The 60,948-nt window shown below is 35.9% G+C and overlaps 1 protein-coding gene across 3 annotated transcripts; it reads right to left on the bottom strand.

The window, feature by feature from the left end:
- Positions 1-5,948: 5,948 nt before the first annotated feature.
- Positions 5,949-31,250, bottom strand: LOC6643892 (dnaJ homolog subfamily C member 7). Of its 3 annotated transcripts, none has more exons than XM_002066840.4 (4): positions 30,597-31,250; positions 7,190-7,642; positions 6,280-7,124; positions 5,949-6,208 (listed from the first exon to the last, which is right to left on the bottom strand). In XM_002066840.4, exons 1-4 carry the CDS (start codon positions 30,725-30,727, stop codon positions 6,135-6,137), a joined length of 1,503 nt encoding a protein of 500 aa, XP_002066876.1. In that variant the 5' UTR covers positions 30,728-31,250; the 3' UTR covers positions 5,949-6,134. The 3 variants fall into 3 exon arrangements, with proteins under 3 accessions (XP_002066876.1, XP_046866404.1, XP_023032375.1); XM_047010448.1 differs by lacking the exon at positions 30,597-31,250 and adding an exon at positions 21,589-21,977; XM_023176607.2 differs by lacking the exon at positions 30,597-31,250 and adding an exon at positions 12,997-13,061.
- Between the last annotated feature and the right edge of the window lie 29,698 nt (positions 31,251-60,948).

Raw genomic sequence — 60,948 nt, 5'->3', positions numbered from 1 at the left:
CGTCGTGTTGTTTAAGATACATATATGTTTTATTTGTGATGCTTTCTTCTATGCGTTGCACACTTTTGACCTAAATTAATATTCCCCTTTTTGCAAGGGCATAAAAAAGGCTAAAGAATGAGTTTGTGGAAAATGTAGCATTCGCTTAACACGACTACTTTTAACGACTGTGTATTTGCTTCTCGTTTTTTAAAACAATTATACATATGTATATAGTAAAACCTCTACTTGTCAACGAGTCCAAAAAGCGAACGCTTCTCATAGAGCGACGGTTTTTATACCCTTGCAAAAAGTGTATATTCATTTTGGTGAGAAGTGTGCAACGAATTTCAAGGGTATACAAACTTTGACGCAGTCGAAGTTAGCCCCGGCGCTCTGGTTATGTGTTATAACAGTTGCAGAAATTTTAAATTTGTATTCTTCTCGCAGCACTTTGCAACAAGTTTGCCTATTGCAGCTGTAAAATCAGCTGTTAAGAGATGGTGGATGGTACCAGTGCTATTTCATGGATCGATTGGGAATCGGGCCTAAAATCAAAAACACTTTAAATAATAAGTAAGGAAATTGGGTATTTCAATTTAAAGTGGGCGAAATCGGACTTTAAATGCGAAGAATCGCTTTATATTTAAAGTGAGCGGATTCGGCTTTTAAAATTTTTGAAATCTTGGCTTGAGGATGAGGAGCCACCACCGTCGCCGCCACCTGTTATAGAAGAAGTAGATCTGGATAGTGACTTAGAAAGAGGCTTCATATGGCGATTGAGGCCAGTTTGTAAAAAAACCTTTTTTGAAAGACTGGGACCCATAAACGATCCCGAGGAGTAATTTGAAATTGTAATTGCATAGAGAGGAACGACAACAACGAAAACTCCAAAACGGAGAGGTCGTTAAAACCGTCATGCAAGGCATGACTGTAACGGGGAAAAAATATCAAAGCTAGAGGAAAATAAGGAAGATATATATCCAAAATAGCGTTTGATATCTAAACATAGTTGGATTTTGGTAACTTAGACTCTATTCTACCTCTTTGATTGTGCATATATTTCGGTGAAAAATTAAAAAAAAAAAATCAACAGAATTTTCAGTGGAAAAATTATCCGTTAAGTAAAAAATCATCCGTCATCTTAAGGTGTGTAAATAGGGATACATACTGCATAAACATTTGCCACTTTAAATTCTACACTCCCAGTTGAGCATTTTTTTGGTTTAAACAAATCATCAGCGACGAAGAAGAGGCGACCGGATGCGAGACGAACTTGAGAAAGGAAACATTGAGATACAGAAGAAAATTTCATTTCCTAAAGACTACAAGAGGCGAGAGTGGATTATGTGTTCCCCCAATCATTAATAAATTTGCGAGATACTATCCCAAAGTGAAAAGAATGAATCATGACTCACATCTTGAGTGGCTGGTTCTACCACTTTGTTGGCTAGATGGAAAGTTTATCAAGGCGTAATGGCCTTTTTGGGGGTAAATAATACTTCCAGCTCTATGGCGAGTCTTGCAACCTCGATTGTGACGAGGATCATGAAGCTTTATCTGCGACTGAATGAGTATTTAAAAGATGGTATACCATGTTTAGAATAGATGTAACCGCTTCTCTAAGAAATAGATGAGAAAAGGATCTCAAAACGCAAAGGTGGTTGAAACCTCGCTCAATTTCATTTTGACCACTTGCAGGGGATTTGATTATGCAAAATCATTCCCGTGATGCGAGTGCAGAGTGCCTTTGTAAGGGAAGCATTCTAAAAGCTGTAAATAGGGCTACATTGCCAATGATCAGCAAGTAAAACAACGCCATAGCGTTTAGGAATTAGTTGTTCACTCAAAATTTTCAGTGAAAAACTGTGAATTCTACACCTTCGCATATCTTTCGATGAAAAAGTTCAAATAATTCAGCATAAATAAAATATAAAACACATAGTACACAGTACTCTCTCTTTGTTTCTCACACGCTGTGATCAAGTCCGATTGGCACCTTTGCTTTTCCGGGTTGGAGGACAAAAACTCTTCCTTGGTTCAGAAAATTTGCAACGCGAAAAAGGTGTTTCTGATTGCCACGCTTGCAAATTCGCAAGATAAAGGTTTAGAAGGTAATTTCTGCAGCTTAGGCTTCTTTATAAACAGGAATACGACGATTCGGGTACAGCAATACTTCGGGTGGTCAGTTTTAAACATTATGTCAGTTTACTAAAACATTATGTAGACTGCCAATTGCGAAAAACCGAGTTAAATAAAAGCAGTTTCGCTAGTCGAGCAAATGCAATAATTTTACCGGCGGTAAAAAAAAATTACGGAGTTGGTGTGTGCCGTATTCAAAATTGAAAAAAAAAACAAACAATATAGTTGCAAGTAGGGAACAAGAAACAGCAGCAGAGCAACGACACAGTTGCATAGAAGCAGCAACGCAACAAGATTGTTGCAGAGACGAGGGAAGCACGTTGGCAGGTGCATGCAAGACGAAGAAAAAGAGGCGACCGGAGGTGACAAGAATTTTCAAAAGGAACATTGAGATACATAAGAAAACATTGAGATACTGAAGAAAATTGAATTCCCTAAAGACTACAAGAGGCGAGAGTGGATCATGTGTTCCCCCAATCATTGATCAATTTGCGAGATACTATCCCAAAGTGAAAAGAATGAATCATGACTCACATCTTAAGACTCTAGAATCAGCCACTTTGTTGGCTAGATAGAAAGTTTATCAAGGTGTAATGGCCTTTTTGGCGGTGCCTTTGTAAGGGAGGCATTCTATTTACACGTTTGTCTGAAGTATATCGAAATGATGTGGGAACAAACAGGGCAGGGCGACTGGCCTCATTACTTAAAACAATAAGGCTGAAAAAGGTTTTTTTTTTTCTTTGGCATTTTAATTTTGGACTAGTTGGGACCGATTGCTAAATCATTAAAAAGGTGCTTTCTTCGAAATGAGGAAACAATAATTATGTGTGATTAATTTAAATAAACGGCCTCGTAATGAGCACAACAAAACATTAATAAAATTGAATTACAAAAATTTAATTATTTTTCATATTTCATTATTTATATTTCACGTGTATACTACAAATGCGAAAAAAAGGGTTAAGCTTCTTTATATTTAAATAAAGTGAGACAATTCCGACTTTAATACGAAAAAACGCTCTAAATTTAAAGTGAGCAGATTCGGCTTTTAAATGCAAAGAACGCTTTAAATTTTAAGTGGGAAATTCGGTATTTAAAGCCCTATTCCCGCTGACGACCATCCACCATCTGTTTGGGACGAAGGTTCAAAACGTTTTGCAGCGCCGAAATTTTGTCATCCATCTCACTATCCATCCGCGGTCCGATTGGCCTTTTTATCGATATTTTGCGAATGCATCACTAAAAATTTATCATTTACTTGAAAACATGTATCGAAACCAAAAAGTTGTCTGAATTGTTTACATATGTATAAGTTCTTACATATGTATGTATATATATTTACAAATGTAAAATGTTGAAATGCTACTGAAGGAATACTTATATATGTACACGTATGTAAGTGTGTACATATAGACATACATATATGTATATGTGCATCCATGGCCATGGACCTACCTGATGAATGGGAATGCCTATTTTAAGGCGTAAAATATGCAAAATTTTATCAATTTCTAACTATATATATAAAATATTAATATATTTTTATACCCTTGCAAAAAGGGTACTGCACACTTCTGCAACGGATAGAAGGAAGAATTTCCGACCAAATAGACTATATATATTCTTGATCTGCATGACGAGACGAGTTCATATAGCCGTGTCCGTCCGTTCGTCCGTCCGGATCAACGCAAAATTCTCCTAGACCGTTGGAGCTACAGAAATTTTACATGTAGGCTAATGCACAGGTTGCATATCTCGGATTCAGCCGGATTGGACCACTGTATCGTATAGCTCCCATACTAACGGCAAAATCACGAACAGTGACTTTAATATTAGAGAGTTTGTTACATCTATGTATAAACGACTGTGCCGAATTTGATAAATATCGGGTTACTATATCATATAACTCCCATAGGAACGATCGGTGGAAAACAGTGACTTTGATCAATATCTTCGTTATTTCCTATGCTAAGATTGTTTTTCCACTTTGATGGCTAGAGGTAAGGAAAAAGTTACCAAAAAAGTTGCAAGGGTATACAAACTTTGACGTGGTCGAAGTTAGCCCCGGCCCTCTGGCTTTTTAGCCACACATATTTGGTGTAAAATAAAATTTTTCATACATCACAAACTCGAATATAAAAAAACTCAATCTTTAAATAATACTTTGTCATAAGAACTAGGTGAAAATTTAAAAGATGATTTTTATGACATTGGCAAAATAGTTGAGATCGAAGCAAACAACATTAATATTGCTTTAAAAAGTCTTCAAGAACCGGAAAATGTTTTTATTTTAAGTACTTAATCGGAATAAGAGTTTGAATAAGAAGTTGTAAAAAATTGTTTGAAGGTTTTGAAAAAAGAAAAAAAAACTGGTATTGTGCAGTCCTTACTATAGATCTTAATTGAAAAGAATAGCAAGCAAATTTAAAACAATCGGTTATAGAAGATTATTGTAAGACCAACAAAAAACAGGTGCCAAAAATGAAGACACAAACTTATTTTTTTTTATTTAAACGTAATGTCGATAAACTATTTGTTTTTAAAACTTTAAAAGAACGAACACCTACCATAGTCAAACAATTTTGTCGGTCCCATGGATGTTTGCTTATGGGAGTGTTTACTGTATATATGTAGATTTTGGTTAAAATACATTTTCAATTGTTTTTCACATTTTATAATCCCAGCTCCATAAAAGGTAATCGATACAACGTGAATTATATATCAACAAAGATCTGCTCATTCAGTTAATGGATTCTACGACAAGACAAGTTAGTACAAGACAACCTAGTACAAGAATAATAATCCTTTTGTTAGAATCAGAAATCATAAGAAACTTTGGATTTAATCACCTCCAATCATGTTTTGGAACGTAATCTCTTATTTTGTATGCAGCAAATGTCCTGAGCATTCCCAAGGACATGTTAAGCAAGGGCCAGGCAACTATAATTGATATACATTTGCTTGTTGACTTTATATATATTTGTTTTAAAGTTTTCGTTTTCTTCACATTTTCATTTTATCATTCTCAAATACAATTTTCATAATTACATAAAATCTAATTTATAGCTGTTGTATAAGGTTTTTAATTTTGTTTTTACTTTTTTTTTTTTGTTTGTTTTTCTTTTTGTGTTTCAAATTAAAATTTGATTATGTATTGATGAAGGCGATTCGACAGCATCAACGATAAAAATATATGTATGTATATTTTTTTATTGTTTATCTGTTTTGAATGGGATAACTTAAAAACATAACTTAAGTGGCTGTCTTAAAGTTAATAAATCATAAAAAATCTGGGTTATATAATAAGGCCTATGCATTTAATCATTAATTAATCAGTTATTACTCTATATAGTTGCGCACAATTAACACAAGAACACACGCACACATACACATACACACACACACACACTCTCTCCACGCATGCAAAACGCACAATTTGTATATAATGACTATATATATATACGATTTCAGAGAAGGGCAATTTTTTAAATAAAAATTATATAGTCAACAGAAAAGTGTTTAATCATTTTAACGCTTTCTGTTTTGGTGTTTCCTTTTGTTTTTATAGATATTTTACATAAGAATTTTTTTTTAGTCTGCTTGGTTTTTTTTAAGTTTAGTTTTTTGTTTTTTCAAAAAAAAAATACACTAAAAATTTGCAGTAAATTTTTTTTTTTGATATTTAGAATTTTTTTGGGCGAAACTAAAAACAAGTTGTTATTATTATTATTATTTAGAAAGAGAGAGTGAGAGAAACTAAAAAAAAAGAGGCAAAAATGCAAAAATGTTGGCTTATTGTTGTTGTTGTTGATCTTCCTTTTCTTTTCTTTCTTTTTTTTGTTTTCTTGTGCGTTTTCTGTTTTTTTTTCTTTTTTTGTCACACGAGTCAGGTGTAAATATGGCCAGAGGAAATTTTCTATGAGTTTCTCTTCTCCTTCCTCTTGAACTGCGAGTAACCGATGTCGATGATGTATGTGGCTGCTGTTGGTGGTTAATGCTGGCGGCGATGGAACTTAAAAATCAAAACTGACGCCTCCATCACCGAACTGGAAGAATGAGCGGAACATTTGATTTGGATTGAAATCAGCTGCAAAAACAAAAAAGGAAAATATATGATTATTATTTTTGTGGATAATTTCCAAGAGGTTTTGAACTAACCCTGCTCTGATTCCTCAATATCTTGTCCATTGTCGTATCTAGCCTTTTTACGCGCATCCGACAATATGGAGTAGGCCTCGCCCACCTCTTTGAATTTGAGTTCCTCATCTTTCTTCTCCTCGACACTGCTATTGGCATGCCTGTCGGGATGATGGACCAAAGCCTTTTTACGATAAGCCTTCTTAATCTCATCATCGGTGGCATTGCGACCAATGCCCAAAATTTTATAGTAATCCTTTCGCTTGGATTTCTTAAGAGCGAATTTCGCTTCACGCAACAGACGTCTGATTTCGGGCAATTTTTCCAATTGCAATGCCAACTCATAGTCGGCCACAGCCTCCTCGAACTTCTCCAGATCACTGTGGCAGCGGGCACGCAGGAGTAAGGCCTTCAGATATTGAGCATTCAGTTCTAGGACACGAGTGCAATCGGCAACAGCCTCTCGTTGATTTCCAATACGCGTATTGACCAAGGCTCGATTGTAAAGCAATTTCGAGTTAATCTCCTTATTGTGAACATCGATTTTCAAGGCATCCGTATAGACAGTGTGTGCCTCACGATATCTACTCGACTTGAAGAGCATATTGCCGTTCTCTTTCATCTCTTTCAATTGTTTGCACTTGTTGCGCATTTGCTTCGACTTGAAATGATCGGGATCCAATTGTAAAGCACGTTCGAAATGCAAAATACCCTTCTCCAAGTTATCCGTATAGTAGAGACACAAACCACGCACATAAATTGCATCGGCCGATGTGGTATCCAATTTCATAACTCCCACAGCAATATCCAAAGCCTCGTCACAGCGTCCCAAATAGGCCAGACATTCGGCCTTCAATAGGCGATATCTAAAGGGGATATCAAGAAATTAGTTAAAGTGTTTAGAGAATAACTTAAATCGATTCAAACTCACTTAAGACACGCTGGGGACAATTTGAGGGCACTATCCAAATAGTAGACCACATTGCGATAGGCTTGTGTATCATAGTTGGTCTGTATGGTGGTCTCCAGTTGACGCAGTGTGCTCAGCGCCTGCTGTTCGGCACTAACTGCCGTGCTCTGGGGATCCAGTTCGGTAACCGTTTTCACTGCCTGCTCCGTGCCAATGATGTCGCCCAGGGCTAGACAACATTTCGCTACACGAACGTAGGCCTTCTCGAAATTGGGATCAATGCGTATGGCGTGACGAGCATCGGCCAAAGCGCTGTTGTAGTTGAGCAACATCATGTAGCAGGCAGCTCGATTTCCGTAGTAGGCAGCCGAGTCCGGGCATAGGGAAATCGCATCCGTATACAATTTGAGAGCATTTTGATAGTTTTGAGCCTTGTATTGGTCGTTGCCCAGTTTCTTTTTCTCTTCAGCAATGCTGCAAGTAAAAATAAAGGCGAAACACAAAGACGGTAAGTTGTTAAGTTGGCATAAAACAAAAAGGGTGGAGGAGGAGAAGGCCTCGGAGGGGGAGGAGTTGTCGTCTATGGGCTATACATGTAATTTGAAATTTTAATTTTATGAGCGTCAACAACAACAAGCACAGACGAACGACAATAGCACAAGAGAGCCGCAGGGAAAAGCCTTTTCTTTAAGAAAATGGCACAACAAAAAGCAACAGGAAGTAATCCGCTTGCTGTGTGAAGGGCCACATTGGTTCAAAAGTGACAGGAAAAACCTCTAAAAGATTCCCCACCGTGCTATCAGCTTAAACGTTTAGATCTAACGATTTTTAAAGAAAACGAATTATAGATTTCCTCTCAATCATGTATATAGTAAAGTCTTTAAATCATTTAATATATTCAGAAATGAATATCGTAAATCCATTTCTAGCTATCGATTTTCACCTAGTAAGTAATATTTGAAATTTATCTTAAGAAGCGCTTTGAAGGAGTTAAATTTAAAGGAAGGACACAACAAGGAGTTAAAATTAAAGTTCATTGAACATTTTGGAAATGAAAAAATAAAATTTGAATATATTTGTAAAAAAAAGGTTACAATTTCTTTATTGATCGAAAACTGTTTTTAATGAAATTTTGAATAGACTTTCATATTTTTCTTAAGGGAAATCAACTTAGTTATAGATTTAAATACGTTAAGACCTTTTTTTCTGGTTTTCAATTTCAAATAAATTTTTTGGATACGGAACTTAGATTTATTCTAGCTTCCAGTTCTAAATCATTTGCCCTTTCATCAGACAGCGTGTATCATCATCTCATAAATATTTCAATTTTAATTTTCAATACCACAGCGACTTAGAACATTCGTTTACTTTGCCGATTTCAAAAAGGTTTTACAAATAAGAGAAGAGAAGAGAAGAGTTGACTGTTTAGGTTGAATAGTTATTTATATTTTCAAAACCGACAACACATTGGCTTAAAATCATTGTTTATTAAATTATACATAAATTGAGAAAAATAAAAGAAAAAAAAAATTGTGCCTCTGTTTATGGACAGTGGAGGATCCGGAGGAAAATTATGGAAATTTCCTTTGCAAAACATTTTTATTTTCGAACAATTTTCCTCACAAAATTACCGATTCCAACGCTTTTTTCCCCCGATAGTTTCCTTGCGTTAAACAAACATTTTTTAATTTAACAGTAAAAACGAGGCTCTTCATCTCAAAATTTTCTAATTTTTTAAGCCCTTCTAACTCCAAACTCTAATATACTTATGTGAAAAATTGTTCTACTTCATAAAAAGGATATAAAGAATAAATTTATCCTCATAGATCGAAAAAGGAAAGATTGCCCATTATTTTTAAGTATTCAAAATTATTTTCCTAAACTTTTTCTGAATGAAATATTTCTCTTGGATATTTTATAGTTTTAAATTTATTTATTAACATGATCACCTTATGCTTTCTTTATTCGAGCGATAATTAATAGTTTTTAGTGATAGTTTTCATTCTCATATTCTTATTCTCCTATCCAGTACTACTATTTAGCAGAAAAAACCAAACCATTAGAAAAATATATTTAAGCGATCAGTACATGCCCGTTTTTTTTTGTTTTTAGATTTAAATTAGTATTAAATTAAACATTTTTGTTATACCTAAAAAGAATTATATCTAGTTAAAGCAAGTTATTTAGCTAGTGGTTTTTTCACCACTGTAGGAATAGTAGCATAAGTGCAACAACCCGGAGTCCGGACTCAAATGGGCCAAGAAAGAAGGAAATTATGGTGCAGCCGCCGTCATCATCCATACAATGGTCGCCAATAGGGCGACACTAATGCCAGACCAAAAAAAAAAAAAAGAAGAAAAGCATGAAGGAAATGCAAAGAAGAAAACCGAAATCGCAAAGCCAAAGAAAATTTCAATCATCCCACTCCTCCCACCTCCTCTGTAGTGTCGCTTTCAATCCTCTACCTACACCTATCCGACCAATTGTTGGAGTTATGCCAGCGGCAGACAGGGTAGACGAGCAAGAGGGGGGCGTGACAGTGGAGTGTTTACAGTATTTTTCATTGCATAAGTGTCGTCATCGTCATCGACGATGTCGTTATCGTACTTAGTTGTTATTTATATATGAAATGAATAACCCATTAAAAAAACCAAGAATAATGGAAATGAAAAAATTTGACATATTTTATATATTCGAGAAATCATTAAGAAAATGCTCGAATTGCGTGAGGATAGAAGAAAAAAAAAAGAGTCAACAATTTGTTAAGGGTTTTGTGTTTGTTTTTTTGGCAGCTTTTCAAGCCCTGGAAAAAAACTTTTAATTGCTGCCATAACTTGCCGCAAAGAGGTCGCAGCCGAAAAAAAAAGAATTAGACTTTAGGGGGCAATGACAGGGTGAGTAGTGGATAGAAGCCAACGATGGTCGCCGGGGGGAAGGGAGGGGGGACACTTCAGTTAGCAGCAGTTTGCATAACAATTAGAGAAAGCACCATAAAAGTCAAATTTTGTGCGGTTCGCCATTCCTCGTTTGATTGAAGAAGAACATTTGCCAACAACACAAAAAAGTAGGCAAAGTCATTTGCATTTTCACAGCATAAACTAACAAGCTAGCAAAGAGCGTTGAGAGTTTACCCTCTCTCCTCTCTTCCCTCCTCTACACGGCGGCTTGCCAATTCGCATTTTGGCAAACAATATGCCACATCCTATCATCTAGCCAGCCAATTTCGATAAAAAGTCATTTGAAAATTGCATAAAAACTGATGAACATCAAGTTCGTACATACCTACACTCTTATACCCTGCCCTCAACCCGCGAGCAAAATGGATACAATAAATTGTTTGATGACTTAATCGTTCACAAAAGATTCAAATTAGGCAATCAGATTAGATTTTTAATCTTTGGACTCATTTATAATAGAGTGATTCGAACTAACTAAAATTAGTCTGAATGTATTAAGCAGCTTTTCTTTAATTAATTGTGTTTTCATAGTTTTGTAGATTTAGCCAAAACTGTTTTAAACTATTAAGTTAGAATTACAATCAAAGGTATCGGTTCAATTTTCATAAAGTAGTTTTGAATACATTGGGTAATTATAAGTAGTTCTATTTTATATAAACACTTCTCTTTAAAAAGGAAAAGCATATTAAGGATACTGCTCGTTAATCGTACAATGCCTCCTAAATACTGCTTTATTGTACAATGCCTCTTAAACTTTAGCATGAAATAGTGTGGCTGCACTTTTAATGCTGCAAAATGCCAAAAACTTACTTAATATTTATATTAAGCATTCTTTTTATAACAAACTACTTAGAGTATAAAGAAGTAAATGAAATGAAATTCAAAGTTGATTAAAACCTTAAACATTACGTATAACAGGTCCATAGAAACGGTCAAAATAGTCAACATTTACGACAAAACTAAATATAAGTATAAGTTCAACAACATTTCAAAGAGATTTCAGCTCTTTTATGGAGTCAAAAACAAAACGAACTCGGAATACCTTTAGTTTATTACCCACGAAAAAAAAGTAACAAACAGAAAATGAAATGTTTAACAAATTAAAGTTGTATAAGTATTTTGTGGCAAAACAAAAATGAACTACAAAACAGAGCCATTATTTCGTTCAGGTCCTAACAAATATACCTTTATACCCTTCTCTCATTCCGTTTTCATATACGTAATAATACGAAAAAAAAGCAGGAGAAAAAAATTTGAAGAGCTGATTTAAATTACAAGAACATGAAAGCCAAAAAGTCCAGGTTAGATAAATAAAGCGGAAAATGGAAAGCAACCTCAAAGCAAACGAATGGCGAATTGCGTAGATGGTAAAATGGTAAAAGAGGCGGAAAAAATGCAAATTTAAGTACCTGTATACGAAACGTGTGTCTATGTGTGTGTGGGTTTTGGTGTGCTTCAGGTCATAGTAAAGTTCAATGCGCGATAAGCAGACGAAGCGACTTGAATATTCGAAGCGTTAAGTAATGAATGAGAGACGGACAAGGAGTGGCAGACAGAAAACAAGAGAGAGGGGTGATAGAGAACCTGACTAATATGAAGGAGAAAGGGTTCTAAAGTTTCATGAATATGTAAAAATATATGTGTACGATGACTGCGTGCTGACGATAGATGACGTTGTCTCCCCTCCTTGCCCCCAATGTTCGTCTTCATTTCACATTCATCCATTTGGTTAGAGGCAAAACTTTCCTCTATGCAAAATAACATGTCAAACTGTCGAATCAACTTATCAGTTGAACAATTTGATGGTTGCTTTTATAAAACTTGTCAAAGATCACACTGTGTGAGAGACATTCATTTAATTTTAAAAATTAGTCTCTAACTAAGTACAGATAGATATTTAAATATCTACAAAAGTTTCATCTGTTTTATAGAAGAGAAATAATTATATGCAATTTGTCTTTAATGTATAAACCGTTGATAGAATTCAATCATAGGTGCTTTCTAAATTGTGGCATAAAACAGTGTGGCTGCATTTTTCAATAATTCATTATCACAAATCTATACAAACTAATCGATTAATTATGAAGTTTCTCAGGCTTAGATGATAGATAAAATAAATAAATTAATTAAAAACTATGTTTTTTATGATTATATTGAAAAAAAACTTGATCAAGTTCGAGAAACTCTATAATTAAACATAAAAATCGTTAAAAACATATTTTATATGGACAAACCAATGTTTGTAATCCGATATTTTGCAAAAACTTCAACAACTTTAACATCAAGTCTGAGAAACTCTTTAATTTATTTATTTTATTAGTTATTTCACATCTTTTTCGAATAAAATACGACAAAATAAACATGAGATATATAGTGTGGCTGCATTTTTTTAAAGAAATATTGAAGAATTTGTATTGTAGATAAACCCAAAATTACGTTTTTAACTTAAATTCTAAAGAAAACTGTAGAAAATCATGCGAAAATCATTTAAACCTGCAGGAGAGGAAGAAAGATTTCACTATTTAAAAGTTCGAAGTTCACTTTAATCTTTATTTTTTAAGCCTTTACACCTTAAAAGGCATTACTGCTTAATGTTATTATTTCAAAAAACAATTAAACACATCTTTACACAGCTTATTAAGCATTTAAGTAGTTTCTAAAGGATATTTTATATTCACGGTGTACCACTTGAATATAGTTTCTATTTATTATGGTTGAAAAGTAATCCTTTGTTTGCACACTTAATATCCTTTTCACGACAATCATTTATCTCGGTTTAAACCACTGTGGATAATATGCTTCGCCTCACATTAGCTTCGTCCTGTCACATCAAATTTACTGTTCTTCCGGTAGCTGCTTTTTCGCACTTACCGCGGCAGAAATGTAAATTCCTCCGAACTCATATACAATTTATTGAGCATGGAGCAAAAAGTCAGACTTTAAATTCCCTTTTGTTTCAACATATATACATCAGCTCGTTGCGTTACACTTGAAAAATGTTATTTCTTGAAACAATATCACACGAAATTTGAACAATTGTCACGTAAACTTTTTGGCCAATTAGTGTCGTTATAGGTTTTTATTATTTTTTTTTTTGTTGAAAGTATCAGAGAAATGCAATTTTATGCCAGAGATGGTTAATGATGGTTTGGTTGGTTGGTTGATGATGGTTGTGCTGGATGGTGGTTGGTGGTCTCTCTGGGAGCCAACGGAAGCGACTGATGTTGATGCTGTTAGCGATGATTTTAATGCAATGGCACGTAGTGCAATATCAAACGAGCAAACGACTCGAACGACACGAACACAAAAAAAAAAAAGAGAAGAGAAGCGAAACGACGAAGACTCCCAGAGTCTGCCGAAATGCCGGCATTGCAGCCGTGTCAGTTGCAGCCAGGCGACTGCTGTTTGCCTGCTTTTTGCACGCACTGTGCGGCACACAAAAAGAAACCAAAGAGAACGAAGAACCCATTCAAAGAGAGAAAGAGAGAACGTTGCATGAATAAAGGCAGGGTAAATTCGCTGCAGGTGGCACTAACGATGCATCAACCACCCACTTCTCTTAAACTCACTAAAAGCCATTTGTGTTGGTCAATATAACAATAACAATAAGGGGTACTTTGAACTCGATGATGACTCTATTTAATACCCTAACACAATATACATACATACATATACAAATTAATGGAGCTTTCACCTCATACATGTACAAATGGGAGGGTCCTTTTGCAGCACAGTAATAACATAGATAAATATTTAGTAAATGTGTACAAAATATGCAAAAGGAAATTACAAAATGAAGACACTTATCTATCATATGAGGTTTAAGGTTTGTTTTAACATGAAATGAAACCAATAATTTTACTTTAAGAGAAAAGGTAAAGCCATTAAAGACAAAAAACATATGAAAAGGTTAAGAAGACCAAAGGAAATAGCAACATTATTAAGGATACTTTTCTACTTCAAAATATTTTTGACAACCCATTAAGTATGCAACGTTTTTTTGTCTGTTTTTTTATTTGGGTTCTTTAATATGAAAATAGGATTCACATTTAGTGGAGATTGCTACAGAAATATATAGTTTATATATTAAAAAAAGAATAGTAAAAAGTTATAAACTTATTTTTATGAATTTAATACACCAAAGTGACAAATGACCAATCCCATTAGACGGCTCGGGAAAGTCTTTTTCTACTTGATTAACTTCTGTATTTCTGTATTTTTTAGTTCTAAATAATTTTAAATTTCATTTGTAAGAGGATAGAGGTTGCTAAGTAACTATAGTATGTATATCGATATTTCCTATTCTGCTATACCAATCAAGTTTAAGATAATATTGATTATCAGCTTCTGAAATAAAAGTTTAAGTTTTGAAATTCTTAAGCACCAAAGCAATCTTTGGGATTTTGACTTTGGAATATAATATTTCGCAAGTCGAGTTATTTTAGCTCTTCTAGACTAGTTATTCGAACTACTATTCCAGCTATCTAGAATAGCCATTCTTACTGCTCCAAATATTATACCTAAGAGACATCTAAAAGTCCAAATTCCAAAGCAGTGTATTTAAGTATTGAAAAAACTTCAACTTTGTTAGCATACTTATTTAATATTCATTCAAAATCTGTTTGCTTTTTACAATTAAGCTTCCTTCGAGAGCACGCTCTGAGTTGCTCTTCATTTTAAGCTTTTGTTGTTTAAGTATTTCCGCATAAGTTCTGTAATCCATTAACTCTGATTTAAAGGGCATTTACCAAATCTTTCAACGCTATCCACAACCTCTATCAATAAGGCAACAAGGAACAAGCTAAAGGAGGCGTAAAAGCAGAAGAAGAGGTAGCAGTTTCAGTCATGGACATGACCTGCCACAAGATAAAATTGGTTGCCACAAAAACAAAAGTTCTCTCACCTCTCACTACCACAGCTGTTACCATGCACCCATCGGGTGAAATGGTATATTAAAAACACCAAAATGTATGTATAAGGCAGGAGAAAGATTTTACGACCCCAAAAAGTATGTATTAACAACCGACTCGATCTAGTCATGACCGTCCGTCTGTAATAGAGTTAGAGTCACTAAATTTGGTATGTAGAGTCATGTAGTATGTAAATAGTTAATTTCAATTTTGGCCACGCCCCCTTACGCCTTCAGCTAGAGACGCGCAGATTTCGAAAGTTTAACTATTAAAATTAAAGTCAACAAATTTGGAATGTAGACTTATTTAGTATGTAGTATTTTTTTACTTGGTGCATGGTATACCGAAGTCGGCGAGACGACTTTGCTGACTTTATTTTAAGTAAAGTTTACGCACAGTAGGTCAGCCAAATGCTGAACCGGAAATGAATGCTGTGTGCAGACATAATGGCAGCCAAAATGGGAAAAACTTGTCAATATAAACGACAATGGGGAATAAAGCTACAACTTAAAGGGGGGGAAAACTTATCAAGTTAATGAACCTAGGCCAAGTGACAATTGTTGAAGGGAGTGTGAAAGAGGAAGTAAAGTGTAAAGCAAACAATATGGAATACATAATTGATTCTAGCCTGACAATAGCATCATCATAATGATGATGATGATGATGATAATAATCATTGTAATCATCATCATCATCATCAACATGTAAAATGGAAGAGTTCGTGTTCTATTGACACTTGCTTCAATTGAATTTATGTTTACGAGTTTTGGGTCATTGCTCGAACCATTATTACTTGGATACTATACACTACATGGCCATTGGATGAGAGAGGGAATAGATAGAGAAATCTAGAGAGAGTGAGAGGGAGAGAGAGCGAGATATGTTTGTATTTGCCAGTTGTCAGCTGAGTGCATATACAAATATAATATCTACTATGCACATACTTGTGTAAGTGACTGTATGCGTGTTGTGTGTGTGTGTATGTGTTCTATATTTATGGCTACAACAAATATGAATTTATGTTTTGGAATGTATTTCATTTCATATACCATTTATTTCTAGATATATGTAGGTATATATGTGTATAGGTATGTGTATATGTAATTTAAGTGCATTTGTCACGTGCTTTAAACCGAATGTAGGACAAATTTTCATCTGAAGAATGCAATAAAATTTTCAATTTTATATTTTTTGCCCTTAACACAATTTTCTTTCAAACGAATATGCAATTTCATATTTCCCTTAAGCTCATTTAGTGATTTGCCTAATGCTCATTTTAGAAGGTTTCTAATAAATTTCTTGACATTTCTAACATTTGAAATATATATTCAATTTCTTATTGATTAGTTACTTTTCTATTACTTTGGCAACTTTTAAAAGTGTATAAAGTACATTTTCACAGATTGAACATTCGGTTTTAATTACATCTACAGGAAATGTTGTTTATAAAACTTTCAAGACATGATTTACTTGTTACATGAAGCTGTCAATAGGAACTTTTAGAGAACTTGTACATAATTTTACGACACAATATGTGTTAACGCTGTCATTTGAAGTTTCAGGTTTAGTTTTCTTTTAGATCTCCTAATAAACTTTTGATTTTTTAACACATTTGGCATGTTTTAATTTAACATTAAATTGAAATGTATACTAAATAGTACTTAATGTCTTTAAACTCTTTTTGAACCGATTGCTACCAATCAAGCATGGATGATTAACTACAGTTTTCTTCCGACTACTTTCTTTGTCCTGTGTATGTAGATTCGCTTGGTTATGGCATTAAAATAACATCCACCGCGAGTCCTTTAGCAATAAAAGATCCAAAATGTAAGTTTTTCAGGACTAAATGGAAACTATAAGTTCACTTTCCAATGTGAAAGTAAGGACAAGAATGGAAATTGGTAAAAAACCAGCATATTTACTGATTCCTAAAGATAAAAGCATGTTTGAATATTTTCGTTAATCTAACTAATTTTGTAAAACAATATGTTGGCTAATTTTCAACCGATTTAAGTAAAATATTTTAATTATATTGCAAGGTAGCATTTTTCAAATGGGCATCAAACATTGGAATACTAATAAACAAAAATTGTAATAATTAATATCGAACCGGTTTTTCTTTAATCACATAGTTTTGCAAAAATTAGTTTTAAGAGTTTGTTTGAATTAGAATTTAATAAAATTAAGATTTATTAGAATACTTTGCTGATCTTTGGTATTTTTTACTAACAGATGGCAATGAAAAGTTTAAAAAATAGATAAAAGTTTCTCCTGAAATCGGCTAAATATTAGCAAAGATCGCAAGCTAAGAGTTTTCGAGAATTTCTGCTAATATGGCTAATCCGGCACTGCGTATTATTGATTAACTTTTCTATCTTTTTTTGTATTCCAGATATCCTTTCCAGATCCTTTGTAAATGCAATTGTTACCATAGCGATTTTTAATTTAAATAAACTTACAGTTGCGTTCGTGTTTCTTTCTTTTCAAAATTATTGTTATATTATCAGTTGTGGACTAGTCCTTCATTATAACGTATACGCACTGTGTTTCAGAAGTAATAACATTTCAGATAATACTCTAATGAGAGCTTCTTAATTATGTTAAATATTAAATTGATGAAGTTATATTCCCCAAGGATTAAAGCTTCTGGAAATTCTAGTTTTTCTCACCTCCCATATTATCTGGGCGCCTTAAGCCTACTATGGATATAGGGTAGACATAACAATACCGAAAGTTCTATTATAACATTTCTATTATATAGCGGTAGCTGTGATTTCATTTAATTTTCAATTTCTTCCACAAACCCAACTAAACTTTAAGACAAAACTAAAAAGTCTCATTTGGGTAATAAGCAAAGAAAGAATGTTTAAATTATTTCGATAAAAAAACTTTTTAAAAGTGAATTGTGAAGTTCTATTTTGAGACCTAATGTATTGACAATTCCCCATACATTATTATGATTTTTATATTTTCATAACATTAAAGTAAAGCAGAAATATGATTTTCGCTTGCTAAAAAGTATTAAACTCACTTAAAGCTCATAGACAAAGAAATATTTGCTTGGTGCTAACAAATTGCACTCATAAAAGTGGATCATAGCTTCTTGAATTCATAAAGTATGCAAAATAAAATGGTATGTTTTCAAAACTATGTCTCTTGGTCTTTCTCTCCTTATCTCTCTCTCTTTGTTCGTTGTCTCTCTGTGTGTTTGAGTACCCATGTGAGTCATTTGTTTGAAACAAACTGCAATAAAATGCATACAAAATTTAATGCCACTGCAATTTAAATGCAATCTGCAACGCCTACAGCCAGTTGCAACCACAGCAGTTAAAGCTGCAATAGCAGCAGCAAGAGCCAAGAGGCAAGCGGGAGGGGGGCACATTAAAACATTCATGTCGGGCCAATAAACGACACACCCAAAAATGAAAGAAAAATAGCAGAAAAGACAACAGAAAAATAAAAATTATAGTGCGGTAGCCATTTGTACATAATTTTTTGGTTTTTGAGAATTTCTCGTTGGAGCCACACTGCGACCCAAATGTGTAGCCAATCTCCTGCCATGCCGTCGACATAGCCAACATATGTGACCTACCCCCACCCGGATGGAGAGTAGTAAAAATTGCAATTTCTCAGGCCCTCATACAGTTGGCTGACATTTAAAAAAGCGAAACGGCGCATCTGCTTTTCGTTTACATAGACTACATCCACATTTGACGCACTCGCATTGGTGGTCATTGCACTTTTTAAGCATGTGAAGGGCATACACCAAATGATTCATTGAGATAGTTCGAAAATTATCGGAAATATAAGCAAATTTTACATTCAAAACAGTCGACAAGAATCACAATCTCATTTATCTTATCATTAGTTCGCGGTGCGCCCAACAAGATATAACTTGGTTAATTCTATTATTCTTGGAACAGTCTTTTATCTTTTGAACCTGCACGCGGCACTACTACATTGAAATTTCTAATATATAATGGACTAGAGCACTCAATCAAACGTCATTTTATACACTATTCTATACACTATAACTAGTGCTTTTAAGATGGCTGAGTAAAACGCATACGCATCGACATAATATTTATACTTTATGGAGTCGGAAACATCTTCCTCTTTGCGTTGCAAACATCTGACCAATTTTATAATACCTTTTGGAAGGGTATGAAAATCCTCATTTTCACATAAACATATACATTTTTGATAGACTTGTTTTATAGACCATCATTTAACACGTAGCTAAACCCATGAAGTTTGCTAAGAAACACTCCAATTGGCCACTGGAATAGTACTGGAATAGTAGATGAACATATTCTGGACTGACTAGAGCAAAATCGTGTTATATTGAGGGACAAGTTCACGAATTATAATTAGAAATTGAAGAGTACAGTCGGATGTACACAAAAAAGGTTTAGTTGTTTTTGAAAATTTTAAACTTTGAATTTGGTTGGCACCTACTGTGCTATTATTTTTACCGCAGCTGTAATTCTCTTAGCCTAGACTTGACCACTCTTCTTTAGAGAATCGAGACTTCAAGCCGAAGGGTTATTGATTGGATCGATCTCGTATTGGATATTCTTATAGACACTCGGGAATTAACGTCAAAAGCTTATTGATGGTAAAAAAAAACAATAAAATCATGCAGTATCAGTATCCCAAAATCTGTTATATTCTCTTCACAATTAACGAAATCGTCTGCTATCAACCTGAATGACGTAGCTCATACAAAAAACCAGAGGGCCGGGGCTAACTTCGACCGCGTCAAAGTTTGTATACCCTTGCAACATTTTTGGTAACTCTTTCCTTACCTATAGCCATCAAAAGTGGAAAAACGTTTAAGCTAAAAAGGCTAATGTTTGCGAAAAAACGGCCTACATAGGAAATAACGGAGTTATTGATGAAAGTCACTGTTTTACACCGATCGTTCCTATGGGAGCTATATGATATAGTTACCCGATCCTTATCAAATTTGGCACAATCATTAACAGATATATTAAACTAACAAATGTTTAATTTGAAAGCAATCGCGTCAAAAGTAACGAAGTTATTCACCAAAGTCACTGTTTTCGAAAGATCGTTCCTATGGGAGCTATATGATATAGTCACCCGATCTTGATCAAATTTGACATAGTCGTTTATATGTGTAATTAACTCACCAATATTAAAATTCACGACAATCGCTCAGAAAATAACGAAGTTATTAAGAAAAGTCACTGTTCGTGACTTTGCCTTTTGTATGGGAGCTATATGATATAATGATCCGATCCGGCTGAATCCGAGATATACAACGCCTGCAGTATATACAAGCCTACATGCAAAATATCAGCTCCGTAGCTCTTACGGTCTAGGAGGAGTTTGCGTTGATCCAGACGGACGGACGGACGGACGGACGGACGGACATGGCTATTTAAACTCGTCTCGTCGAGCTGATCAAGAATATATATACTTTATATGGTCGGAGATGCTTCCTTCTATGCGTTGCACACTTTTGACCAAAATTAATATACCCTTTTTGCAAGGGTATAATAATAAGTGTCAACTGATGTTGATGTGGACTCGTTCAGTCTATTTTGGCCTTGGTCTATTTTACGTCTATATTATATTTATGTTTTCGTAAAGGCATAAAAAATGAATCCAATCAAAAATCATCAAAAGACCTACATATAACGCTATTAGACAAAAATAATTATTAAAAAAGCAAAAGAAAATGAAAACCCAAAACTAACTAGTTTCGGGTAGGGGTTGAACTATAGTTTCGTCGATTTTAGGTATTACCTCTACTCCTTACACCGTCGAGCTGCTTGTAGTCCACTCGGCGGTTTACTTATAAGTCACCAAAGCTATAACTTTAAAGCCGATTTATTAGGAAAATATAGAATAGTGCGCCGAAATATTTCACACAGCTTCAAGTGACGAGGTATTCTACCACATATCAAAAATTCATCCAAATCGGTGATCGCATACCTGAAGTTCCCCTTGTCAGAAGAGTTTATAAGAAAGTTTTACTGTGTAGACAAGCAGTCTAAGCTGTTTTCGCTATGCGCACAGAATTCAAGCACTTCTTAAAAGTGAATTTAACATGAAATCTGTTTTAGATCGAGACGATTATCAGGCCTTCTTAACAAGAAAGAAAGCAGTATATTAATTTGCAAGGTTGACAAAATAGTTTTCCATTTAGAATTTCAAACCGAAAACTTAAAAACTAACTTGTAGATTAAAGACTTGTATTTTATTCAACTAAATTGCTTATCACACAATTTAAATAAGTGAGGTTAGATTTCGCACATGTGAAATATAAATGTACATATGTATATAAATAAATAAGATTACATAGACATGGGATATATATATATATATATATATATATGTATACTATATACAAGTAGGGCACTCTTTTCAATTCCCTTTCTTTCTGTGGTCTTATGTTTCTATATTATTTTTCGTTGTACATTTTTGCGGATTGGGTTCTTTTTTTTTCTTTTTTTGCTTCTTTATTCGTAAAAATAGAACCGAGTGCGATAAAAAAAATAAAAGAAATTCCGTTGGCACTTACCTAAACATTTTCGTTTAGTACGATAACTGAATGGATTGACTACGTTGTATATTTTCTATCACAATGAGCATTCGTAATTCGTATCATATATATTTTGGCCTTTTCATAAAGAAGACATATATTAATACCCGCTATATAGCTTTGATCACACCCTGAGAACTGATGTTGCACACTTTTTTTTTTGGCTTTTAATTGTGGTTCCTTTTAGTCCAATGGCATCGAAATCATATCATACTCGAGCATATAATGGAGAAAACCAAAAGCCATAAATTTCAGCTGAGTAATTTTTTTTTTATATTTATTTAGATCTACATATATGTTTTTGTTTTGTTTTGACAAAACAGTCGCAGGGAAAACGAGAGAGAAACCCCTCCCCAAAACCCAGAAAAACCAAACCGAACCCAAACCGACCGATTTGATCCGACAATTTGGCGGCGAGCACACGTCAAAAGCCAAGTCAGAAAACGCACTGCCAAAATAATTGCAGTTGGCCCAACGTTGTCGTCGTCTTGGTTGTCGGTTATAAGAGTTGCTGCAGCAACAGCTGATCGTGTTACAAAGAGCTTACAAAGAGAGGAAGAAAGTAAGAGAGACAGAGAGAGAGCTGAAAGAAAATTGTAATTGTCATGGCAAGTAAAGAAACCATCTCAGAAGAGTCTACAAGAAAATTGTTTTTATTTCTGTAGGTAAGTAATCTAAGACTGCTTAGGCAGAGAACACTGGTTCTCTATGTGCACAGAACTGCTTGATGTCTGTTGATCGAGACGATTCTGAAGCCTCCTTCACAAGAAAGAAAGCAGTATGATATTTTTTATTTTTGACACTTTCTTTTGTGAATAAAATTTCTTGAGTTAAAAATTAATCAGAATTTATATGAATCATTCGCGGCTTTGTATACTTTGACCTGAATTGAATAACCATCTGGAGTTCAATAAATTACTGACATATTTCCATGTTTTAAAGTTAATAACCATACAAAATTTTGTATTTAATGATTCAATAAATTTCATAAGGTGTTATAGATGGTGATGGCAAACAACGACAAACAAAAGACAATTAACGATTATTGAATAATACGTTTAGTCTTAGCGAAACAATTATTAATTAGATCAAAGAAAATTTAAAAAAAAATCAATAGATAAGATAGAATAGATAATCAATAAGATATGTACTATCTATATATCTATGTATCTTTAGAAGATACTTTAAAGACGACTAAAATTATTATTTATTTGAAGTTGAGGTGTTTGCTTTTTTATTTATTTTTTTTTTTTTAATAAACACTCAAACCTAAATTAGTCGTATATTTTTGATTCTATAGTTTCTAGTTCTCGGTAAATGAGCTGTCTAAGTGGCCCAGTCAACGGGGATCCGGTTTTGAATCCCAGATTCATAATATGTAATAATTTTTAAGGCTCATAAATAAGGTCAGCATCTTTAAGTTGGTATTTGAATACAAGGAGTTTTATGACTTATTTTTTTGGGTGTCTATTATCATTAATATGCAATTTTAATATTAATTTAAAAAGTATTTGGAAACCTATATTTCGAAACAATGTCATAATTGCAGTTACTAAAGGAATCATACTGATTCTATATTGACTTCAATGATATTTCAATTGAGGCATTGATTATGTCTCAAGTTAATGATTGAACACTAACGTCCGGACTCGATGGAAATAAATACATACGTTTTTGCAGTTTTAGCATCTTAAAGAATTTTGAAGAGGAAGAAAAGCACCAACAGGAGAGGTGAGAAGGTCATTGAGGGGGGTTCTAATAGATTTTAAAACGATTTCAAGTAACTTCCAGCATTGTATTGACAGCTCCATAAACTCAAGCTTGTTTATGACAAGGCATCAACTTTTCAACGAAAGAAAAGGCCGGAAGCATTTTCATGCCACATTAAATGCACAATTTCCCTATCTAAAAAGCTTATGAGATGAGACGGCGGCAATCTTATCGCGGCCATTTAAGCAATTGCTCTACAAACCTCTTCTAAAAACCAGTCTAGAAATAATTTCATATCAAAAAGCTTAAATAGCTTGTCATGGCGACACCGCCGCGTAAGATGACGCGTTTTTTTCGTGTCTAATACAAAACATGTAGGAAAAAAAAACCCGAGACATGGTTAAACACTTTCCCAAACAGGCAGCAAAACAAAAAAAAAAAAAGAGATTGTCTATGTAAATATCCACACTTTATGGGTGAAATGCGGGGGCTGGAAGAGGAGGGGAAAGGGGGGCTATTGCCGATCTGGTTTCCATTTCACCTTGAGCCATTTGTGTGTCTGTCTGCTCAGTTTTCTTTCTTTCCTATGTTGGCAGCTTGTAAATTACAAGTGGCGACATTTTTACAGTTTAACAGCTACTTGCAATAGTTTTGCATGCCATTACAGTTTTAGAGTCCATACTCTTTTCTCACCTAACAGAGGATTTTCTTTTATTTTATTTTCTAAACATCTTTCTTGTGCAATTTTCATGAAAACAACAAAAATGAAAAAATGTATTTTTTTGTTGTTGTCTGTTTTATTTGTTTTGTTTATTTGTTGGGATTTTTAATTGCCTTGTTTTTCTCTGTGGAAACTTTCACTAAATTTTTGTTGTTGTTTTTTTACTCATAGGCTTTTGTGGCTATTGCGTGCATTTCTACTGATTGGCAGCAAATCCAATGCACTTGTTGTCTATGGGGGTGGCAAGGGGCGGCGGGCAGGGGAGTTGGTGGTGTGCAAGTGAATCGGAAATTAATCTTGCACAGTTGAGTGTAAAAAAAGGAGAGGATAGAGATTAACTTGTGGTTTTTCATGGAATGATTATTTAATCCACACAGACAAAAAATGTGTATGCATCGAACTGTAATATTTAATTACTTTTTTTTGCTTTGTTTTCGGTTTTATGAATAAATTGTGTATTTTTTTAAACTATATTTCTCATAATTTTCAAATAGAAGTTGAATTAAAACTCAATATTGAAACAATTTGTTTGAGAGAAGGTACATTTCTAATTTATTTCTTGATTACTTCATGGCTTACGTAAGCCTTACTTGGCAGACAGTATCGATTCCTATGATATACATTTTGCAATTACATTGTAGCTTACTTTTATATGGGCATGGCCGCTTTTCACCTAAAACATAAATTACAGTAGACAAAAATGTCATCAAACACTCCGTCACTGTATTTGCTAAAAAAGTAAGCTATAAAGAAAGTGATTACAAAACTATTTACTATTCAGAAAAAGTAAGCTACATTATAATTCATTACGGTTTAGCTAAAATGTGATTACTTACTGTTAATAGAAAAATAAAATCACTTAATAACCTCCTTATTTATGTTCAAAAGTAAGTGGGCCTTCGGGGACCAATCACCAGTAAAAAGGCAGGACAAGGGGGTGGACTACTTATTAGACACCTGGTCCACATGCTGCAGGATAAGGGTCAGTATATCGTCCAGCCTGGAGACCATATCGCAAGATCTTAACTCACGGGATGCTGAGGTCTCCGTGGATGACAATTCTTATCAAAAGTATTCGTAGTGCTCAAAGTAATAGTATTTAAATGCAACAGGAATTTACAACTAAATCTTTTTACTATGGGATGTTTGATTTAAGTTTGTTCAAAGAACACTTTAAATGACCTTTGATCGCTTTGATGTTTATTTTTAATTGTTTTCAACTATAGACACTCCCCTCTAATCAATTAGAAAGTTATCAAAGTAGTGCATCGTTGCACTACTGATACTTGACAAATGCGAAACAATTACTGAACAAAAATTACTGATAAGGAAAAGAATATAAATATATATTCATTCAGAAAGCTTATCACTAAACCAAAGAAAATGGTGAAATTGCTAAATGGGCCCTGGAATGATTTCCAAAGAGTAGATCAAAGATCAAATATATATTGCCAAGCCCATAAAAATAACATATGTTGATCGAAGAACTAGTCTTCGGTTCAACATTTCTCTTTAAGGTCACAACAACTTTCTTTTTAAATTAAAATTTCATGATCTCCCGCTTTTTGCAATTTTTGTTGTTCTTTTTGTTCTTGACAATAAAGCCATTTTTGGTTTTATTAAAGAAAATACAAGTAAGAACATTAATTAATTTTAACTGACAAAAAGACGAAGAGGAAAACACACGATTCACGCCCTCGCATTTGAGTAGCGGGAAGTCGAATTGTTTAAACAAAAAAAAAACGAAAAACAAGAAAGAAAAAGAAGAGGGTCTAATGCCCTCATCATGAACTTGGTGAAATTTCAAGGAAATTATATTTGTGAAAATATGAAAAATGTGATGATAAGTGACATTACTCAACATGGTACAGAATCAGAAAATATTCTTTTAAATCTTCTTCAGATAGATAAATAAACAAGTCAAGAATTTTTCAAGAGGTTTCTTTGGGATTTCAATTGACCTTGCGTTTACCTTTTAAAAATAATAAATAAACAGAAGAAAACCCACACCAAGCATCAAAACAATTCAGACTACCTATTAAGTAATAATCTTGATTAAAAAATTACCTGACAGACAAACAATTACGTAATGTGTGGCAATAATTCTATTGAAGCCAAATCGATGGGCAAGTGAGGTAAACGGATCTAACCATAATTTGTTTCTTGCCAAAAAAAAACTAAACAAAAGCAAATCAACTAGAATCAATAATTTAATTGACCCACTTTTCTAACAAAAAAAAATGAAGCTAATTGCATACTCTCGGACAGCTCGTTTAGAAGTTGGAGTGCTTTGCGTGTGTTTTTGGCATGACTGTGGTAAGGGGGAAGGGGGGATGGCGACTGACAGAAGGGAAACAAACTTTATGAATTTGGGTTAAGCGGGTTGGTAGGTAGCAGGTAACTAACACTTTTTTGTTGACTTCTTGTAAATAGAGCGAGAACAAATTGTTTAAGCTGCTGCTCAAACTGTAAAGTACAGCTCAAACTATAAGTTTCTGTTTGAAGGTCTAGAAATCTAATTGCCATAATTGATAGACACATTAAGGTGACTTGGTAACATAAATTCGATAAGTGAGTAAACGAAAAGAGTTATTCACTAACTGAACATGTTATATTCCAATTCTTTTTTCTTTTTTTGGGTATGCTGATTCGTAATACGAATTCGTTATTTGACGTAATGTCCAGAATTGTTAAAATCAGGGACCCTTTAGTCTTTAAATTATGCTCCCTTTTTGCAAACATTACTAATTAATAATTTCTTAGATTCAAAAAATTCTTTAAAATTAAATAAAAAATTCTTCTTCCTTTTATGTGCAAATTTCACATTTTTGAACCCCACCAAAAGGTTGGTGTAATTTAGAATTTATTTTAATTTATTTAGACCCTCTTTGATATTTTGTATATTGCTTTTAAATTATTACTTTAACATACCAAATATATAAATAAGTTGAAATAATAAAGTTTTTGTACAGTATTATGTTCATTTAATACTATAAAATATTGCAAATGTAATTATGTTGAAAAATTTCATCACATTTTGTTTGAAAACCGAAGGTTATGAATAAAAACACAGCACAGGTCGTATAACAATTTTTTTAAGGCTTTTATCATCATTTCATTTAATCATTGCTCTAATTTTATGATATTACCACAAACCTTTGGGACTCAGTTTTCTGAACTTAGGACTTGCCATATCATTTTTATAAACGAAGTTCTCAAATTTTCAGGCCTAATATAAATCTGTCCATGAGCTTTGAAGATATGATCGGGCCTCTTCATTCTTTAGCGAAGTCTGCTGATGATAGAACATAATGGTTCTTGAAATAGCTTTACAGACACCTTTTGTGCTGCGATAAAAAAAATCTTAAAAATTAGTAAGATTTATTGACCCCAAGCCGGCTAAAACCCAGTTTAGGGCAGAAATAAACCTTTAGAGAGACTTTGGGAGTTACTAATGAAAAATATGGTAAGCATAGAAAAGGATGTTTCTTAAAAAAAGCATGGAAAAAGCTCATCTACATTTAATTCTACCGGTTTGGATATATATTCCTTTTTCTTTTTTGACTACCTGTCTAAATCGACTAATAAACGTGTTTCCTCTGACCCTCTCTGTCACGCTATCTCTCTCTCTCTCTCATTTTTTATTTCATCACAGTTTTGTATAACATAAACGGGTTGACGCTCATCATCAAGATTCCGAATAAGTACAAACTTGAATGAGTCACACGAAGAAAAAACTTGGCGAAATTTGTTTGCATTTTGTGTTTCGTTTTGGTAATTGTGCCGAATCCTTGAACCTTGTCGAACTTTTTTTAATTGTTAGACCAAATGCAAAATTAGATAATTGTCAAGGCAAACAAAGACAGACACAAAAAGTCAATAGTGTTTTTTTGCTTGTTTTTGAGTTCATTCACATTGAAAAAGTTTCCGTGTGTGTGGGCAAAAACTCATTAGCGAATTGGAGCGTGACTGTACCTTGACTTCTTTCATGTGAGGTCAAAATGTACACCTAATATATATTTAGTTTATATATAAGTAGGTACATTTTTTTAAAATAATATTATTTACTTTATTGCAGGTTCGGATTTAATGACTTAATAATTTGTAGCTTGTTCTTATAATCAATTATTAGTTTTATAAATTTTTGGTATCAAGTTTGATTTTTATTAAAAACTTGAATTATATTGTTGTTTTATCAAAAACAAATATTATATTTCATTATCAACATTTTTTGTTGCCTTCAGCGTTGACTCATAGACAACAACAAATCAAAATATGAAGTGAGAGTGAGTGAGAGAGAGATGTGTGCGTCATTTTGCAATCGTTGAATATTGGCAGCAAATAGGAAATTTCCAATAGTTGGTTTATTCAATTTCCATATAATGCAAAATTCTCATGGGGAAATGGCGAGATATGCGGAAATGCAAAACTAACTAACAATTTAATGCATTGTTTAATTTGATGCACATTAGAATCGATAAAGTAAACCTAATGAAGCGTTGCGAAGGCAAAATTTTTAAATGGCTTAGAATGAATCTGTGTTTTCTGATCATTTGGTTTACGAGATAGGAAGAATATTACAATTAGTACTATAACTTTAAAGAAACAACATTACCAAAATTGATTAATATGTGCTTATTTATTCAATTAAAACTTTTATAGTTATATTTTAACTTTTTTTATATTATTAAATACTTTATTCTCTCTTGAACAGATTAATATAATGTATCAGTGCATTTCAGTATTACGTCGGGGTCACCAGTTATGAAAAACTATCAAAAACTTGTAGTTTACAGGGATGACCAATACTGAAAATGTCTATATTTGGGTTTCATGCATAATAGAAATTTTTTTAAAAGTGATCTTACATCGGGGTCATTAATTAATGAAAAATTTATTTTATTATTAATCTTTAAACATTAAATTATTCTTTTTTTCCCGAAAATGACCTCGAGCCTTGTTCAATCGAACAATTGAAATAAATATGTCGCTAAAATAAATGTTATTTGATTATTCTTTGAAGAGAATATGTCAATACGATTATTAACATACATTCTCAAAGGCTCAAAGTCAATGTTTAATGGTCTTCTTGGTAGAAAACATTTTTCTTTTCCAATTTTATTGAGAATATTGTTCTTAAATGGTTTTTTAAAATTCGAAATACTTTGGAAGTTACATACAGATGGCCAACTTTAAACTTAAAATGCATTTATCTCGAAATTACGTTTTTTGAACTTGCGGCATAAATACAGCTTGATTTTGATGCAACAAACTGCAATTGACGCAACATGTCAACTATTTGGTCCTAACCACATTCATAATTTTTTGACTATTTTTTTTTTTTACATATAAAACACAAAAGAAAAAACGTCAACAATGTTATTCAACAAAATTCCAAAAGACGGAATGTGTTCAAGACCAGATTTACATCTATGTGGAATCTAAGGCCGGCATAAACTTTAATTCTGTTGTTTGTTTGATCAACTTTGGAAGCCAATATCTTTTCAAACAACCCTCGTTCTAAAGAACTTATTTTTAACTTTAATTCTGTTGTTTGTTTGATCAACTTTGGAAGCCAATATCTTTTCAAACAACCCTCGTTCTAAAGAACTTATTTTTAACTTTAATTCTGTTGTTTGTTTGATCAACTTTGGAAGCCAATATCTTTTCAAACAACCCTCGTTCTAAAGAACTTATTTTTAACTTCAATTTGTTGGTCAATATAAAAAAAAAACATAGTCCTAATAACTCTTTTTGTTTTCAAATGATTTTTCAGTCGTTCGAAAAGCAATCCCCGAATAAGAAGAAGGTTTTTCCATACACAATATTTAAATTAAAATAAAAAGGTGTAGATTTTGGGACGAAATTGATCAGAAAACTGATCTATCGCTAATTTCAATTTAATTGTTGTGAGGATTTAATAGAGATTTTTTTTATTGATATCCGTGTTAAAATCAATCGTTAATAATTATAGTTCTCCAATCGTTTTGTATAAATGATCATTGCAATTAATTTTTCATGGCTGGATATCAAACTGTAGCAGTCACTCTCAAACTGTAAGAAGTAAAATTTCTATGGCTTGACGAGCGAAGGGCATAACAAGGAGAGGGATGAAGGCTAACGTCTTGTGCATTGGTTTGATATGAAGTCCCATACAAAATTATTACGGTGCACACAAATACATACAAATGGCAAACAAACGAGTTTTTTTGCCCACAAGAACAGAAACAATAAAACAAAAACAAAAACAACAACGTCAGCTAGCAACACAGACATAGACAGAGATAAAAAATGATTGTGTGACTGAGAGAAAGAGTTGGAGTGTGGGTTGGAGGGGAAGGGGGGGTGCTTGGCTGTTGCAGCTGACTGTGATGGGCGTTTGCGTTGGCGTTATTGATGCTGCTGCCCATGACCATGTCAAAAAAAAAAACAAACGCACTGACTGAGAGAGAGAGAGAGACACACAACAGAGAGAGAGAGACGATTACATAAATCGTTATCTGGAATTCTAAAGTTTGACATTGACTGTGTTAAGGATTCAATTGCTATTACTTACGTTGCTGCATCCTTGGGTACAATTTGCTCCGCATCGGGCACTTCCTGGGTCTCCACGTCCATTTCAGATGTCGTTGAGGTGGTTTCCTCACGTTCGCTGTCGCTTATCTCAATGACTTCAGATTCGTCCATGCGGTGGAAGTGGTTAAGTGTATATATATCGCTCTCTCTCTGTCCTGCTCACAACACCAATAAGAACAATTGCAAAATACACAACGTGGGCGTTAGGCCGAGAGGGGGGTGACCGGGACCAGCGGGCAGTATTAAGTCAACTGGCGCGTGTTAAACACTTTTTTTTTTGTTCTTTTGATTTTGTATTTTTCTTTTTCCTTTTCTAAGTGTGCTTTTGCATATGTATGTATGTATATGTATGTATGTGATAATTTTTTTCACCTTTTTTTCTTTTGTTGCTTTTGGTATTCACACGCGCGAGTTTGTCAATTGATTTTGTTGCTGTTGTAATATTATTGCACTTATTTTGCGTGAGTGTGTGTGGGTGTGTATGTCTGAGATAACTGCGAATTTTACTATTTCTGATATGCACAAATCGCAAATTCAATTAATTTCGACAAATTTTGACTTGGCCCGAGCAAAAATTACAAATGAAATTAACGACGAACGAGCGATGGCAGCGTGCTTGTGAATTAGTGATGGGGAAAACCATCGATGGCACCATCGATATTATCGATGGCACCGATGGAGTGCGATAAATCGATGGGAATTTTTCGATGTCGATGTTGAACATGTTGCAAGGGGGGTCGCAACTCGATGGAAGCATCCAACATGCAACAAAAGAGTGCAGTTCATGCAAAAGAGTCCCCAACTTCGAACAAAAGAGTAAAAATCTGATTCAAGTGGACGGTAACCAATAAGTAAATGAAGAAGATAAAATGATAATAAAACAACAATAATTATGCATGTGCCTTAGCAAGTAAATCGATGGTTTTTTTTAACAGAAAATAAATTTTAAAAATAAATTTAAGTATCGATAAGTCTATCGATATCTTATGTTAAGTCAGCTCATATCTGAGTCTGCTTATAACATTTATCAATGTTAATTATGTCCGTCAAGTTACCGACACTGTTAAACTCGAGTTAGCGACGGTCCTCTGTTAAGTTTTTTGCATTTTTATTTTTTAATTTTTGAGCAATTTATTAACTTTTTTGAAACAAATAAAGCCTTAAATTATAAAAAATAGATGAAATTTTTGTTTTAATTCAGTTTTGGGGGTTTTTGGGCATTCCATGTATTGACAATTTCTTCGAAAAAGTCCTTTTTTCGCTTACGTGTATATCCTTTCCAAAAACATGACTCAATGAAGATTGAATGCCAGATTATCCCCCATTTATTCATCTATATCCCCACCAAGTTTCATTATGTGGTTTCATACAGTTTTCGAGAAAATTGCATTTTTATGAACCAACCATGATTTTCCCCATACAAAATGTGCCAAAAAATAGATAGATTTAAGGGTACCTAGCTAAAAAAAATTTTTCCTTAGCAAAAGCAATTCGCCGATCATCTCTTCTTCTTTTTCCTTAATTCGCTTACACTAATTGTGTAAAAAATGGGCTGACTTTGTTGGGCAAAAACTAGCTTCAAACAAAATGGCTCAATGAAGATTGAATGCCAGAATCATGGGAGTTCTTTTTTCAATATGTTTGTCATAGTCACAATACCCAATAGCGTAACGTTTTCGAGAAAATTGTCAAAATGTGAGGGTACCTTTTGTGTTGTGAAACGTTTTACATCCTATTATATGGCGCCGAACAAAATTCAAATAAAATCTTTTCAATTTATGTGCCAAAAGCAAGAAATTATTGGTTGGATTGGTTCAATATCAAGATCATGGCGAAATATTCCAATTCGACTCAAAGAGTTCGATAACCACTCAAAATATCGATAGCCAAAGTATCGATAATAAATGGCTTCCAGAGCACTCAACGAAGATGAAACTTCATATTTAAAAGCTGCGTGAGTATTTTTGTTTTTTTTTGTTTTTACAGGACGTGACCATCATCGGGTCAACTGGCATGGGCCAGGGCCAGGGCCAGCCACAGCGGCAGCAACAGGATGGACGGAAGAAAAAAAAGGTGCCAGGCCGCTCGATCGACAAGTTCGTGCCCGTTCGGCCACCACGCGTCTTCGCAGCACGTGTGCCAAAAGCTGCCAAAAAGGAGGGACCGGCACCATCAGAGCCACCATCAGAGCCAGGAATACCGCAGGCGCCACAAATGGCACCAATGGCGCCAATTATCGAAATCACCAAAAAAATAAAATCGGCCAAAATTTAAAAATGTACATATGTATTTTATGGCGAGTCTTGTAACCTCGATTGCGAAAGGATCAGGAAGCATTATCTGCGACTGAATAAGTATTTAAAAGTTAGATGGTATACCATGTTTAGAATAGATGTAACCGCTTCTCAAAGAAATAAAGGAGATAAGAATATCAACACGGAAAGCTGGTTAAAACCTAGCTCAATTTCATTTTGACCTCTTGCAGGGGATTGGATGATGCAACATCATTCCATGACGCGAGTGCAGAGTGCTTTTGTAAGGGAAGCATTCTAAAAGCTGTAAAAAGAACTACATTGCCAATGATCAGCAAGTTAAACAACGCCATAGCGTTTAGAAATTAGTTGTTCACTCAAAATTTTCAGTGAAAAAATGTGAATTCTACACTTTCGCATATCTTTCGATGAAAAAGTTGAAAAAATTCAGCATAAATCTCTCTTTCTCACACGCTGTGATCAAGCTGTGATTTGCATCTTTGTTTTTCCGGATTGGAGGACATAAACTCCTCCGTGGTTCAGAAAATTTTCAAAGCGAAAAAGGTGTTTCTGATTGCCACGCTTGCAAATTCGCAAGATAAAGGGTTAGGAAGTAATTTCTGCAGCTTAGGCTTCTTTATTAACAGGAATACGACGATTCGGGAACAGCAATACGTCGAGTGGTCAGTTCTACATTTACAAAAACATTATAGTATATTATAATTTATTTCTAACGTTAACCTGCACGACCAATGTAATTATTGTTTCTATGTATCTTCAACTCGGACACAAATGTCGACTGCCAATTGCGAAAAAAGAGTTAAATAAAAGCGGTTCGGCTAGTCGAGCAAATGCAATACTTTTACCGACGGTAAAAAAAAAAATTGCGCAGTTGGTAATTGCTACAGAGACGGAGGAAGGACGTTGGCAGGTGCACGCAAGACGAAGAAAAAGAGGCGACCAGAGGCGAGACGAACTTGCAAAAGAAACATTGAGATACATAGAAAACATTGAGATACTGAAGAAAATTTAATTCCCTAAAGACTACAAGAGGCGAGAGTGGATCTTGTGCCTCCCCAATCGATGATGTGTCTGAGAGATACTATCCCAAAGTGAAAAGAATGAATCATGACACACATCTTGAGACACTAGAACCAGCCTCTTTGTTGGCTAGATGGAAAGTTTATCAAGGCGTAATGGCCTTTTTTGGCGGTGCCTTTGTAAGGGAGGCATTCTATTTACACGTTTGTCTAAAGTATATCGAAATGATGTGACTGTGCCAAAGGTAAACCACTTGACTAGGTTTTCAAAGAAATCTGCGACCCGCCACGATTTTAAGCACGCCTTACAGAAAATCATTGGAAAAGAAATGAAATTTTGCTGTTGATATAATATAATTCAATGTAATGGATTATTGCTCTATTATTTTGAAATGAACAAGAAAAGGTGCAACAAGTGCGGCCAAGACTTCGTCCGGCTAAAGCGCCACAGTCAAAGTCGAAGATCGCCAAAAAGTCTGTCTATGATCTGTAACAAGTGCCTAATATCGGAGAAGACTCTGATGGTTCAATACAGGACACCAAAAGCAAAACATGATAAAAAAGCTTTTCCTGCGTCAGTGCAAAAAAAATTTTCCACTTTAGACACTAAGAATATTTTAAATAAACCCGCTCGTCTCCTCAGTGGAATATTCACACGATAACCCAATTCGATCACACCAAATGGTCTTTCGAAATATAGGCAATAGGCACTTACATATGTGGACAATCTCGAGGGATTAATAACTCAAATAAAAGAGAGAGAAAGGAAGTGGTGATTTTCGAGACCCTATTGTGCTCCGGAACCCAGATCAGAGGGCAAATTAAAACATCTCCCTCTAACTTTTATTGCCCTACCGTTTTACATTAACTAAATTTAGGGTAAATATTTACTTAAGCTACTCGGGCCAAAACGCGCTTAAACTACATAAATTTGGTATCAAACGAAATCCCGCTTAAAACATAATTTTTCTTTTGTTAATTACACAAAAACTACATAATAAATCGCCAAGGCGCAGCTGAGGTGTTGCTCGTGGAATTTTTCTCGTTCGTTTGATACCAAACTTATATACATAGTTTAAGGCTGTTTTGGGCCCGAGTAACGTAAGTAAATATTTACAACTTCTTGTTTTCGATATATGTTTTCAAGTGAATGACAAATTATTAGTGTGGCGAAATATCGATTAAAATGCCAATCGGAACGCGGATGGATCACTATCCAGTGAGATAGATGACAAAATTTCGGCGCTGCAAAACGTTTTGAACCTTCGCCCCAAACAGATGGTGGATGGTCGTCAGTGGGAATCGGACTTTAAAAACCGAATTTCCCACTTAAAATTTAAAGCGTTTTTAAATTTAAATACCGAATTTCCGCATTTAAAATTTAAAGCGTTTTTTGTATTTAAAAGCCGAATCTGCTCACTTTAAATTTAAAGCGTTTTTCGCTTTCACTTTATTTAAATATAAAGAAGCTTAACCCGTTTTTTCACATTTGTAGTATACACGTGGAATATAAATAATGAAATATGAAAAATAATTAAATTTTTGTAATTCAATTTTATTAATGTTTTGCTGTGCTCATTACCAGGCCGTTTATTTAAATTAATCACACATAATTATTGTTTCCTCATTTTGAAGAAAACACTTTTTAGTGATTTAGCAATAGGTACCAACTAGTCCAAAATTAAAATGCCAAAGAAAAAAAAAAACCCTTTCAGTCTTATTGTTTTAAGTAATGAGGCCAGTCGCCCTGCCCTGTTTGTTTCCACATCATTTCGATATACTTCAGACAAACGTGTAAATAGAATGCGTCCCTTAAAAAGGCACTCTGCGTTCGCATCACGGGATGGATGCCGCAACATCCATTCCCGTGCAAGTTTTTAAATACTCATTCAGTCGAAGTTGCGAGACTCGCCATAGAGCTGGAAGTATTATTTACCGCCAAAAATGCAATTACGCCTTGATAAACTTTCCATCTAGCCGACAAAGTGGTAGAACCAGCCACTCAAGATGTGAGTCATGATTCATTCTTTTCACTTTGGGTTCAGTATCTCGTAAATTCATCAAAGATTGGGGGAACACATGATCCACTCTCGCCTCTTGTAGTCTTTAGGGAATTAAATTTTCTTCAGTATCTCAATGTTTTCTTATGTATCTCAATGTTTTTTTGAAAATTCTTGTCACCTCCGGTCGCCTCTTTTTCTTCGTCTTGCGTGCACCTGCCAACGTGCTTCCCTCGTCTCTGCAACAATCTTGTTGCGTTGCTGCTTCTTTGCAACTGTGTCTTGCTCTGCTGCTGTTTCTTGTTCCCTACTTGTAACTATATTGTTTGTTTTTTTTTCAATTTTTTAATTTTTTATTTAACTCGGTTTTTGCAATTGGCAGTCGACATAATGTTTTAGTAAATGAGTAAATGAGTGGGAGATGACCACTCCACGTATTGCTGTTCCCGAATCGTCGTATTCCTGTTAATAAAGAAGCCTAAGCTGCAGAAATTACCTTCTAAACCTTTATCTTGCGAATTTGCAAGCGTGGCAATCAGAAACACCTTTTTCGCGTTGCAATTTTCTGAACCAAGGAGGAGTTTTAGTCCTCCAACCCGGAAAAACAAAGGTGCCAATCGGACTTGATCACAACGTGTGAGAAATAAAGAGAGAGGATACTATGTGTTTCATATTTTATTTATGCTGAATTATTTCAACTTTTTCATCGAAAGATATGCGAAAGTGTAGAATTCACATTTTTTCACTGAAAATTTTGAGTGAACAACTAATTCCTAAACGCTATGGCGTTGTTTTACTTGCTGATCATTGGCAATGTAGCCCTATTTACAGCTTTTAGAATGCTTCCCTTACAAAGGCACTCTGCACTCGCATCACGGGAATGATTTTGCATAATCAAATCCCCTGCAAGTGGTCAAAATGAAATTGAGCGAGGTTTCAACCACCTTTGCGTTTTGAGATCCTTTTCTCCTCTATTTCTTAGAGAAGCGGTTACATCTATTCTAAACATGGTATACCATCTATGTAACTTTTAAATACTCATTCAGTCGCAGATAATGCATCCTGATTCTCGTCGCAATCGAGGTTACAAGACTCGCCATAGAGGTGGAAGTATTATTTAAAGCCAAAAAGGCCATTACGCCTTGATAAACTTTCCATCTAGCCAACAAAGTGGTAGAACCAGCCACTCAAGATGTGAGTCATGATTCATTCTTTTCACTTTGGGTGAGTATCTCGCAAATTCATCAACGATTGGGGAAACACATGATCCACTCTCGCCTCTTGTAGTCTTTAGGAAATTAAATTTTCTTCTGTATCTCAATGTTTCCTTTCTCAAGTTCGTCTCGCATCCGGTCGCCTCTTCTTCGTCGCTGATGATTTGTTTAAACCAAAAAAATGCTCAACTGGGAGTGTAGAATTAAAGTGGCAAATGTCTGCATGCAACGTTTATGCAGTATGTATCCCTATTTACACACCTTAAGATGACGGATGATTTTTTACTTAACGGATAATTTTTCCACTGAAAATTTTGTTGATTTTTTCTTTTTTAATTTTTTAACGAAATATATGCACAATCGAAGGGGTCGAATAGAGTTACGAGTCTAAGTTACGAAAATCCAACTATGTTTAGATATCAAGCGCTGTTTTGGATATATATCTTCCTTATTTTCCTCTAGCTTTGATATTTTCTTTCCCCGTTACAGTCATGTCTTGCATGACGGTTTTAACGACATCTCCGTTTTGGAGTTTTCGTTGTTGTCGTTCCTCTCATAACGGACACCCATTAAAAGTACCGAGATTCGCTAACTTTCCTTTCCTCCTGTCAATATTATTTTGCAACTTCTGGTGCCATCTTTATGGCCCAGAGCCCATGAATCCTTCGTAAAGAATAGTGACCCGGACAAATGCTTTGGGACGAAATAATAATAATTCTTATAAATTGTCTTCAAAATGTTGTTTGTTGTTGTTACGGTCGGGCTTAGCGCCCTTAGGGACGTCCAAGTGACGCGGTAATAGCCGCCTAGTTTCTTGATCGACTGAAACATACTGAAATTAAAGCATTATGCAATTACACTGTCAAATTACTCCTCGGGATGGTTAATGGGTCCCAGTCTTTTAAAAAAGGTTTTTTTACAAACTGGCCTCAATCGCCATAAGAAGCCTCTTTCTAAGTCACTATCCAGATCTACTTCTTCTATAACAGGTGGCGGCGACGGTGGTGGCTCCTCATCCTCAAGCCAAGATTTCAAAAATTTTAAAAAAAGCCGAATCCGCACACTTTAAACATAAAGCGATTCTTCGCATTTAAAGTCCGATTTCGCCCACTTTAAATGTAAAGCGTTTTTGGATTTAAATACCCGATTTCCTTACTTATTATTTAGTGTTTTTGATTTTAGGCCCGATTCCTACTCGATCCATCTCCGGGGAACGGTTTATCGTCCTTCTTAGCCGTGAAATACTGCTGCTGTTTCAATATTTGTGGAAGCCGATCTGGGATCGCTGCGAAAATAAAATTAACTTTCCCCTCGTAGCCACCCCGATCAACTTCCTCATTGTACATTTTGTACAAGACTCTATCCGTTGATTTGTATGTCCTCGCACACATATTCGTGAAATGCGCCAAGTCATACAAAATCGGAATTGCTGTCTCCGTAAGGTGGACCTAACGGCTTTGCTAGATCCACCGTTGTCCATGACATAAGCCAAAAGAAGCTCATGGACATTCGCCCTCTTGGCGCATCTGTCTATGTACTCCATGAGGTCTGCAATCATGGTTGCAGAGGCAGCCACCAGACCCGCGAAAACCACTATCAGTTTTGTGGAGGACTGGTCATGGTCCTGGTCCTGGTCCGTCTGTGTTTGAGAAATATTATTGGTTTTGTTAGCAAAGCACAGTAGGGCAAAATTAGCTCAGCCTGATCCTCCTCGCAAATTATATTATAATTTCCGAGCGATCTTTAGCAACATTTGATACATCGAATATCTCCAGATTGGTTATCTGGGCAAAAGAGTTGTCGGTAATGTTTGCCATTGCTTGGAAAAAAATTGCCGAAAAATCGCTATCGGTTGCTCAATGATTGCTGGAGTGACCGATTAGACAGGGCGTCGTTCCTTCCTTGCCACAAACGAATCCCCTTCCTCTCTATCTCTCACGTGCGCGCAGGAAACGCGCATGTGCGACCCGTTTCGAAGTTCGAAAACAGCGAAGTGCGCTCGTAAAACATTTACCCCTCACGGTGTTCACAAATACATTGACGCATTTTCGCCGGACAGGTTCACTCACACGCATGTAGAGAGGATGCTGTGTGCCGCCAACTTTCAATTCGGTATGGCTCGGGCCCACTTGCTTCATCTGGCTTGGTTTTAAAATATGGGGGTCCAACCTACCATGGGTAATGTCTATTAAATGATTTATAATTCCTGTCTGAATTTTTTCGCATTCATCTACCATGAAACTCAGTTGCCTTACAATCATGAAAAACTGGAAGGATTCTCTATATACGTAATAGCTTTCTTTTAGTTGCGAAAGTTATCATTTATTTCTATTTTCAGTTGAACATCCAGGGACAACAAGGAAATGAAGTGATTGTGATGAATCCCCATGTTGTGCCAGCTGGGCAGAACGCACAGTGCGCCAAAGCAGAACAACCGCCGATGGAGGATTTCTTGGCCGAAGCCGAGGTACAACAAACGCCGATGAAGGAGATAGTCCAGCAACACCATCGCATTGAACTGGAGAACATTTTTAAGAAGCTGCACATAGATACAAGGCTACACTGCTGCTTTTGTGGTGCGCTCAGCTTAAAAAAGGGCCGCTTGCAACGCCTATAATTGTGTTGCAAGCGGATCAGAAGTGGAGTGGAACTACTGACATGCCAACGATGTCAAATTTTTAAATCCACGCGAATTCAAGGCATAAAAATCCACCAAAAGAGTCCTGTGAACGCTTTTCAGTACTGCTGATGGCCAAAAATGCAGTACTGAAAGGCGGAAAGGAGATGAACTTCGCGTCGTCCATGGCCAACTGCATTGACCTCCATGGTGTTCCTCTCCACCGAACGCCACAAATAATAAAAACCTGCAAGTACGCCAGAAATGCTGAATTGGGAATTGCCAACTCCGAATTCAGCGAATAAAGGCTGTGTTCGGGTGGTGGGTCATCTCAACTTTACGTCAACTTGAGTCGTAATGATAAATTTAACCATTTTATCAAATTTGAAATGAATTCGAATTATGCGAATTTTTAACCACTTGTCTTTAAAACAAATCAAGTTAATTCTAACTAAGCTGTTCCCATTTTAAAGACTTTAATCAAAAGATAACTCAAAGTTAAGTATTCGCTAAACAAAACTATTTTTTGTTTGATTGTGTTAAATTAGGCACCTAAGAAAAATCACTTAATTATTTAATAAATTGTCTGTTATTTAGAATATATTTACTTTCACAAAGTGTAATTTCTTAATTTTGTTTCACAGTTGTATCAATTATTCCGAGAGTTTAACATCCATCGATCTTTAGCAACATTTGACATCCTCCATATGAGTTGGCATCCGTTTCCCGGAAACGAGTCTGGCATTACCGCGTTCTGGCGTTTTTTAAATCTAAAGGCCAAATTTGCTCGCTTAAAATTTAACCCGTTTTTTGCATTTAAAGGTTCTCCAAATTTAGCCGCATTGGGTGGATGACATACATCTGCTTTAATTTCCCCGAGTTAACTTTTTCTTTTTTTCCATTAAACCAGGGGTAGGCACGCATACAATCAAAAATGATACTTTGCATTTGTGTGTGTGACAACAAACTATATATAAAACGTTTTCCTGCTTTACACTAAAATAACTGTTTAGCTAAAATAATTAGATCAAAATGTTCGAAAAAATGTTGAATGCATTATAATTAGGTCATAAAGGTAATGTAAAACTATTATTTAATGCGTTATAAACAGCTTTAAAGGAATTTGATAGCAAATAACGCATTGCACATTAAATCCAAATTTTCAATAAAGAAAAAATACATTTTTTCAGTTGTCAACAAACAAGTTTTATACCCTTGCAGAGGATATTATAAAATTGGTCAGATGTTGATCAGCATGAGAAGCTGAGTCGATATAGCTGTGTCCGTCCGTCTGTGCAAATCAACTTTACGCCGCTATATTAAGAGCTATCGGGCTGAAATTTTTTCTGTGCTTTTTATTATAAGGGGCAGATCAAGTATGGAAATTATCAGGATCGGAACACTGTATTATATAGCTCTAGAGGAAACATTTTCATAAAAATTGGAGTATCCCCATGAAATTTACTAAATGTCAATCCGATCGGATAAATAGAACACAAGTTACAGTCAATATAAATTGGTTCAAACGCTGCCGGCACCGCTGCCTGCTGCCTACTTTGTCATCATCAAATCAACAGAGCACATTCATACACACACAGACGCAACGCTACATGAGCTGTATATGTATGCGTGCCGTGCTTTGCTTAGGGAATGATGGAAGAAGAAAAAATTTTACTAAAAAGAGAAATAATGTTTTGTTTGTGTATTGATGAATTGAGTTGCAGGGAAAGAAATTTCGAAAAGTAAAAATATTATTGCCAAGAACTGCAAGGGTATATAAACTTCGGCATAGCCGAAGTTAACTTCTTTCATGTTTTAAGTGTACTTTTGACATGTGGACTAATTTGGACTAAATAATCATTTTTTTCTGACAAGCACCAGTTGAATTGTTTCCGAAGTGCCATTGCCGAACCTGCACGAGCATTTACAGTGTATGTGAGACGGCAGAGCTAGGCCATAGTCCGGGGAATGGGCCATGCCGAGCACTGCATTAAACTGCGCCAAAGGTAAACCACTTGACTAGGTTTTCAAAGAAATCTGCGACCCGCCGTGATTTTAAGCACGCCTTACAGAAAATCATTGGAAAAGAAATGAAATTTTGCTGTTGATATAATATAATTCAATTTAATGGATTATTGCTCTATTATTTTGAAATGAACAAGAAAAGGTGCAACAAGTGCGGCCAAGACTTCGTCCGGCTAAAGCGCCACAGTCAAAGTCGAAGATCGCCAAAAAGTCTGTCTATGATCTGTAACAAGTGCCTAATATCGGAGAAGACTCTGATGGTTCAATACAGGACACCAAGTGCAAAACATGATAAAAAAGCTTTTCCTGCGTCAGTGCAAAAAAAATTTTCCACTTTAGACACTAAGAATATTTTAAATAAGCCCGCTCGTCTCCTCCGTGAATTGTTCCCACGATAACCGAAGTCGGTCACACAAAATGGGTATAATATACTAAGGAGTGGACGGGCACACTCTTTCGAAATATAGGCAATAGGCACGTACATATGTGGAACAAATAAAAGAGAGAGAAAGGAAGTGGTGATTTTCGTGACCCTTTTGTCCTCCGGGACCCAGATCAGAGGGCAAATTAAAACATCTTCCTCTAACTTTTGTTGCCCTACCGTTTTACATTAATTAAATTTAGGTTAAATATTTACTTAAGCTACTCGGGCCAAAACGCGCTTAAACTACATACATAAATTTGGTATCAGACGAAATCCCGCTTAAAACATAATTTTTCTTTTGTCAATTACACAAAAACTACATAATAAATCGCCAAGGCGCAGCTGAGGTGTTGCTCGTGGAATTTTTCTCGTTCGTTTGATACCAAATTTATGTAGTTTGAGGCTGTTTTGGGCCCGAGTAACGTAAGTAAATATTTACCATTTTTTGTTTTCGATACATGTTTTCAAGTGAATGACAAATTATTAGTGTTGCAAAATATCGATAAAAAGTCCGATTGGCCTCGCGGATGGATAGTGAGATAGATGACAAAATTTCGGCGCTGCAAAACGTTTTGAACCTTCGCCCCAAACAGATGGTGGATGGTCGTCAGTGGGAATCGGACTTTAAAAACCGAATTTCCCACTTAAAATTTAAAGCGTTTTTAAATTTAAATACCGAATTTCCGCATTTAAAATTTAAAGCGTTTTTTGCATTTAAAAGCCGAATCTGCTCACTTTAAATTTAAAGCGTTTTTCGCTTTCACTTTATTTAAATATAAAGAAGCTTTACATTTTTTACCGTTTTTTCACATTTATAGTATACACGTGGAATATAAATAATGAAATATGAATAATAATTAATTTTTTGTAATTCAATTTTATTGATGTTTTGCTGTGCTCATTACGAGGCCGTTTATTTAAATTAATCACACATAATTATTGTTTCCTCATTTCGAAGAAAGCACCTTTTTAGTGATTTAGCAATAGGTACCAACTAGTCCAAATTTAAAATGCCAAAGAAAAAAAACCTTTTTCAGTCTTATTGTTTTAAGTAACAAATTGGGTTATCGTGGGAATATTCGACTGAGGAGACGAGCGGGGCTTATTTAAAATATTCTTAGTGTCTAAAGTGGAAAATTTTTTTTGCACTGACGCAGGAAAAGCTTTTTTATCATGTTTTGCACTTGGTGTCCTGTATTGAACCATCAGAGTCTTCTCCGATATTAGGCACTTGTTACAGATCATAGACAGACTTTTTGGCGATCTTCGACTTTGACTGTGGCGCTTTAGCCGGACGAAGTCTTGGCCGCACTTGTTGCACCTTTTCTTGTTCATTTCAAAATAATAGAGCAATAATCCATTAAATTGAATTATATTATATCAACAGCAAATTCATTTCTTTTCCAATGATTTTCTGTAAGGCGTGCTTAAAATCACGGCGGGTCGCAGATTTCTTTGAAAACCTAGTCAAGTGGTTTACCTTTGGCACAGTTTAATGCAGTGGTCGGCATGGCCCATTCCCCGGACTATGGCCTAGCTCTGCCGTCTCACATACACTGTAAATGCTCGTGCAGGTTCGGCAATGGCACTTCGGAAACAATTCAACTGGTGCTTGTCAGAAAAAAATGATTATTTAGTCCAAATTAGTCCACATGTCAAAAGTACACTTAAAACATGAAAGAAGTTAACTTCGGCTATGCCGAAGTTTATATACCCTTGCAGTCCTTGGCAATAATATTTTTACTTTTCGAAATTTCTTTCCCTGCAACTCAATTCATCAATACACAAACAAAACATTATTTCTCTTTTTAGTAAAATTTTTTCTTCTTCCATCATTCCCTAAGCAAAGCACGGCACGCATACATATACAGCTCATGTAGCGTTGCGTCTGTGTGTGTATGAATGTGCTCTGTTGATTTGATGATGACAAAGTAGGCAGCAGGCAGCGGTGCCGGCAGCGTTTGAACCGATTTATATTGACTGTAACTTGTGTTCTATTTATCCGATCGGATTGACATTTAGTAAATTTCATGGGGATACTCCAATTTTTATGAAAATGTTTCCTCTAGAGCTATATAATACAGTGGTCCGATCCTGATAATTTCCATACTTGATCTGCCCCTTATAATAAAAAGCACAGAAAAAATTTCAGCCCGATAGCTCTTAATATAGCGGCGTAAAGTTGATTTGCACAGACGGACGGACACAGCTATATCGACTCAGCTTCTCATGCTGATCAACATCTGACCAATTTTATAATATCCTCTGCAAGGGTATAAAACTTGTTTGTTGACAACTGAAAAAATGTATTTTTTCTTTATTGAAAATTTGGATTTAATGTGCAATGCGTTATTTGCTATCAAATTCCTTTAAAGCTGTTTATAACGCATTAAATAATAGTTTTACATTACCTTTATGACCTAACTATAATGCATTCAACATTTTTTCGAACATTTTGATCTAATTATTTTAGCTAAACAGTTATTTTAGTGTAAAGCAGGAAAACGTTTTATATATAGTTTGTTGTCACACACACAAATGCAAAGTATCATTTTTGATTGTATGCGTGCCTACCCCTGGTTTAATGGAAAAAAAGAAAAAGTTAACTCGGGGAAATTAAAGCAGATGTATGTCATCCACCCAATGCGGCTAAATTTGGAGAACCTTTAAATGCAAAAAACGGGTTAAATTTTAAGCGAGCAAATTTGGCCTTTAGATTTAAAAAACGCCAGAACGCGGTAATGCCAGACTCGTTTCCGGGAAACGGATGCCAACTCATATGGAGGATGTCAAATGTTGCTAAAGATCGATGGATGTTAAACTCTCGGAATAATTGATACAACTGTGAAACAAAATTAAGAAATTACACTTTGTGAAAGTAAATATATTCTAAATAACAGACCATTTATTAAATAATTAAGTGATTTTTCTTAGGTGCCTAATTTAACACAATCAAACAAAAAATAGTTTTGTTTAGCGAATACTTAACTTTGAGTTATCTTTTGATTAAAGTCTTTAAAATGGGAACAGCTTAGTTAGAATTAACTTGATTTGTTTTAAAAACAAGTGGTTAAAAATTCGCATAATTCGAATTCATTTCAAATTTGATAAAATGGTTAAATTTATCATTACGACTCAAGTTGACGTAAAGTTGAGATGACCCACCACCCGAACACAGCCTTTATTCGCTGAATTCGGAGTTGGCAATTCCCAATTCAGCATTTCTGGCGTACTTGCAGGTTTTTATTATTTGTGGCGTTCGGTGGAGAGGAACACCATGGAGGTCAATGCAGTTGGCCATGGACGACGCGAAGTTCATCTCCTTTCCGCCTTTCAGTACTGCATTTTTGGCCATCAGCAGTACTGAAAAGCGTTCACAGGACTCTTTTGGTGGATTTTTATGCCTTGAATTCGCGTGGATTTAAAAATTTGACATCGTTGGCATGTCAGTAGTTCCACTCCACTTCTGATCCGCTTGCAACACAATTATAGGCGTTGCAAGCGGCCCTTTTTTAAGCTGAGCGCACCACAAAAGCAGCAGTGTAGCCTTGTATCTATGTGCAGCTTCTTAAAAATGTTCTCCAGTTCAATGCGATGGTGTTGCTGGACTATCTCCTTCATCGGCGTTTGTTGTACCTCGGCTTCGGCCAAGAAATCCTCCATCGGCGGTTGTTCTGCTTTGGCGCACTGTGCGTTCTGCCCAGTTGGCACAACATGGGGATTCATCACAATCACTTCATTTCCTTGTTGTCCCTGGATGTTCAACTGAAAATAGAAATAAATGATAACTTTCGCAACTAAAAGAAAGCTATTACGTATATAGAGAATCCTTCCAGTTTTTCATGATTGTAAGGCAACTGAGTTTCATGGTAGATGAATGCGAAAAAATTCAGACAGGAATTATAAATCATTTAATAGACATTACCCATGGTAGGTTGGACCCCCATATTTTAAAACCAAGCCAGATGAAGCAAGTGGGCCCGAGCCATACCGAATTGAAAGTTGGCGGCACACAGCATCCTCTCTACATGCGTGTGAGTGAACCTGTCCGGCGAAAATGCGTCAATGTATTTGTGAACACCGTGAGGGGTAAATGTTTTACGAGCGCACTTCGCTGTTTTCGAACTTCGAAACGGGTCGCACATGCGCGTTTCCTGCGCGCACGTGAGAGATAGAGAGGAAGGGGATTCGTTTGTGGCAAGGAAGGAACGACGCCCTGTCTAATCGGTCACTCCAGCAATCATTGAGCAACCGATAGCGATTTTTCGGCAATTTTTTTCCAAGCAATGGCAAACATTACCGACAACTCTTTTGCCCAGATAACCAATCTGGAGATTTTCGATGTATCAAATGTTGCTAAAGATCGCTCGGAAATTATAATATAATTTGCGAGGAGGATCAGGCTGAGCTAATTTTGCCCTACTGTGCTTTGCTAACAAAACCAATAATATTTCTCAAACACAGACGGACCAGGACCAGGACCATGACCAGTCCTCCACAAAACTGATAGTGGTTTTCGCGGGTCTGGTGGCTGCCTCTGCAACCATGATTGCAGACCTCATGGAGTACATAGACAGATGCGCCAAGAGGGCGAATGTCCATGAGCTTCTTTTGGCTTATGTCATGGACAACGGTGGATCTAGCAAAGCCGTTAGGTCCACCTTACGGAGACAGCAATTCCGATTTTGTATGACTTGGCGCATTTCACGAATATGTGTGCGAAGACATACAAATCAACGGATAGAGTCTTGTACAAAATGTACAATGAGGAAGTTGATCGGGGTGGCTACGAGGGGAAAGTTAATTTTATTTTCGCAGCGATCCCAGATCGGCTTCCACAAATATTGAAACAGCAGCAGTATTTCACGGCTAAGAAGGACGATAAACCGTTCCCCGGAGATGGATCGAGTAGGAATCGGGCCTAAAATCAAAAACACTAAATAATAAGTAAGGAAATCGGGTATTTAAATCCAAAAACGCTTTACATTTAAAGTGGGCGAAATCGGACTTTAAATGCGAAGAATCGCTTTATGTTTAAAGTGTGCGGATTCGGCTTTTTTTTAAATTTTTGAAATCTTGGCTTGAGGATGAGGAGCCACCACCGTCGCCGCCACCTGTTATAGAAGAAGTAGATCTGGATAGTGACTTAGAAAGAGGCTTCTTATGGCGATTGAGGCCAGTTTGTAAAAAAACCTTTTTTAAAAGACTGGGACCCATTAACCATCCCGAGGAGTAATTTGACAGTGTAATTGCATAATGCTTTAATTTCAGTATGTTTCAGTCGATCAAGAAACTAGGCGGCTATTACCGCGTCACTTGGACGTCCCTAAGGGCGCTAAGCCCGACCGTAACAACAACAAACAACATTTTGAAGACAATTTATAAGAATTATTATTATTTCGTCCCAAAGCATTTGTCCGGGTCACTATTCTTTACGAAGGATTCATGGGCTCTGGGTCATAAAGATGGCACCAGAAGTTGCAAAATAATATTGACAGGAGGAAAGGAAAGTTAGCGAATCTCGGTACTTTTAATGGGTGTCCGTTATGAGAGGAACGACAACAACGAAAACTCCAAAACGGAGATGTCGTTAAAACCGTCATGCAAGACATGACTGTAACGGGGAAAGAAAATATCAAAGCTAGAGGAAAATAAGGAAGATATATATCCAAAACAGCGCTTGATATCTAAACATAGTTGGATTTTCGTAACTTAGACTCGTAACTCTATTCGACCCCTTCGATTGTGCATATATTTCGTTAAAAAATTAAAAAAGAAAAAATCAACAAAATTTTCAGTGGAAAAATTATCCGTTAAGTAAAAAATCATCCGTCATCTTAAGGTGTGTAAATAGGGATACATACTGCATAAACGTTGCATGCAGACATTTGCCACTTTAATTCTACACTCCCAGTTGAGCATTTTTTTGGTTTAAACAAATCATCAGCGACGAAGAAGAGGCGACCGGATGCGAGACGAACTTGAGAAAGGAAACATTGAGATACAGAAGAAAATTTAATTTCCTAAAGACTACAAGAGGCGAGAGTGGATCATGTGTTTCCCCAATCGTTGATGAATTTGCGAGATACTCACCCAAAGTGAAAAGAATGAATCATGACTCACATCTTGAGTGGCTGGTTCTACCACTTTGTTGGCTAGATGGAAAGTTTATCAAGGCGTAATGGCCTTTTTGGCTTTAAATAATACTTCCACCTCTATGGCGAGTCTTGTAACCTCGATTGCGACGAGAATCAGGATGCATTATCTGCGACTGAATGAGTATTTAAAAGTTACATAGATGGTATACCATGTTTAGAATAGATGTAACCGCTTCTCTAAGAAATAGAGGAGAAAAGGATCTCAAAACGCAAAGGTGGTTGAAACCTCGCTCAATTTCATTTTGACCACTTGCAGGGGATTTGATTATGCAAAATCATTCCCGTGATGCGAGTGCAGAGTGCCTTTGTAAGGGAAGCATTCTAAAAGCTGTAAATAGGGCTACATTGAGAATGATCAGCAAGTAAAACAACGCCATAGCGTTTAGGAATTAGTTGTTCACTCAAAATTTTCAGTGAAAAAATGTGAATTCTACACTTTCGCATATCTTTCGATGAAAAAGTTGAAATAATTCAGCATAAATAAAATATGAAACACATAGTATCCTCTCTCTTTATTTCTCACACGTTGTGATCAAGTCCGATTGGCACCTTTGTTTTTCCGGGTTGGAGGACTAAAACTCCTGCTTGGTTCAGAAAATTTGCAACGCGAAAAAGGTGTTTCTGATTGCCACGCTTGCAAATTCGCAAGATAAAGGTTTAGAAGGTAATTTCTGCAGCTTAGGCTTCTTTATTAACAGGAATACGACGATTCGGGAACAGCAATACGTGGAGTGGTCATCTCCCACTCATTTACTCATTTACTAAAACATTATGTCGACTGCCAATTGCAAAAACCGAGTTAAATAAAAAATTAAAAAATTGAAAAAAAAAAAACAAACAATATAGTTACAAGTAGGGAACAAGAAACAGCAGCAGAGCAAGACACAGTTGCAAAGAAGCAGCAACGCAACAAGATTGTTGCAGAGACGAGGGAAGCACGTTGGCAGGTGCACGCAAGACGAAGAAAAAGAGGCGACCGGAGGTGACAAGTATTTTCAAAAGAAACATTGAGATACATAAGAAAACATTGAGATACTGAAGAAAATTTAATTCCCTAAAGACTACAAGAGGCGAGAGTGGATCATGTGTTCCCCCAATCTTTGATGAATTTACGAGATACTGAACCCAAAGTGAAAAGAATGAATCATGACTCACATCTTGAGTGGCTGGTTCTACCACTTTGTTGGCTAGATGGAAAGTTTATCAAGGCGTAATTGCATTTTTGGCGGTAAATAATACTTCCAGCTCTATGGCGAGTCTCGCAACTTCGACTGAATGAGTATTTAAAAACTTGCACGGGAATGGATGATGCGGCATCCATCCCGTGATGCGAACGCAGAGTGCCTTTTTAAGGGACGCATTCTATTTACACGTTTGTCTGAAGTATATCGAAATGATGTGGAAACAAACAGGGCAGGGCGACTGGCCTCATTACTTAAAATAATAAGACTGAAAGGGTTTTTTTTTTTCTTTGGCATTTTAATTTTGGACTAGTTGGTACCTATTGCTAAATCACTAAAAAGTGTTTTCTTCGAAATGAGGAAACAATAATTATGTGTGATTAATTTAAATAAACGGCCTGGTAATGAGCACAGCAAAACATTAATAAAATTGAATTACAAAAATTTAATTATTTTTCATATTTCATTATTTATATTCCACGTGTATACTACAAATGTGAAAAAACGGGTTAAGCTTCTTTATATTTAAATAAAGTGAAAGCGAAAAACGCTTTAAATTTAAAGTGAGCAGATTCGGCTTTTAAATGCAAAAAACGCTTTAAATTTTAAATGCGGAAATTCGGTATTTAAATTTAAAAACGCTTTAAATTTTAAGTGGGAAATTCGGTTTTTAAAGTCCGATTCCCACTGACGACCATCCACCATCTGTTTGGGGCGAAGGTTCAAAACGTTTTGCAGCGCCGAAATTTTGTCATCTATCTCACTATCCATCCGCGAGGCCAATCGGACTTTTTATCGATATTTTGCAACACTAATAATTTGTCATTCACTTGAAAACATGTATCGAAAACAAAAAATGGTAAATATTTACTTACGTTACTCGGGCCCAAAACAGCCTCAAACTACATAAATTTGGTATCAAACGAACGAGAAAAATTCCACGAGCAACACCTCAGCTGCGCCTTGGCGATTTATTATGTAGTTTTTGTGTAATTGACAAAAGAAAAATTATGTTTTAAGTGGGATTTCGTCTGATACCAAATTTATGTATGTAGTTTAAGCGCGTTTTGGCCCGAGTAGCTTAAGTAAATATTTAACCTAAATTTAATTAATGTAAAACGGTAGGGCAACAAAAGTTAGAGGAAGATGTTTTAATTTGCCCTCTGATCTGGGTCCCGGAGGACAAAAGGGTCACGAAAATCACCACTTCCTTTCTCTCTCTTTTATTTGTTCCACATATGTACGTGCCTATTGCCTATATTTCGAAAGAGTGTGCCCGTCCACTCCTTAGTATATTATACCCATTTTGTGTGACCGACTTCGGTTATCGTGGGAACAATTCACGGAGGAGACGAGCGGGCTTATTTAAAATATTCTTAGTGTCTAAAGTGGAAAATTTTTTTTGCACTGACGCAGGAAAAGCTTTTTTATCATGTTTTGCACTTGGTGTCCTGTATTGAACCATCAGAGTCTTCTCCGATATTAGGCACTTGTTACAGATCATAGACAGACTTTTTGGCGATCTTCGACTTTGACTGTGGCGCTTTAGCCGGACGAAGTCTTGGCCGCACTTGTTGCACCTTTTCTTGTTCATTTCAAAATAATAGAGCAATAATCCATTAAATTGAATTATATTATATCAACAGCAAAATTTCATTTCTTTTCCAATGATTTTCTGTAAGGCGTGCTTAAAATCACGGCGGGTCGCAGATTTCTTTGAAAACCTAGTCAAGTGGTTTACCTTTGGCACAGTTTAATGCAGTGGTCGGCATGGCCCATTCCCCGGACTATGGCCTAGCTCTGCCGTCTCACATACACTGTAAATGCTCGTGCAGGTTCGGCAATGGCACTTCGGAAACAATTCAACTGGTGCTTGTCAGAAAAAAATGATTATTTAGTCCAAATTAGTCCACATGTCAAAAGTACACTTAAAACATGAAAGAAGTTAACTTCGGCTATGCCGAAGTTTATATACCCTTGCAGTCCTTGGCAATAATATTTTTACTTTTCGAAATTTCTTTCCCTGCAACTCAATTCATCAATACACAAACAAAACATTATTTCTCTTTTTAGTAAAATTTTTTCTTCTTCCATCATTCCCTAAGCAAAGCACGGCACGCATACATATACAGCTCATGTAGCGTTGCGTCTGTGTGTGTATGAATGTGCTCTGTTGATTTGATGATGACAAAGTAGGCAGCAGGCAGCGGTGCCGGCAGCGTTTGAACCGATTTATATTGACTGTAACTTGTGTTCTATTTATCCGATCGGATTGACATTTAGTAAATTTCATGGGGATACTCCAATTTTTATGAAAATGTTTCCTCTAGAGCTATATAATACAGTGGTCCGATCCTGATAATTTCCATACTTGATCTGCCCCTTATAATAAAAAGCACAGAAAAAATTTCAGCCCGATAGCTCTTAATATAGCGGCGTAAAGTTGATTTGCACAGACGGACGGACACAGCTATATCGACTCAGCTTCTCATGCTGATCAACATCTGACCAATTTTATAATATCCTCTGCAAGGGTATAAAACTTGTTTGTTGACAACTGAAAAAATGTATTTTTTCTTTATTGAAAATTTGGATTTAATGTGCAATGCGTTATTTGCTATCAAATTCCTTTAAAGCTGTTTATAACGCATTAAATAATAGTTTTACATTACCTTTATGACCTAACTATAATGCATTCAACATTTTTTCGAACATTTTGATCTAATTATTTTAGCTAAACAGTTATTTTAGTGTAAAGCAGGAAAACGTTTTATATATAGTTTGTTGTCACACACACAAATGCAAAGTATCATTTTTGATTGTATGCGTGCCTACCCCTGGTTTAATGGAAAAAAAGAAAAAGTTAACTCGGGGAAATTAAAGCAGATGTATGTCATCCACCCAATGCGGCTAAATTTGGAGAACCTTTAAATGCAAAAAACGGGTTAAATTTTAAGCGAGCAAATTTGGCCTTTAGATTTAAAAAACGCCAGAACGCGGTAATGCCAGACTCGTTTCCGGGAAACGGATGCCAACTCATATGGAGGATGTCAAATGTTGCTAAAGATCGATGGATGTTAAACTCTCGGAATAATTGATACAACTGTGAAACAAAATTAAGAAATTACACTTTGTGAAAGTAAATATATTCTAAATAACAGACCATTTATTAAATAATTAAGTGATTTTTCTTAGGTGCCTTACCTTATTTAACACAATCAAACAAAAAATAGTTTTGTTTAGCGAATACTTAACTTTGAGTTATCTTTTGATTAAAGTCTTTAAAATGGGAACAGCTTAGTTAGAATTAACTTGATTTGTTTTAAAGACAAGTGGTTAAAAATTCGCATAATTCGAATTCATTTCAAATTTGATAAAATGGTTAAATTTATCATTACGACTCAAGTTGACGTAAAGTTGAGATGACCCACCACCCGAACACAGCCTTTATTCGCTGAATTCGGAGTTGGCAATTCCCAATTCAGCATTTCTGGCGTACTTGCAGGTTTTTATTATTTGTGGCGTTCGGTGGAGAGGAACACCATGGAGGTCAATGCAGTTGGCCATGGACGACGCGAAGTTCATCTCCTTTCCGCCTTTCAGTACTGCATTTTTGGCCATCAGCAGTACTGAAAAGCGTTCACAGGACTCTTTTGGTGGATTTTTATGCCTTGAATTCGCGTGGATTTAAAAATTTGACATCGTTGGCATGTCAGTAGTTCCACTCCACTTCTGATCCGCTTGCAACACAATTATAGGCGTTGCAAGCGGCCCTTTTTTAAGCTGAGCGCACCACAAAAGCAGCAGTGTAGCCTTGTATCTATGTGCAGCTTCTTAAAAATGTTCTCCAGTTCAATGCGATGGTGTTGCTGGACTATCTCCTTCATCGGCGTTTGTTGTACCTCGGCTTCGGCCAAGAAATCCTCCATCGGCGGTTGTTCTGCTTTGGCGCACTGTGCGTTCTGCCCAGTTGGCACAACATGGGGATTCATCACAATCACTTCATTTCCTTGTTGTCCCTGGATGTTCAACTGAAAATAGAAATAAATGATAACTTTCGCAACTAAAAGAAAGCTATTACGTATATAAAGAATCCTTCCAGTTTTTCATGATTGTAAGGCAACTGAGTTTCATGGTAGATGAATGCGAAAAAATTCAGACAGGAATTATAAATCATTTAATAGACATTACCCATGGTAGGTTGGACCCCCATATTTTAAAACCAAGCCAGATGAAGCAAGTGGGCCCGAGCCATACCGAATTGAAAGTTGGCGGCACACAGCATCCTCTCTACATGCGTGTGAGTGAACCTGTCCGGCGAAAATGCGTCAATGTATTTGTGAACACCGTGAGGGGTAAATGTTTTACGAGCGCACTTCGCTGTTTTCGAACTTCGAAACGGGTCGCACATGCGCGTTTCCTGCGCGCACGTGAGAGATAGAGAGGAAGGGGATTCGTTTGTGGCAAGGAAGGAACGACGCCCTGTCTAATCGTTCACTCCAGCAATCATTGAGCAACCGATAGCGATTTTTCGGCAATTTTTTTCCAAGCAATGGCAAACATTACCGACAACTCTTTTGCCCAGATAACCAATCTGGAGATTTTCGATGTATCAAATGTAGCTAAAGATCGCTCGGAAATTATAATATAATTTGCGAGGAGGATCAGGCTGAGCTAATTTTGCCCTACTGTGCTTTGCTAACAAAACCAATAATATTTCTCAAACACAGACGGACCAGGACCAGGACCATGACCAGTCCTCCACAAAACTGATAGTGGTTTTCGCGGGTCTGGTGGCTGCCTCTGCAACCATGATTGCAGACCTCATGGAGTACATAGACAGATGCGCCAAGAGGGCGAATGTCCATGAGCTTCTTTTGGCTTATGTCATGGACAACGGTGGATCTAGCAAAGCCGTTAGGTCCACCTTACGGAGACAGCAATTCCGATTTTGTATGACTTGGCGCATTTCACGAATATGTGTGCGAAGACATACAAATCAACGGATAGAGTCTTGTACAAAATGTACAATGAGGAAGTTGATCGGGGTGGCTACGAGGGGAAAGTTAATTTTATTTTCGCAGCGATCCCAGATCGGCTTCCACAAATATTGAAACAGCAGCAGTATTTCACGGCTAAGAAGGACGATAAACCGTTCCCCGGAGATGGATCGAGTAGGAATCGGGCCTAAAATCAAAAACACTAAATAATAAGTAAGGAAATCGGGTATTTAAATCCAAAAACGCTTTACATTTAAAGTGGGCGAAATCGGACTTTAAATGCGAAGAATCGCTTTATGTTTAAAGTGTGCGGATTCGGCTTTTTTTAAAATTTTTGAAATCTTGGCTTGAGGATGAGGAGCCACCACCGTCGCCGCCACCTGTTATAGAAGAAGTAGATCTGGATAGTGACTTAGAAAGAGGCTTCTTATGGCGATTGAGGCCAGTTTGTAAAAAAACCTTTTTTAAAAGACTGGGACCCATTAACCATCCCGAGGAGTAATTTGACAGTGTAATTGCATAATGCTTTAATTTCAGTATGTTTCAGTCGATCAAGAAACTAGGCGGCTATTACCGCGTCACTTGGACGTCCCTAAGGGCGCTAAGCCCGACCGTAACAACAACAAACAACATTTTGAAGACAATTTATAAGAATTATTATTATTTCGTCCCAAAGCATTTGTCCGGGTCACTATTCTTTACGAAGGATTCATGGGCTCTGGGCCATAAAGATGGCACCAGAAGTTGCAAAATAATATTGACAGGAGGAAAGGAAAGTTAGCGAATCTCGGTACTTTTAATGGGTGTCCGTTATGAGAGGAACGACAACAACGAAAACTCCAAAACGGAGATGTCGTTAAAACCGTCATGCAAGACATGACTGTAACGGGGAAAGAAAATATCAAAGCTAGAGGAAAATAAGGAAGATATATATCCAAAACAGCGCTTGATATCTAAACATAGTTGGATTTTCGTAACTTAGACTCGTAACTCTATTCGACCCCTTCGATTGTGCATATATTTCGTTAAAAAATTAAAAAAGAAAAAATCAACAAAATTTTCAGTGGAAAAATTATCCGTTAAGTAAAAAATCATCCGTCATCTTAAGGTGTGTAAATAGGGATACATACTGCATAAACGTTGCATGCAGACATTTGCCACTTTAATTCTACACTCCCAGTTGAGCATTTTTTTGGTTTAAACAAATCATCAGCGACGAAGAAGAGGCGACCGGATGCGAGACGAACTTGAGAAAGGAAACATTGAGATACAGAAGAAAATTTAATTTCCTAAAGACTACAAGAGGCGAGAGTGGATCATGTGTTTCCCCAATCGTTGATGAATTTGCGAGATACTCACCCAAAGTGAAAAGAATGAATCATGACTCACATCTTGAGTGGCTGGTTCTACCACTTTGTTGGCTAGATGGAAAGTTTATCAAGGCGTAATGGCCTTTTTGGCTTTAAATAATACTTCCACCTCTATGGCGAGTCTTGTAACCTCGATTGCGACGAGAATCAGGATGCATTATCTGCGACTGAATGAGTATTTAAAAGTTACATAGATGGTATACCATGTTTAGAATAGATGTAACCGCTTCTCTAAGAAATAGAGGAGAAAAGGATCTCAAAACGCAAAGGTGGTTGAAACCTCGCTCAATTTCATTTTGACCACTTGCAGGGGATTTGATTATGCAAAATCATTCCCGTGATGCGAGTGCAGAGTGCCTTTGTAAGGGAAGCATTCTAAAAGCTGTAAATAGGGCTACATTGCCAATGATCAGCAAGTAAAACAACGCCATAGCGTTTAGGAATTAGTTGTTCACTCAAAATTTTCAGTGAAAAAATGTGAATTCTACACTTTCGCATATCTTTCGATGAAAAAGTTGAAATAATTCAGCATAAATAAAATATGAAACACATAGTATCCTCTCTCTTTATTTCTCACACGTTGTGATCAAGTCCGATTGGCACCTTTGTTTTTCCGGGTTGGAGGACTAAAACTCCTCCTTGGTTCAGAAAATTTGCAACGCGAAAAAGGTGTTTCTGATTGCCACGCTTGCAAATTCGCAAGATAAAGGTTTAGAAGGTAATTTCTGCAGCTTAGGCTTCTTTATTAACAGGAATACGACGATTCGGGAACAGCAATACGTGGAGTGGTCATCTCCCACTCATTTACTCATTTACTAAAACATTATGTCGACTGCCAATTGCAAAAACCGAGTTAAATAAAAAATTAAAAAATTGAAAAAAAAAACAAACAATATAGTTACAAGTAGGGAACAAGAAACAGCAGCAGAGCAAGACACAGTTGCAAAGAAGCAGCAACGCAACAAGATTGTTGCAGAGACGAGGGAAGCACGTTGGCAGGTGCACGCAAGACGAAGAAAAAGAGGCGACCGGAGGTGACAAGTATTTTCAAAAGAAACATTGAGATACATAAGAAAACATTGAGATACTGAAGAAAATTTAATTCCCTAAAGACTACAAGAGGCGAGAGTGGATCATGTGTTCCCCCAATCTTTGATGAATTTACGAGATACTGAACCCAAAGTGAAAAGAATGAATCATGACTCACATCTTGAGTGGCTGGTTCTACCACTTTGTTGGCTAGATGGAAAGTTTATCAAGGCGTAATTGCATTTTTGGCGGTAAATAATACTTCCAGCTCTATGGCGAGTCTCGCAACTTCGACTGAATGAGTATTTAAAAACTTGCACGGGAATGGATGTTGCGGCATCCATCCCGTGATGCGAACGCAGAGTGCCTTTTTAAGGGACGCATTCTATTTACACGTTTGTCTGAAGTATATCGAAATGATGTGGAAACAAACAGGGCAGGGCGACTGGCCTCATTACTTAAAACAATAAGACTGAAAGGGTTTTTTTTTTCTTTGGCATTTTAATTTTGGACTAGTTGGTACCTATTGCTAAATCACTAAAAAGTGTTTTCTTCGAAATGAGGAAACAATAATTATGTGTGATTAATTTAAATAAACGGCCTGGTAATGAGCACAGCAAAACATTAATAAAATTGAATTACAAAAATTTAATTATTTTTCATATTTCATTATTTATATTCCACGTGTATACTACAAATGTGAAAAAACGGTAAAAAATGTAAAGCTTCTTTATATTTAAATAAAGTGAAAGCGAAAAACGCTTTAAATTTAAAGTGAGCAGATTCGGCTTTTAAATGCAAAAAACGCTTTAAGTTTTAAATGCGGAAATTCGGTATTTAAATTTAAAAACGCTTTAAATTTTAAGTGGGAAATTCGGTTTTTAAAGTCCGATTCCCACTGACGACCATCCACCATCTGTTTGGGGCGAAGGTTCAAAACGTTTTGCAGCGCCGAAATTTTGTCATCTATCTCACTATCGATCCGCGAGGCCAATCGGACTTTTTATCGATATTTTGCAACACTAATAATTTGTCATTCACTTGAAAACATGTATCGAAAACAAAAAATGGTAAATATTTACTTACGTTACTCGGGCCCAAAACAGCCTCAAACTACATAAATTTGGTATCAAACGAACGAGAAAAATTCCACGAGCAACACCTCAGCTGCGCCTTGGCGATTTATTATGTAGTTTTTGTGTAATTGACAAAAGAAAAATTATGTTTTAAGTGGGATTTCGTCTGATACCAAATTTATGTATGTAGTTTAAGCGCGTTTTGGCCCGAGTAGCTTAAGTAAATATTTAACCTAAATTTAATTAATGTAAAACGGTAGGGCAACAAAAGTTAGAGGAAGATGTTTTAATTTGCCCTCTGATCTGGGTCCCGGAGGACAAAAGGGTCACGAAAATCACCACTTCCTTTCTCTCTCTTTTATTTGTTCCACATATGTACGTGCCTATTGCCTATATTTCGAAAGAGTGTGCCCGTCCACTCCTTAGTATATTATACCCATTTTGTGTGACCGACTTCGGTTATCGTGGGAACAATTCACGGAGGAGACGAGCGGGCTTATTTAAAATATTCTTAGTGTCTAAAGTGGAAAATTTTTTTTGCACTGACGCAGGAAAAGCTTTTTTATCATGTTTTGCACTTGGTGTCCTGTATTGAACCATCAGAGTCTTCTCCGATATTAGGCACTTGTTACAGATCATAGACAGACTTTTTGGCGATCTTCGACTTTGACTGTGGCGCTTTAGCCGGACGAAGTCTTGGCCGCACTTGTTGCACCTTTTCTTGTTCATTTCAAAATAATAGAGCAATAATCCATTAAATTGAATTATATTATATCAACAGCAAAATTTCATTTCTTTTCCAATGATTTTCTGTAAGGCGTGCTTAAAATCACGGCGGGTCGCAGATTTCTTTGAAAACCTAGTCAAGTGGTTTACCTTTGGCACAGTTTAATGCAGTGGTCGGCATGGCCCATTCCCCGGACTATGGCCTAGCTCTGCCGTCTCACATACACTGTAAATGCTCGTGCAGGTTCGGCAATGGCACTTCGGAAACAATTCAACTGGTGCTTGTCAGAAAAAAATGATTATTTAGTCCAAATTAGTCCACATGTCAAAAGTACACTTAAAACATGAAAGAAGTTAACTTCGGCTATGCCGAAGTTTATATACCCTTGCAGTCCTTGGCAATAATATTTTTACTTTTCGAAATTTCTTTCCCTGCAACTCAATTCATCAATACACAAACAAAACATTATTTCTCTTTTTAGTAAAATTTTTTCTTCTTCCATCATTCCCTAAGCAAAGCACGGCACGCATACATATACAGCTCATGTAGCGTTGCGTCTGTGTGTGTATGAATGTGCTCTGTTGATTTGATGATGACAAAGTAGGCAGCAGGCAGCGGTGCCGGCAGCGTTTGAACCGATTTATATTGACTGTAACTTGTGTTCTATTTATCCGATCGGATTGACATTTAGTAAATTTCATGGGGATACTCCAATTTTTATGAAAATGTTTCCTCTAGAGCTATATAATACAGTGGTCCGATCCTGATAATTTCCATACTTGATCTGCCCCTTATAATAAAAAGCACAGAAAAAATTTCAGCCCGATAGCTCTTAATATAGCGGCGTAAAGTTGATTTGCACAGACGGACGGACACAGCTATATCGACTCAGCTTCTCATGCTGATCAACATCTGACCAATTTTATAATATCCTCTGCAAGGGTATAAAACTTGTTTGTTGACAACTGAAAAAATGTATTTTTTCTTTATTGAAAATTTGGATTTAATGTGCAATGCGTTATTTGCTATCAAATTCCTTTAAAGCTGTTTATAACGCATTAAATAATAGTTTTACATTACCTTTATGACCTAACTATAATGCATTCAACATTTTTTCGAACATTTTGATCTAATTATTTTAGCTAAACAGTTATTTTAGTGTAAAGCAGGAAAACGTTTTATATATAGTTTGTTGTCACACACACAAATGCAAAGTATCATTTTTGATTGTATGCGTGCCTACCCCTGGTTTAATGGAAAAAAAGAAAAAGTTAACTCGGGGAAATTAAAGCAGATGTATGTCATCCACCCAATGCGGCTAAATTTGGAGAACCTTTAAATGCAAAAAACGGGTTAAATTTTAAGCGAGCAAATTTGGCCTTTAGATTTAAAAAACGCCAGAACGCGGTAATGCCAGACTCGTTTCCGGGAAACGGATGCCAACTCATATGGAGGATGTCAAATGTTGCTAAAGATCGATGGATGTTAAACTCTCGGAATAATTGATACAACTGTGAAACAAAATTAAGAAATTACACTTTGTGAAAGTAAATATATTCTAAATAACAGACCATTTATTAAATAATTAAGTGATTTTTCTTAGGTGCCTTACCTTATTTAACACAATCAAACAAAAAATAGTTTTGTTTAGCGAATACTTAACTTTGAGTTATCTTTTGATTAAAGTCTTTAAAATGGGAACAGCTTAGTTAGAATTAACTTGATTTGTTTTAAAGACAAGTGGTTAAAAATTCGCATAATTCGAATTCATTTCAAATTTGATAAAATGGTTAAATTTATCATTACGACTCAAGTTGACGTAAAGTTGAGATGACCCACCACCCGAACACAGCCTTTATTCGCTGAATTCGGAGTTGGCAATTCCCAATTCAGCATTTCTGGCGTACTTGCAGGTTTTTATTATTTGTGGCGTTCGGTGGAGAGGAACACCATGGAGGTCAATGCAGTTGGCCATGGACGACGCGAAGTTCATCTCCTTTCCGCCTTTCAGTACTGCATTTTTGGCCATCAGCAGTACTGAAAAGCGTTCACAGGACTCTTTTGGTGGATTTTTATGCCTTGAATTCGCGTGGATTTAAAAATTTGACATCGTTGGCATGTCAGTAGTTCCACTCCACTTCTGATCCGCTTGCAACACAATTATAGGCGTTGCAAGCGGCCCTTTTTTAAGCTGAGCGCACCACAAAAGCAGCAGTGTA

Source organism: Drosophila willistoni, assembly GCF_018902025.1.
Source record: "Drosophila willistoni isolate 14030-0811.24 chromosome 2R unlocalized genomic scaffold, UCI_dwil_1.1 Seg167, whole genome shotgun sequence".
In the NCBI taxonomy this organism is placed as follows: domain Eukaryota; kingdom Metazoa; phylum Arthropoda; class Insecta; order Diptera; family Drosophilidae; genus Drosophila; species Drosophila willistoni.
This window is presented reverse-complemented; position numbering and strand designations above follow the sequence as displayed.

Excerpts from the sequence above, each read along its gene's own strand:
- LOC6643892 (XM_002066840.4), bottom strand. The coding sequence starts at position 30,727 with ATGGACGAATCTGAAGTCATTGAGATAAGCGACAGCGAACGTGAGGAA. Across the intron at positions 7,643-30,596 it reads GTACCCAAGGATGCAGCAAC|CATTGCTGAAGAGAAAAAGA; the intron begins GTAAGTAATAGC and ends TTTTACTTGCAG. Across the intron at positions 7,125-7,189 it reads TTGTCCCCAGCGTGTCTTAA|ATATCGCCTATTGAAGGCCG; the intron begins GTGAGTTTGAAT and ends TATCCCCTTTAG.